The sequence below is a fragment of the Rhinoderma darwinii genome, chromosome 7, assembly GCF_050947455.1.
Source record: "Rhinoderma darwinii isolate aRhiDar2 chromosome 7, aRhiDar2.hap1, whole genome shotgun sequence".
NCBI lineage: Eukaryota > Metazoa > Chordata > Amphibia > Anura > Rhinodermatidae > Rhinoderma > Rhinoderma darwinii.
This window is the reverse complement of record NC_134693.1, coordinates 44485010-44557098: the sequence shown is the minus strand read 5'-3', so window position 1 is coordinate 44557098 and position 72089 is coordinate 44485010. Positions and strand designations below refer to the sequence as shown.

Genomic DNA, 72089 nt, shown 5'->3' with positions numbered 1-72089 from the left:
ACACCTAACAGTGGACAGACCTATATTCTCAATAGTATAGAGAGGGTTAAAGGGGAATATTTACAATACAAAATGTGACAGGATTCTGGCACACATGCCACGTGTCGCATTTATTAACTTTTAGACATTTTTTTTGCGCCTCACTTGACAAAGTGCGTCGTTAAAGGGAATGTGTCGCGAATTAAACCTTTTTTTTAAGTAAGTTACTTATTTCTATTATATTTTTTACGTTTTTTGCTGTATTTTTTTTTTCTTCCACATGGTGGAAAGTATTAAAAATTAAATAATAATTTGACATGTTTTCCTATGTTGGCCACTAGAGGGAGGACTTCCCAGAATCACAACAGGGTGATTAAGGCAAGGCAACCTGACTCACAGCTGCCATAAATGTGGGAGGGAATCTCACCCCCTCCCCTCCTATAAGCCAGGAAAAGGTGTCTTCAAATTGCTAAGCAGTGTCCGGCTGCCATTTTGGGTGTGATTCTGCAGCTGGCAGTAGCTATAGGACACACCAAAAGGCTAAGGGTATGTTCGTACTCTTACTAAAAAAAGGAAAAACAAAGGGAAAACAGCTCCTGATTTTCAGCCATTTTTTAATCAAACTCGGGTTTTTGGCAGCGTTTTTTACGGCAGTTTTTGGAGCTGTTTTTCTAAAGAGTCAATGAAAAACGGCTTCAAAAACGTCCCAAGAAGTGATATGCACTTCTTTTTGGTGGCCGTCTTTTTACGTGTCGTTTTTGGAAAATGGCCGCGTAAAAAAAAGCCCCGTCGGAACAGAACGCCTTATTTCCCATTGAAACCAATGGGCAGATGTTTGTAGATGTTCTGCTTCCGATTTTTCAGCCATTTTTCGGGACGTTTACGGCCCGAAAAACGGCTGAAAACACTGCGTGTGAACCTTAGAATGATGAAAGTGAAGAGAATGACTTTTCAGTTGACAGGTTCACATGGCGTGTATTTGACACGTTTTTTTTGTCTCCTCCATCATCACCACCCAATCTTGCTGACAGTCTCCTCCAGCGTCACCATACAATCTTGCTGACAGTTTCCTCCAGCATAACCACCCAATCCTGCTGACAGTTTCCTCCAGCATCACCACCCAATCTTGCTGACAGTTTCCTCCAGCGTCACCATACAATCCTGCTGACAGTCTCCTCCAGCATCACTGTCAGCAAAATTGTATGGTGACGCTGGAGGAGACTGTCAGCAGTATTGGGTGGTGATGCTGGAGGAGACTGTCAGCAGGATTGTATGGTGATGCTGGAGGAGACTGTCAGCAAGATTGTATGGTGACGCTGGTGTCAATAAAAAAAACTTTGTGTGAAAAATTTAATAAAGTCAATATAATATTTAATTAAATAAAAACACATAAATGAATTTTAAAAAATCATGACACTTTTCCTTTAAGTGAAATGATGCGTGGCTTAAAATAATTCACATTGCGGCAAAATTTTGGTGCAAAAAAGTTGGTCTAAAGTAAGGAAAACGAAAGATGGCGAAAAGTTAGACAAAAGTCTCTAAAGATGCGCTAAATGTATTATAGACAGCATGAGCCTTGTAACCTTTTTTGGAAAAAAATATTCCCTTTTTACTATCCCTTTAGTAAAACACAACCAGTAGATTTATCTACAGCCAAATTCAATGAACCTAAAGAAAATACTTGTGAAATACTTCAAAAGTCAATCTATTTCCACAGAACACTGTCCTGTAATATGCGCCAGCCAATTGTTGACTATTTTCATAGTTTTTCTTTGAGATGCTCAAGCACTGCAGGCATGATAGGTTATAGGTTTCCTGGGAACAGCTTTTGCAATGATTGGTAGTACAGCCGCTTTGGCTCTATACCTGGGCCATATGAGGCCACTTTGCAGCCCCCTATCTAATAGGCTTATACCCAGATGAAGATCTTTGTCAGAAGTCATATTAACTGTCACACTCACTGTGTTCCTGAGATCTGTTTTGCAAAAATGTTCGCAACAATGAATTAGATAAATGCGAATAGAAAAAAAACATAATGGGCAATCTTTGGCTATTTTTTTAGTTTCGTGTTAGCATTAGAGCACAATGATACTACCACCTCCATGTTTCACTTTTCGTAATGTGATCTTACCATGGAAATCTGAATTTTATAAGATAGTTGACAATTTAATACCATAAAAAAAAACTACATGTACAACAACAGTGGATCCAGTGAAAGATGTCAGAAATATTCTGACACAATGAAATAGAAAAATGCCAATATCCCTGTAAAAAGAAAAAAATAATCAAACTTTGGCAATTCCTACAACAGAAGAAAAAATATATATATACTGTACATATACATATACACAGTCGAGTTATTCATTATTATGACCACCAGCCAATATCTAGAGTAACGGACTGGGAGTGACTCAATAAGGTGCTGGTAGATTGTCTCTGGTATCTGGAGCCATGCTGACTGTGGTGTATCCCACACTTGCTGGAGGGTGCGTGTGTGAAGATCCATGGAGGGAACAAGATCATCGAGGTGGTCCCACAGATGCTCAATTGGGCTCAAGACTGGCGAATTAGGGGGCCAGGGAAGTACTTGGAAGTCTTGGTCGTGCTCTTCCAACCACTATTAGACATTTCTAGCCATGTGACATGTCATTTTGTCTTGCTGGAAAATTCCATCTGCCCCAGGGAAGACAAACCGCATGTATGGGAGGACGTGATCTGCAACGATGGAGTCATACCCAAATCAGTTCAGAGTGCCGCCCACATGGATGAGAGGGCCCAGAGAATGCCATGAAAAAATTCCCAAGACCATAACGGTGCCGCCACCAGCTTGTTTTCTTCTAGCAATGGTTGCAGGTTGTTTGTCCTCTGATGTTTCTCACCTGACACGTCAATCTCCATCCGTTCGATGAAGCAGAAAACATGGCTCATCGGATAAGGCAACCCTTTGCCAGTCATTGGTGGTCCATATCCGATACTGCTGTGCAAATTGAAGCCTTTTTTTGCGATGCAACTTTGTTAGCATAGGAGCAGTGACCATTCGTCTGCTTCAGAGCCCCATCTGTGATACTTCACAATTTTTCGCCGAGTGTTTCTTTTTACTATAAACATAAACCGCTTTTGCTGCATATTTTCAAGGTGTTGTTATGCAAAATATGGCTTGTTATAAATATTGCTAATACTGCTTCCTTTACAAATACATTTTAAGGGCCAGTTCAATCTGAGTTATTTTACAAGTTTTTTGATGCGGAAACCGCGTCGGAAAATGCGTAAAAAGACGGCCAAAAATGCCTCCCATTAATTTCAATGGGAGGCAGAGGCGTTTTTTTTTCCCGCGAGCGGAAAAACCGTCTCGCGGGAAAAAGAAGCGACATGCCCTATCTTCGGGCGTTTACGTCTCTGACCTCCCATTGACATCAATGGAAGGCAGAGAAAGCATATTTCACTGCGTTTTTTTTCCCACGGCGCTCAATGGCCGCGGGCAAAAAACGCTGCGAAAATTTTCGCGGCGTGCAGGCAGAGCAAAATCTGCCTCAAAATTCCAAACTTAATTTTGAGGCAGATTTTGCACCTGCAAAAAACTCCATGTGAACCCAGCCTAAATATGCATAGGGGATAGCAGCCAATCACTGGATACCAAGGTGCATTTCTTAAAAAGTCATAACTTTAGTAATACTCAACAATATTTCATTAGTAATAAATAGTAATAAAAAGTTAGGCTTCGTTCACTTCTGCGTTGTGGCATTCCGTTGTTCTGCTCTGTCAGAGGAGCAGAACAAGGGAATAACGGAAGCAACGGTTCCGTTGCACAACGAACACCGCCGCCGGCCGACGGTACCCATTAACTTTAATAGCTTCCGTTTGTGTTCCGTCGGGGTGTCCGGGATTTTACTGGACACAACAGCGCAGCATTCTGCGCTATTGTCTCCGGTAATCTCCAGTAATCCCTGCAGGATCTGCGACGGAGCCGCCAACAGAGCCTCCAACGTAGATGTGAACGAAGCCTTAAGACTCTTAGACTCAGTTCACACTGAGTTTTTTTGACAAGTTTTTTGACGCGGGAACCGCGCCAATGAAATGTGGAATATGCCTCCCATTTATTTCAAAGGGAGGCGGAGGCGTTTTTTCCCACGAGCGGGCATAGAGTGGATGTCTCGCGGGAAAAAGAAGCGACATGCCCTATCTTTGGGCATTTATGTCTCTAACCTCCCATTGACATTAATGGGAGGCAGAGAAAGCGTATTTTGCAGTGTTTTTGCCCATCGACGCTCAATTGCCGCTGTGGCAAAAACATCATGAAAAACGCAGTGAAAAATTCCCGTGAAAATTTTGAGATTTTCTGCCTACAAACAACTCCATGTGAACCCAGCCTTAGAGTCTGGACAAGTAAAGGGCTAGGACTCTTCCCTTTCTCTGTAAGTTAGGTTGGTACGCTGATAGGAATCATCAGAGGGGGGAATGAGATGGAAATGCTGGTTGCTGAGCTGGTCTCAGTTTTTAACATACAAGCGAGTCCATTCTAAACAAATCCAAATTGATCCGGATTTCCTAAACGGTTCGGATTCGGTGAACTTTTGGCATTTGTTGCGTACAAAACGGCAGAATGGCGGCCACCGGCAGCCATTTTTCCAGATTAGAAATAGGAATACGGGTGAAAAATAGATTTTTTTAAAAATATCATACCCCCCTGGTCTCCTACAGTGAAACATCAATGCTGGGCTCATGAGACTACGTAGTTTTGTCCAATGTGTCCATTGGTGTGACGCCTCCCTGGCAGCCTCCTGAGATTATGTTGTTTTGTCCCATGCGACCATTGCAGCCAATCACAGGCTGCAGCAGTCCCATTAAAGACAAAACTACGTCATCTCAGGAGGCTGTCAAGGACGTTTCGCTATGAAAGACCAGCGGAGGTGAGTATGGTATTTTTAGCACAATCCCAGAACACATCAGAGAGTGAGACAGGGCAATCAGAACACTAAATTTGCAGCAAATTTATTCAGCCCGAATTTAAATGGACAGCCGATTAGATAGAATTGGCCCCGAAAAGGAATTTTGGGAAATACTCTAATCCCTTAGGCCTCATTTACACGAGCGTGTGCGTTTTGCGCGTGCAAAAAACGCCGCGTTTTGCGTGCGCAAAAGGCACTTGACAGCTCCGTGTGTCATCCGTGTATGATGCGCGGCTGCGTGATTTTCGCGCAGCCGCCATCATAGAGATGAGGCTAGTCGATGTCAGTCACTGTCCATGGTGCTGAAAGAGTTAGCTGATTGGCAGTAACTCTTTCAGCACCCTCGACAGTGCATTCCGATCACCATATCGAGTAACCTGTTTAAAAAAAAGGAGGTTCGTACTTACCGAGAACTTCCCGGCCGTTGCCTTGGTGACGCGTCCTTGGTGACGCTGCAGCCTGTTCTTGGCTTGTGATTGGCTGCAGCTGTCACTTGGACTGAATTGTCATCCCGGGAGGTCAGACTGGAGGAAGAAGCCGGGAGTTATCGGTAAGTCAGAACTTTTTTTTTTTTTACACGTTCACGTATATTGGAATCGGAAGTCACTGTCCAGGGTGCTGAACCAGTTTAACTCTTTCAGCACCCTGCACAGTGACTGTCTCCTGCCGGGTTCGGTTAAAACGAGTTCGGCCGAACCCGGTAAAGTTCGTTTCGCTCATGTCTAAGACACTCCGTTCGGATGTTTGTAAACAGAAAAGCACGTGGTGCTTTTCTGTTTACATTCAGTTTGACAGCTCTTGCGCGAATCACGCAGTTCGCACGGAAGTGCTTCCGTGCGACCTTTGTGGTTTTCACGCACCCATTGACTTCAATGGGTGCGTGATGCGCGAAAAATGCACGATTATAGAACATGTCGTGAGTTTTACGCAACGCACTCGCGCTGCGCAAAATTCACGCATCGTCTGCACTGCCCCATAGAGTAATATAGGTGCGTACGACACGCGTGAAAAGCACGCGCGTCGCACGCGCGTATATTACGCTCGTGTAAATGAGGCCTAAATATGAGTACTGGTACTGTATTTTAGTTTTAAAATTTGTTACGTTATAAGGGTTTATCAATCTGTGATGTTTCTTTTTATGACTAAATATAGTTGTAATAAAAATGTTTAATACTGCTTCCTTTACAAATACATATTTAACATTTTAACTCTTTATTTCTAATTAAATATTATTAAGTATTAAGCTTTGTGATGCTTTAAGGAATGCACATTGGTGTCGAGTGATTGGTTACTAACATTTATCACCTATGCATATTAATAGCTATAAAATGCTTAATATAAACCATAAGCTTTAGATCAGAAACTACAACGGATCTGGTCTCTTGTATACACAATATTATGCGGAAGAGTTAACCACATGTTGGATAAGAAAATCTTGCAACACTCTGATGGGAAAAAGTCATTATTTTCTTAAAATAGATTCCACTAGTATCCCTTGTGTTCTAGGAAGTTCAAGTTATTCATATATCTTGTCAGTGCCATGGAGAATTCAATTATCAGTGTCAAGTAATAAAGGGCAATAGTCACCTGGTGCAAACAGCGAGCACAGAAGATAAAAAAAACGGTAATAAACGTGACTCCAAAAGACTAAAACTGGAAGTAGAAATATTGACTTTAAAGTGAATCTGTAACAAGATAAATAGAAAACAGAAAACAACCATTCATTAAAACCCCTTTAGGACACAGCCTGTTTTGGCCTTGTGGACACAGCCTATTTTTTCAAATCTGACATGTGTCACTTTATGTGGTAATAACTCCGGAATGCTTTTACCTATCCAAGCGATTCTGAGATTGTTTTCTCGTGACATATTGTACTTTATGTTAGTGAAAAAATTTGGTCGATAAATTCAATATTTATTTGTGAAAAACTTCAAATTTTAGCAAAAATTTGCAAAAATTTGCATTTTTCTAAATTTAAATGTATTTGCTTGTGAAACAGATAGTAATACCACACAAAATAGTTACTAGTTAACATCCCCTATATGTCTACTTTATGTTTGCATCATTTTTTTTCACGTACTTTTATTTTTCTAGGACGTTACAAGGCTTAGAACTTTAGCAGCAATTTCTCATATTTTCAATAAAATTTCAAAAGGCTATTTTTTCAGGGACCAGTTCAGTTCTGAAGTGGCTTTGAGGGCCTTATATATTAGAAAGTCCCCATAAATCACCCCATTTTGAAAACTGCACCCCTCAAGGTATTCAAAACCACATTCAGAAAATATTTTAACCCTTTAGGCGTTTCACAGGAATTAAGGCAAAGTAGAGGTGAAATTTACAAATTTCATTTTTTTTGCCGAAATTCATTTGTAATAAAAAAAAATCTGTAACACAGAAGGTTTTACCAGGGAAACGCAACTCAATATTTATTGCCCAGATTCTGCAGATTTTAGAAATATCCAACATGTGGCCCTAGTGTCCTAATGGACTGAAACACCGGCCTCAGAAGCAAAGGAGCAGCTAGTGGATTTCGGGGCCTCCTTTTTTTAGGAATATATTTTAGGCACCATGTCAGGTTTGAGGCGGTCTTGTGGTACCTAAACAGCCGAAACCCCTCCAAAGTGACCCCATTTTGGAAACTACACCCCTCAAGGCATTTTTCTAGGGGTATAGATAGCATATTGACCCCACAGTTTTTTTGCAGAATTTAGTGGAATTAGTCTGTGAAGATGAAAATCACCTATTTTTCTGTGGAAACATAGAATTTTTTCATTTTTACAAGGAATAAAGGAGAAAAAGCACCCCAAAATTTGTAAAGCAATTTCTCCCGATTACGGCAATACCCCATATGTGGTCGTAAACTGATGTTTGGACCCACAGCAGGGCTCAGGAGGGAAGGAGCGCCTTTTGGATTTTGGAGCGCAGATTTTGCTGGATTGGTTTTCAGTGCCATGTCGGGTTTGCAACGCCCCGGAGGGACCAAAACAGTGTAAACCCCCCAAAAGTGACCCCATTTTGGAATCTACACCCCTCAAGGAATTTTTCTAGGGGTATAGTGAGATTTTGGCCCCTCAGGATCTTTTTTAGAGCTAAGGTGACCAAAAAACAGCGATTTTGGCGCTTTAAATTCTTTATTTATTACAGCGTTCACCGTGCGCAATAAATTACGTTTTAATTTATTCTGCCGGTCGGTACGATTATGGCGATACCATATGTGTATAGATTTTTTTATGTTTTGCAGCGTTTGCACAATAAAATTAAGTTTCTATAAAATAATTTATTTTCTGGGACACGCTATTTTGAGCCGTAACGTTTTTATTTTTTCGTCAAAAAAGCTGTGGGAGGTCTTGTTTTTTGCGGGACGGGTTGTAGTTTTTATTGGTACCATTTTGGGGTAAATGCGACTTTTTGATCACTTTTTATTCTATATCTTGGGAGGGGTGGTGACCAAAAAATAGCGATGCTGACAGTTTTCCGTTTATTTTGTTTGCGGCGTTCACCGTGCGGAAAAATTAACATTATAGTTTCATAGATTGGGTCGTTACGAACGCGGCGATACCAAATATGTGTACTTTTTTTTTAACGTTTTCATTTTTTCCGTATAATAAATGACTTATTATAGGAAAACAAAACCTTTTATTTTTACACTTTTATAAAACATTTTTATTAACTTTTTTTTACTTTTTACACTTTATATTTTTGTTTATTAACTTTTCTTTTACTTTTTACACTTTCTTTTTTGACCTGCAGCTCTGATCGCTGCTAGAATACATTACACTACCTAGGTAGTGTAACGTATTCCAACTGTCAGTGTGACGTCACAGTCACTCTGACAGTTGGTCTACGAGGATCAACAGAGGCTGATCCTCATAGGCTGACATACATGGCAGACCTGGGGGCCGTTGTCTGGCCCCCGGGTGCCATCACAAGCATCAGAAGCCCCCACGATTGCATGGGGGCTGCTGATGCGCTACAAACCCGCTACATGCGGAGATCGCAATCGAGCCCCGCATGTAACGGGTTAATTGCCGAAATCAGCGGCGATGAGCCGCTGATCGGCAACACTGGAGAGTGTCAGCTGTCGGGGACAGCTGATCTCCAAGTTCCCGATGCACACTGTCGCCGACAGTGTGCATCGGGAACGGCACAGTGACTTTCTGTCACTCTGACAGGAAGCCTATCAGGACCAGCCGAAGGTTGGTCCTGATGGGCTTCTGTCCATGGCAGACCCGGAAGCCATTGTTTGGCTTCCGTTTGCCATACTAACTATCGGCAGACCCCGCGATTTCGGACGGGGGTCTGCCGATATGTTAGAAACCCCTAAAATTCGGCGATTGCACCCGATCGCCGAATTTAAGGGGTTAATGCGCCGAAATCAGCGGCAAAGGACCGCTGGCCGGCAAGAGGGGAGTGTCAGCTGTCGGCGACAGCTGACCTCCTGGTTCCCGGTGCACACTGTCGCCGACAGTGTGCACCGGGATTAACTCAGTAACTGTACGTCCTCGTGCGGGAAGTAACTTCCCGCAACGACGTACAGTTACGTCCTGGTGCGGGTAGGGGTTAAACTCAATTTTATTGAAGTTGAATAACTGCGTTTTCTGTTGAGCGGTCAAACTCGAGACCTCTACCTCATGGGAGGCCCACCCTATACTGGTTACGTCTAAAGATTGCACACAACCAGACAGTCATATCTTGTAGGTGCTGTGGATCACTGCAAGGACTGCCCACTACTGAAAAAGCCTGTAATATGGCAAGAACGGCACCCTATTGGCTGCGCCTAGCGAAACCAGTTGTTAGTACCCTCAAATGCCAGTGCAGGTCCTCTTGGTGGTTGGCAACTACCTTTCGGTTCCCAGGCAAGGGGTGCGGTATAGAAAGAGCTCAATTATCCCATTCCGCCACATAGACTGCAGCCCGTTTAGGACCAATTCAATGCATACAAGAAAATTTTACAGAAGAAAATGGTAGCATTACAATTCAACCTCTGGAAGCTGAACACAGAGCTGGGATGTATTGTACCCTTTTAATTTCTTCCTCACATTTGTCCCTTTTGCTGATAAGAGAGAAGGAGGCTTCTAATGCCCACACTTATAGGTCTTACCTTGCACCCAGCATATTAACTTTTCTATGAGATGAAAAAGAGCAATGAGTGCAGAACCTTCTATAGGGATCAAGGGCTATGATTATAGGGGGCCGCAGGCACTGGGTCATCTCCCTTTCTGGGTATCTCTCTCAGACCCCGCTTGGCCACTTACTTCTCTCTGCTTCCCAGCACACATCCCTCATTCCTCTTCCCACTGTGTGCAAACTTCTCCTCCCTTTTACTTTGTTTGCGGCATCCTGGCCCTCCCATGCCATCATGACGGCTCCCCCTGTTTGACTGGCACGCGGCTCAGCATGACCCATTGCCAAGCAACAGAGATACTATCCATAGAGGAGTGAGCAAACAAGGAGTAAACTGCTGCTGAGGGGGGCACCAGAGTAACCCCTTCCGTTTCCTTACAAATCTCCCCCTTTTGATCATTTTATTTTTAGGTCCAAAATAATTTCTTAATATTTTAAGCCTTGTTCAGACTTGGTGTAAATGTGCCCAGACAGCATGCTGTTCATCATCGCAGTGACCAGATCTGCTAGAGTAATGAATGGGATTTATTTTACCAGCATTGATTCCAAAGGAAAAAAAATGCAGCAGAGATAACCACATGTAAAAAAAATGCAGCCATGATTTTCCATAGTAAGAAGTTTATTAGAGTGAACTCTATCACTCTTGAGTTCCTTTTCTCAATAACAGAATTTGTCCAGGATTCATTCAAATTCACAAAAATAACCGATCGGGAGAGATTGAACATACAATGGTTTGTTGAACAGAAATCTAAAATGGCTGTGAACGAAGCCTTTATTTATAGGTTCATGCTTTCAATTAACACACATTAACCAATCAGATGATGCCACGCATACAATGTGTATGTCCACTTCTATAAAAGGTAACAAGATTCTTTCTCGTTGAATCCAAGAACATCTGGTATTAATTAGTTTGGAATGCCTGATGACGTCATCTTTATCCTATGTATTCAAATGATGGGGAATGTCTTATTTTAAGAGAATCTTAAAACATATCTTATACATATCGCATACATATGTCATTGAATATAATGCAGTTGTTTTAAAAAAAACATTTATACTCTTTATAGAATTACTCTAACAGTTCTCCTCTTTTTGACAAAATAGTGCATCCAACTATTTTATCTCTATGGGACCCGATATCCTCTGAAGGTGAAAACTTGGATCCTCCTTTCCCTTCCTGAACTAATATAGTGGCCATTAGATTGGGGAATCTACCTATCATGAGTTGCAGCCGCAACTGTGGTATATCACGGATTACACGGGTAGCCATATAAACAGTGGGATCATCAAATTAGTCTTGAGATCCTTTCCCACAGATCATCTATAAATTAGTTACCTAAGAGTGGGGTGTTCCCGGCCAAACAAATCTATCCTTAATTATCGTATTTGTTCCTCACAACACCACAATGGACACATATGACAACTTGAGAAGGGTTTCATCCATCACAGTAGGCGCATATCCATCCATCATCCCTGATGAATTGAGGCATGTGAAATTGGTTCTAAGATAAGCTGAATGGTAAGTGTGCTAGTTATATATAAAGCATCAAAGACATATTCTGTTATATTGTCAAATAAGTCAGCAAGCTTTTCAATATTGTGTGCATTTTTTACACACAGCCCTACTAGTGTGAGTGATAGGCCAAACTTTTCTTGCCAGGGAACATGTACAAGGGATTTAGCCTTACTCGGGTTGGCTTCCCTCTTGAACAACATATGATTTGTTAAGTTACTGAAAAGAAAATCATTATTTTCCGATACCCATGTGGTTGGCTGGATTCTAGCTAATGTATAGGTTCCTTCTGCTCCCATAGGTATCAATGTATATGCATTATTACTACACACTATATAGATATAATCTGGAAGCTTAAAGGCGCCACTCCTATGATGTACCATCATATCTGCTAGTTCTACAAATCTTCGGGAATTATGGAAAAGGCACCATCGTTCACTATTCTTGTTACCCATGGGGTTATGATATCTTACCTGTCTGCATATAGAAGGGTCACTTTGATTATAATTATCCCCAAGATCAGGAATAGCTCCCCTTTGGGTACAGGTGGTATTTTCTCCCTTTGTGAAATGTGATGCCCATCTCCAAGCTGAATCATACACATGCCGGCCCAAACAGTCTTTTGAATATGGCATATTACAGCCTAGATAAACTGAAGCCTTCTGAAAGCTAATTTTGAATTTACTACTAGTAGTATCTCCCAACTTAAGTGCTGTCATATTGACCCTTTTCCAACTTCCTGGGATTCCTTATCTATAGTCCATCATCCATGGGTTCATTCTTTTAATAATGTTGACCACCCACCAAGGATCAAAAACATGCCCCACTATCGGAAGAGGGACACTAACATTTGCCCACATATGGTAAACGTACAATGTCAAGTTCCAACAATCTGATGCAATTCAGTAATTTTTTACTACAGCCTGATGATATTTTATAAACTTGTCTCAATTCTCCTTTAGGATATAATTTAAGGTTGTAATACACAGGAGTAGAAGATAGGCTACAATGATGAATCCTCGGGGTTCAGAACCTTCTTGCAGTGATGGTATATATCCAGGGAGCTTTCCCTTAAAGCTTTACCGAAGTGGGAGGTGTCAGCTGGACTTGGTATGGTTAGTTAAATCTGGGCTCAAGAGCTCTCCGGACATGTTTTTTTACCATTATCAAGTCTCCGGGCTTAACACAATCAGACCCTGCAAGGGAATCTGGATCTGGAAGGGAACCATAAACACAATGATACAAAGAAATTCGATTTTGATTCAGTGCTCCTACATATGCAGTAAGATCTGAATGCAAATGCTGGAGCTGTTAAGGAAAATATAGTCCTGTTTTGGGTGGACATCCAAACAATATCTCATATGGGCTCAACTCTATCTTTCTATTTGCAGTGACTCTGACTGAGTGTAATGTTATGGGTAGGCATTCTGTCCAGAATTTTCCTGTCTCAGAAATAGCCTATTGAATTTTTAACATCAGTGTACCATTCATTCTTTCTACCTTCCCACTACTATGTTGGTGATAGGGTGTATGGAACACTTGTTCAATGTTTAATGCTAACATTACTTCTGTAAGTATCTCTCCAGTCAAATGTGTAGCTGGATCACTTTCTATGGTTTCTGGAACACCATACCTGCATACCACTTTATTGAACAGATTCTTAGCCGTGGTTTTTGTATTGGCTGTTACCACAGATCATGATTCAGGCCATCCTGAAAAGATATCAACACAGACAAGGACATATTCATACCGACCAGCCTTGGGTAGCTGCATGTAATCAATCTGCAGTCGCTGGAACGGATGGCCTTGGGGTATGCTTCTCGGGGACTTTTACTGTTCTCCCTGTGTTATGGCTGGCACAGAGAAGACATGTCTGCATACATCGGGTAGCATTGTTGTTGTACCCAGGGGCAACCCAGAACCTGGAAAATAAACTTACCATTGCATCCTTAGCTGCATGTGTCGGTCCATGTGTCACAATTATGTGTGATCATAGGGTATAGAACCAGGTGTAGGCACAGTTTTACTTCTGTTTGCAAAAGCCCTTCTTGGTCCTCTTTTTGCCCTTTTTTTTCCTTCCATTTTCCTTTTTCTTCCATTGCAGCCTGTTTTTGGAGTAATCTGAGTATTGTCATATCAACCGCCCCCTGGCCTGCTTCAGCAGGTTCATATGGCATTATTGTGGGGAGAGGCATCAGTGCGGCTGCCTCATCTGCCATTCGGTTACCTACGACCTCAGGTGACTGTTCCTTTGTATGTGCCTGGACTATTATAATGGCTGCCTTTTTAGGTAGCTCTTAGGCTGCTACAGCTTCACTGTTTTTCACAGGTTTACCTTATAAACCAACAAAATCTCTGCTCCTCCAAATTGGGCCATAATCATGGGCAACACCAAAAGCATACCTCCGTATAAAAGCTTACAGTTTGACCCTCGGCCTGTGTACACGCTGCAGTGAGTGTCTTCAGCTCCGCGTCCTGGGTCAAAATTCCAGGTGGGAATGGTTTGCTGAATGAAAATTTCATACAAGGTGGTAACGGCATATCCTGTCTTGGGTTCTCTGTTGTCATATGATCAGGATCAATCTACAAAAAGCTCAAGATCTGCATTAGCATTGGGTGTTTCCACCACATTTTCAAGTTCATTTGCTTCTTGTTTCATTAATTCAAAACGATGATGCATGTCATCTGGATCATCAAATAAAACATTTGTGTAGTATTTTATGGTCACCTTTCTACCTTTATTCCCAACCCATCTGACTATCAGCTTCATGTTCTGCTCTCTCTAATGCTTTCTCATGGGCCTCTTCTTTCTGTTCTAGCCTTTCTTACCATTCTTTATTCCCGTCTTCTGGACCAAGCTGAAGTTATGTCGCTGGGTTCGGAACTGTGCATCTTTTGACGGTGAGGGGTGGGGTGTAAGTAATGCTACTTCGTATGTTGTAAGTCTTGCAGCTGATAGATATTTTGTCCTGTGACAACATTTCCTGAACTGTATGTGGTACTTGTACGGTGAGAAGGATTTCAAGTACTATATCTGTTAGTTTATCTTTTAAAAGTTCTGCTGCTGCTACTGCTCTATTGCTAGATGGTGCCCCTCTGATCACAGGGTCTAGGTGTACAGAGCAGTACCCCAATGGTGTTTCTTTTGACTCATGTAGTTGTGTAAAGACACCTTGTGCATGTCCTTTTGTCTCATGACAAAATAGGTTAAAGTGTTTCAAATAGTCTGGTATGCCTAAGGCTGATGTGGCTAAAAATATCCTCCTTTAGCTGAAGTGTTGTCAATTCCTCAGCTGTCAAGGGAAATTTTCTGCCTTTTTCCTAGTCAACATAATCTTAGGCCTCATGCACACGGGCTTCATTTTCGTGCCGGGCTCCCATACATACAAAGTATGAGAGCACGGCCCGCAAAAAATGAAAAGTAGGACATGCTCCATATTTCCCGGCACGGTTCTACGGCACAGATACCTTTCCGTAGCGATACGGAAAGGTGTCCGTGGCCAATAGAACCGGGCGGGTCCATAATTGCAGACCGTATTGCGGTCCGCAATTAGGGAGTTTTTTTACTGTCATGTGCATGGGGCCTTAGTCTGGTACTACCTGAATTTAGGTTTGCAGACGCTGAGGTAATTTGGGACAATTTATTTTAACTTGTCCCTGTTGTCCACAATAGAAGCACAGACCCTTTCTCCATACCTTCCTGGTCTAGCACTGACAGTACGCTCAGGCTATGGACCCCGCTGGTCGATTCAAGACCATGACGACATCACAGGAGATGCGAGCGGATATGCTGGACCTCCGGTCTCGACAGGACCAACTCCTCCAGGCGTTGAACATCCTTGCACGTCGGCAGTGTTGACCCGCGTGTTTCTTTGCCACTTCCTGACCGCTATAATGGAGAAGCAAGTACCTGTCGTGGATTTTTGAACCAGTGCCAGATCCACTTCAGCCTGTATAGTAAGACATTTTCATCCGATGGCGCAAGGGTCGCTTTCATCATTTCTCTCCTCACCGGCAAGGCTCTTGCATGGGTGAACCCTATCTGGGAGAGACAAGGCCCAGGGACCCGTGACTTCCAAGCCTTCCTCTGGACTTTTCGCATGGTGTTTGAGGAGCCTGGATGAGTCTCATCTACAGCAGCATCTTTGATTGACCTATGCCAAGGAACACCTCCGTGAGTGAGTACGCCATCCACTTCCGCACCCTGGCTGGAGAACTGTTATGGAACGATGAGGCTTTGGTGGCGACGTTCTGGCATGGACTGGCTTCCAGAATTAAAGACGAACTTGCCGCCTGAGATCTGCCGTCTACCCTGGACGACCTCATCCTTCTGTCGGCCCGGATTGATATACGGATACAAGAACGCCTCCAAGAGGTTAGACGGGAGGGAGCCCGCTCCAGTTTGGTTCCTACCTTGCTGCAACCCCTGCTGTTCTCAGATGTCGATCCTTCTAAAGAGTCTGTGATAATAGACCTGCATAAGTTATCCATCCAGGAGAAGCAACGCAGATGCACATCTGGACTCTGTCTTTATTGCGGTCTCGATGGCCATCTTGTGCGCTTGTGTCCCCAAAGTTCCCAAAACCTAGGGTTGCTAGGAGTGACAACCTTGTGTAAAGATGGACTTCCGTCTAAATTGTCCATACCTGTGACCATAGTGTCCGGCGAGAAAACGCATCAGGTCTCTGGATCCGCTGCTAATTTCAATCGCAGAGATCTGGTGGACCGTCTGCAATTGCCCACTACCCCTCTGAAGAGCCCGTTGACAGTTGCCTCAGTGAATGGACTACCTCTGGGAGATCCTGTTATAGCTGTGACCAAGCCGCTGAGGTTCCAAGTGGGAGCCCTTCACTCCGAACTTTTGTCTTTCTATGTTCTGTCTAAAGCTGTTAACCCTGTGTTGCTGGGCCTGCCTTGGCTCCGACTGCATGCCCCAGTCCTGGACTGGAATTCTGGAGAGGTTCTCCAATGGGGCCCTGAGTGTCAAGGTCGTTGCCTGGTACAGATTCGTTCGGCTCAGCCTTCGCTACCTCGGTCATTGGCAGGATTGCCGAGTCATTATGCTGCATTTTCGGACGTCTTCAGCAAGAGGGAGGCAGAGACATTGCTTCCACATCGGGCATATGACTGCCCTATTGAACTGATTCCTGGTGCATCCGTTCCACGTGGTAGGGTATATCCTCTCTCCTTGCCAGAGACTATGTCCATGTCCGCCTATGTGAAGGAGAACTTGGAGAGGGGCTTCATACGGAAGTCTTCCTCCCCGTCAGGAGCCTGGTTCTTCTTTGTCAAAAAGAAAGATGGCTCTCTTCGTCCTTGTATTGACTACAGAAGTCTCAACCAGATCACGGTAAAGAATAAATATCCGTTGCCACTGATCTCTGAACTGTTTGATCGTATACGTGGTGTCAGGATTTTTTCTAAACTAGACCTGCGTAGGGCTTACAACCTAGTCCGGATTCCACAGGGTGATAAATGGAAGACTGCATTTAACACCCGTGATGGACACTGAGCATCTAGTAATGCCCTTCGGCCTGTGTAATGCTCCCGCGGTCTTCCAGGAGTTTGTGAATGACATTTTCCGTGACCTTCTCTATGTTTGTGTTGTAGTCTACCTCGATGACATCTTGATTTTTTCTCCAGATCCTATAACGCACCAGAGACATGTCCGTCTAGTTCTGCTACGATTAAGGGAGAATCGCCTGTACACCAAGTTGGAGAAGTGTGTTTTTGACAGAGATGCGCTACCCTTCCTGAGCTACATCGTCTCGAATCGAGGTCTGGAGATGGATCCTGAGAAGGTAAAGTCTGTTCTGGAATGCCCACGTCCACAAGGCTTGAGGGCCATACAGCACTTTCTGGGATTCGCTAATTTTTATAGGCAGTTTATTCCGAATTTCTCCTCACTGACTTCTCCTATCTCTAACCTTACTAAGAAGGGTATGAACGCCAAGGTGTGGACTCGCGAGGGAGAGTCCGCATTCAACAGCCTGAAGAGTGCCTTCACGTCAGCCTCTATCCTCCATTATCAGGATATCTCTCTGCAGTTCTCGTTGGAGGTGGACGCATCCTCTGTCGGCGCTAGTGCACTTTTGTTCCAGAAAGGTCCCAAGGGCAAGTCAAGGGTATGTGGATATTTCTCCAAGCTCTTCTCTTCCGCAGAACGCAACTACTTGATTGGGGATTGGGAGTTACTAGCCATCAAATTGGCCCTGCAAGAGTGGAGACATCTATTAGAGGGCGCAGCTCAGCCGATCCTGATTTTTACAGACGACAAGAATCTGACCTACCTCCAGACGGCCCAACGGCTGAACCCTCATCAGGCCAGGTGGTCACTGTTCTTTACTAGGTTTCAGTTTGAGCTCCATTATCGCCCGGCCGACAAGAATGTGAGAGCCGATGCCTTGTCCAGGTCTTTCGAGACGGAAGACACCTTGGAGACTCCACAGAATATTATTGATCCGTCTTGCATTATCTCTGTCAATCCCCTGCAGGTTGGGGACATTCCTCCAGGGAGGACGTTTGTGCGCCTGGCTGATCGTGGAAGAATCCTCCACTGCGGACACTCCTCTAGACTGGCAGGTCACGCAGGGGCCCGTAAGACCCGGGATCTGATTGCTCATAATTTCTGGTGGCCCACGCTGCCCAAGGACATTATGGACTTAGTTTCTGCTTGTGCTGTATGTGCAGCCAATAAGGCCGCTCACTCCAGACCTGCTGGTCTGCTCCAGCCATTGCCTGTACCCAATGCTCCCTGGCAACATATAGCCATGGACTTTGTTACGGACCTGCGTCTCTCTCCTGGATGCAGTGCTATCTGGGTGGTGGTGGATCAATTTCCGAAGATAGCTCACTTCGTTCCTCTGACCGGTCTTCCTTCTGCTCCTCAGTTAGCCAAGCTGTTCATCCAACACATCTTTCGCCTGCACGGCTTGCCGCAGCATATTGTGTCTGATCGGGGGGTTCAGTTTACCTCGAAGTTCTGGAGAGCCCTCTGCGGACTCCTCGGTGTGAAATTGGACTTTTTATCAGCCTACCATCCTCAGTCCAATGGTCAGGTCGAGAGGATTAATCAGATTTTGGAAAACTACCTACGCCACTTCATTTCCAAGCAACATGATGACTGGGTGCAGTTGCTCCCATGGGCAGAGTTCTCATACAATAATCATACCAGCGAGTGAACAAGCAATACACCGTTCTTCATTATCTACGGCCAGCACCCACGAATTCCTCTCCTGGTGCCCGATATTTCCGAGGTACCAGCGGCTGACTCCACGTTTAGAGACTTTCTGCAGATCTGGCAGCAGACTCGATCCTCCATCCTAATGGCAGTCGACCGCATGAAACGGAAGGCTGATACAAGGAGAAGAGAACCTTCTCCGTTTCTTCCTGGTACGAGGGTCTGGTTGCCTTCCAGGAATATCCGACTAAGGGTGCCATCATGCAAATTTGTTCCTCGGTCCCTTTGAGATCCTGCAACAGATCAACCCTGTCGCCTATAAGCTTCGGCTGTCTCCTACCCTCAAGATCCCCAACTCCTTCCATGTATCCCTCCTGAAGCCGGTGGTCCTGAACCGCTACACCAAGACTCCTAGCCCTGTGGTTGCCTCCAGCGGTCCTTCAGACACCTTTGAGGTTCAAGAGATCCTGGACACCAAGAGAGTGAGAGGAAAGACCTTTTATTTGGTGGATTGGAGGGGATTTGGTCATGAAGAAAGGTTTTGGGAGCCAGAGGAGAACCTCAATGCTCCTACTCTTCTGAAGAAGTTTCTCTCTCGCTCTGGTCCCAAGAAGAGAGGGCATAAGAGGGGGGATACTGTAATGTCCATGGCTGCGTGCTGTCAGCTCCATTCCCCTCCTGACAGCCGCAGCCACGAGTTCGCGTCCACTCACCTCAGCCGGATCCCGTAGGGTGCACGCACACGCACGCGCACCGGACATTGTGGATGAACTTTGACCCGTGAGTACCCTGGACTATAAGAAGGGTCCAGCCCCCTAGTTCGATGCTTGAGCATTGTTGTGTTCCCTAGTTTGTCTATGTGATGGCCTCCTAGTGTGTTACCTGTTCCAGTCCCTGTACCTGTTCCTAGCATTCCATACCTTCCTGGTCTAGCACTGAGCTGTGCCAAAGTCATGCCGTGCTGCATCCACGTCTGAACTGCTTCACCTCGCCTGAAGTCCGCCTGCTACCTAGTCCCAGCCGAGGCTGCCCTGCTGCTGTCTGAGCTGCCACAGGTACCTATAGAACTGTAAACTCTCACCTGCTCCCTGTTGGCCAGCTGCCTTGCCACCACGGCGGTACGGCCCAGTGGGTCCACAGACCCTTCGTGACAACGTTCCTGGCACTTGCTGAACTTTCTTTGGCGCCCTGAAGCATACTTCACAGCAATTGAACCTCTGTCCTTGAAGTCCTTGATGATTCGATAAATAGTAGATATAGGGGCAATCTTACACGCAGAAATGTCCTTGCCTGTAAAGCCCTTTTAATGAAAAGCAATGATGACTGTACGTGTTTCCTTGGAGTTAACTATGGTTAACAGAAGAAGACAATACTTTCAAGCACCATCCCCCTTTTAAAGCAACCAGTCTGATCTTCTAATTCAATCAGCATGACAGATTGATATCAGCTGCCTTGTCCTCATTAAATGAACAGAAAAGCAAAAAGCACGGCGCCACATAGTGCAGGTCAATGAGGTTTAAAAGGAATGTTAGACGTGGTCTATTATGCTCACCACGTTAGTGCTTGGAAAAGACAATGAAAAAGTCCACAGGTGCTGCTGCCAGGATCCAAACCGGTAAACCGAGTGGTCACCGCTAGTTAGAACATAAAGAGGTAGTGGAAAAAGGGAGGATCCTATGAGGCGCTGCTGCGTGGCTGTTAGAGGAACTCAGCGATGAAAGACAAAATGATATAAATAAATGAATGTTTATTGAAAAACATTAATAATAATGGCTACGCGTTTCAACGCTGTACTAGCGTCTTCCTCAGGCCGTTAAAATTTACATACAAAGGGGTTGTATGTAAATTTTAACGACCTGAGGAAGACGCTAGTACAGCGTTGAAACGCGTAGCCGTTATTATTCATGTTTTTCAATAAACATTCATTTATTTATATCATTTTGTCTTTCATCGCTGAGTTCCTCTAACAGCCACGCAGCAGCGCCTCATAGGATCCTCCCTTTTTCCACTACCTCTTTTTGTCCTCATTAACACTTTCTCCTGAGCTAGCGAGAAGATCACTGAAATAGTGTTAGCAGGTCATTTTGTGGCAAAGCAGCAATGCAATGGAAATTAGGTTTTTGCGATTAAGTTAATTTTTATGGCAAGGAATGACTTTGCAATTAATTACAATTTATCTGCTCACTCTTCATAACAATCTAGAGTTAATGCAAATTGCCACTATAAAAACTGAAGCTGCAAACTTCTGTAAAAACCAAAATTTGTGTCAGTCTCAAAACTTTTGGCCAGGACTGTACATTAAACAATGGATGATGAAAAGATTGCGTCTATGTGCCTCATAGTGAATTCTACGCTAGCTACAAGCTAGCATAGATTTCCACTATGAGTTTTCAAATTAAAGGAAATGTGTTGTGCTGCCTGTTGCCCCGCCACGTTCCGCCACGCCCCACCCACTTTTATATAAAGTATGGAAAGCAGTGGCAGATTTTTAAAAGTTTCAAATTATTGCACACGTGTGGACAGCGATTTCAGAAGATTCGTCTGGGCCGGAGTCCCTGGGCGATGTATCCCACTGTATGCCATACAGTGGAATATTTTAAAGCCTTCAGTCGAAGGTATGCGTCGGGAGTAGTATACTTCCAACAAAAGGCCAAAATGTGATGTAAGAGGGTCTTAAACCAAAAATTCCATTGAAATGCTGCCATTTTGAAGAATGATAAAACGCACAAAGATCTTATTTTCTGGATATTATGTGGCTACAGGAAAAACATTTTTGTAGCATCATTTCATCATAATCAAAGCTGAATAAAGACAATATTAGATACAAGAGGCTGAACACCATGTGTTCCTGTGAAAAAAGCGACAATTTATGTTGTTTTCAATACCCTTACATCCCATTGTAGCTGTCTTAAAGTGTGATTGAATATTTCCTTCCTCTTCATCACAAACAGCAAAAACCACATCCCACAGCAGTCAATGGCTAAACAGCTGCAAATTTTTAAAGTCTCACATAGCAATGGACTATGTGGTCAATGAAATGTGGAACAGAATACTGCGTCACTGATTGTCTCAGACATCCATCCCCAAATAAATGCAGTTTTAGTTCTAGCATAAAATGAAGTTTAGTAATTACAATATTGTCAAAAGTAAAGGAGCAATTTATTGTAGAATCCTATAATTAAAGGCGTAACTTAAAGCTCCTGGGTCCCAATGCAAAATCTGTAGGAGACCCTCCCTCCTACCGTGTGTTGCTTTTATAATACTGTTTTCTTATGTGGTAGAGGGGCCTTTGGGCCCCATCAGATACCAGGGTCCAGGTGTGACTACTAACTCTGCACCCCCTATAGTTATGCCCCTAAATGCATACAAACAGCTTTTATGGCTTTACTTACCCAAGTTGGGGAGGCTTGCCAATGGATCTGTATAACTAGTGGCTGAGCTTCCTGACTGACCAGGTGGTAGGGTGGGGGATTTAACATCAACATAGTGGATATAAAATTTAGGAGTACCCCAAGGTTGCTGTTTGAGGTCTTCATTATTCTCCATTTACACTTCTGATTGTGAAACATGTCACGAGGACAGTTATCGGAATATGCAGAGGACATGATTTACCTGATTACAGATGGGGATAAAACCTTGTATAAATCAGGCATTTAGTGGTTGGAGACGTGGTCTAAGGAGAATATTCCCGTTTTGAATGTAGAAAAAGTTAAGAAATAATTAATGCTTTTAGAAGGAAGAAACAGGAGCATTCTCAGATCATTATAGTTGTGAATTTAGTGGAGTTAGTGAAGGAGTTTAAGGGATTACTAGGGATTACTATATCTCATGATTTGACATCTACAACTATATCTGCTGCAGCAAAGAAGGCTCAGCAGCATATATATTATTTAAAGGGAACTTGTCATGTTATAAATGCAGTCCAATCTGCGGCAGCATGTTATAGAGCTGGAGGAGCTGAGCAGATTTATGTATAGTTTTGAAGCAAAAGATTCTGTATAACTTGTAGTTTATTCATTTAAACCGCTGCGCATCCTGGGTTTAGGAATGGACTCAAACCTAGAATGATTTGAGGTTTAAATTAATAAATTACAAATTATTCTGAATCTTGTGCTCCTCTGGCTCTTTAAAGTGCTGCCCACAGATTGGACTTCATTTTCAATGTCACAGGTTCCCTTTAAGAATTAAAAAAAAATGTGGGTTTGGTGATAAGATTTTATCAAAAAGATTTTATCAAAAAACCATTGAGTGTGTTTAAATTTACGATTACTGTGTGGTTCGGCATGGCGATAATAAGGTAGGTGGTAAATACTAATGGTTACAATAACTGGCTGTGACTTCCTAGCATTATTACATATTTATGAGAAACTGTGTTTTAGTACAGCGGATAGGATTTTCAAAGATTATTCACACCCATCATATGGTTTGTTTGTACTATTACCATCAGGTCGAAAATATCAGGCAATTTGGACAAGAACAAGTTGGATTAGGGACAATTTTAATCCTGCTACTAAATCCACAAATGTCCTGACATTTTTCCAATACGCTGATTGCAGTTTCTGTAATTATCATAAATGGCAATAACATTTCTATTCTGTATTACTAGAATTTTTTTTTAGCCATGTCATCACCATGTTAGATATATATGGCTATACACAGAGATTTGATACACAGAGTCATGCCTAGTCCTCAGGAAGAGGTGCACGACACAGGGATTCCATCTTGGATTTTTGTTGTATTCCTGTATTATGCACTCTGTCCCTGTACTATTAGTTATGCCTGGACTGTTTCTTTAAAGTGTGATTAAAGGGGTTATGTGGGGACCAAAAATTATTAGCAGTGTACTCACTGCAGTATTTAAGTACACTTGCTAATACAAATTCCTGTTCCCTGTTGCCTTGAAGTCTAGTTGCACAGCCTTCTTTGATGACGATACAACTCTTCGTCATGTCACCGGCCCCGCAGTACCCTGTACAAGCAGTAGTACATCGTTTACATGATTTTGGTCCCCACATAACCCCATTTAAAGAGACTCTGTCACTACATTATAAGTGCCCTATCTCCTATATAAGGAGATCGGCGCTATAATGTAAGTGACAGCAGTGCTTTTTATTTAGAAAAACTATCAATTTTTACCACTTTATGAGCGATTTTTAGCTTTATGCTAATGAGTTTCTTAATGCCCAAGTGGGTGTGTTTTTACTTTAGACCAAGTGGGCATTGTACAGGGGAGTGTATGACGCTGACCAATCAGCGTCATACTCTTCTCTCTGTTCATTTACACTGCACTAGCGATATAGTTATATCGCTATGTGCAGCCACATAAACAAACACTAACATTACTGCAGTGTCTTGATAATGAATATACATCACTACCAGCCTGGACGTGATGTTTATTCAGAATCCTGATGCGTCAGTAGCGTCTCTGTGAGATTTACAGCAAGGCAAGCATAATCTCGCGAGATTATGATGTAACCTGTCATTTCAAACGAGATTACGTTTGCCTTGCTGTAATCTCACAGAAAAGATTCAGAAGTGTCAGGATTCTGAATACACATCACGTCCTGGCTGGAGGTAATGTATATTCATTATCAGGACACTACAGTAATGTTAGTGTGTGTGTATGAGGCTGCACATAATTATATCGCTATCTGCAGAGTAAATTAATGTATAGAAGTGTATGTCTCTGATTGGTCAGCATCATATACTCCTCTGTACAACGCCCACTTGGTCTAAAGTAAAAACACACCCACTTGGGCTTTAAGAAACGAATTAGCATAAAGCTACAAATCGCTCATAAAGTGGTAAAAATAGATTGTTTTTCTAAATAAAAAGCACTGCTGTCACCTACATTACAGTGCTGATCTCCTTATGTAGGAGATAGGGCACTTATAATGTGGTGACAGAGCCTCTTTAAATATTTCCCTCCTCTTTACCACAAAAACTGCAAAATCCCACAGAAGAAAGAAGCCTCATAGCAAAGATCATAATGGGCCACCCATTAAGAAAGAAACATGGACTATGTCCCATTTATGGGTTAACTGCCATCTATTCAACCCTTCTGGAACAGCATAGAGAAATTTTCAACTTCAGTCAGACTGACACCTAACCTAATTCTACATAACCTTTTCGATGTACAAAATGCCAACATTAAAAACTAACTTACTCCAAATCTTCTCAATGCGGCTAAATTATTAATCTCCAGATGATGGAAAGAAAAAACAGCTCTCTCTCAATAAAAACAAACTTGGTACAAAGAAGTCTGCAACATATACATAACTTTGAAAAATTATGTTGGACCAGGAATTCCAATAAAAAATTAAAAATCTGGAACAACTTTAATAAATTTCAATAATCTGACTCACAATTACTAAATAATGGTTAACCCAATCTGACATCCCCCAGACCGGAACCTGCTTACCCTTAACTGACTCACTATTACCCTTATCCTAATGTCAAAGTATTGTATTTATGATGTGTATTTGATGCTTCTCTTGTGTAGTTAACAGGCGAATAACTATTCCCACCAAGAATTAATTAATGTGGTTTGTTTTGATGCAGAATCCCCTCTTCCCTAACTCCCCACCATTACCGAGTGTGTGATATAACCTTTTTCTTTCTGTAATGTTTTGACACACAATTTTTTTTATTTTATCATGTTTTAAAAAAAAAAAGAAAATAAAGAATTTACCCCAAAAAATTATGGTACTGGATTTTGGCACCCAGGATAGAAGGGCTAGATGTTTGTTCCTCCTCCACACTCTATCCATGACCTTTGGACCAATTCTCTACCCCTTGTTTGTTAACAACAAAGTTCCTCTGGAGAGGTTTGTTTCATCACTTAGTAGCAAAGGGGATGGGGCCAAAAAGGACTGGACCCCCTGTCTCCAACAGCAGCTGGATGGTCTGCCTCTATGTTTTGCTTCTTAGGAACTCACAGATGAAAGTGTTGCCATAGGAAATCTGTGGGAAAAATAGCATTTATATGGAGTCTGTTAACTTCTATCAGTAACTATAAAAATCCTGTGTAAGTGTCAAAAAAAATAAATTGATTAATGTATACTTAAGGGACTTACGTTCGTACGTAGATTTGCTACAAATTACAGTAGAAGCAAAGTGGATGAGATTTGAACAGACTGAGCAGATTTTGAAATGGAATGTGCACAGATTTCTTGCAGATTTTCCCCATTGAATTAGAAGAAATATGCAACCAAATCCTATAGTTGCAGAATTTGCTGCGAATTACTTGCTGCTAGTTTAAAAAATGTTAAAATAAAATAAGGACAATACTCACCTCCCTGAAGCTCTCAATGGCAACGCTTCCCCTCGGTCTCTGTACACACGGCCTTCAGTGAATCCTGACAGCTTAAGCCTATCACAGGCTGCAGAGGTCACATGTGATGACACGTCATCGCTGAAGGCAGGTGTACAGAGACCGAGGAAAGTGTGTCATTGGAGCTCGAAGGTAGGTAAGTATAGTGTTCAGTTGTTTTTTTTATAGACACTGGGCAGAGGGAAATCCACATCAAAATCCACACTAGTATGACTAGCGAAAGGGTTTGCCAATAGTTATTGTTGATGGTACCCCTAGTGTAGCCTGAAACGTAGGGCTCTAATGCACGAACTGTATAATCTCTGATGTCTACTTGTGTGATGCTTTGGGCCTGGATACAATTACAACCTCGGTACCGCCTAGAGTTAAATGGGGTTGTGCTGGGGGGCGTGGCTTGGACATGGCGCTGACCAGACGTGCTGCTTGAGAGCTCCATTCCTGCACTTCCCTAACCCGCTCATAAGCATACTAAAAGGCACACTTGGACCTACCTAATGGTCAGGAAATCTAAGGCAACCACGGGGACTCCATACTGTACGAGGCAGATGTCTTCAGCCGGCTCCGTTCAAAGATTCCTCACTGACGCTGCTGCCGGGCCGTCTCCCAAGATGGCGCCGCTGGAGGGGAGACGAACTGGAACAGGGTTCCCGCTTGCAGAGGAATCTTCTTTGGGGGTTGCCGCTGCAGCATCAGGTACTGACAGTACCCCCTCTTCGGTCTCTGGCTCCCTGGGTCCGTTTCCTTCCCTGCTGGTGGGGGTGGAGATGGGTCCTTCTGGGACTGTCATGGCGATTCCCGCTCCGTCCTGCTCGCCACGTGGTGTTAGTCATGGCGCCCGGGTCTCTCCTTCCTCATCCTCTGGCATGCTGGGGTCTGCATCGATGCCTGCTTCTCCTCGGGATCTGGATCTACATTCCTCTCCCCACATTGTTGGCTCTGCTAGCATGGGAGATGATTTACAGGGCCTGAGACAACAGCTCGCCACATTGCCCACTAAACAGGACATGGAGAGTTATGTGAATCGTCTTGAGATGACTTACAAATCTGAGATACAGGCTCTTACGAATAATGTCTCTCAATTGTCCGATCAAGTTCAGCGCCTAGAAGGCGACGTTTCCACTGTTACACAGCAGCAAGTCTCTCATACAGAATGGCTGGATCATCACTCCCAGCAGATTCATGCACTATTTAACCTGGCTGAAGATCATGAGAATCGGAATCGACAATATTCGGCTCCGGGGCATTCCTGAGGATATCTCTCCGGGGCAACTCATACCTGTCTTACAGTCCTTGTTTAACTCCCTGCTGGAGCGTCCTGCTGATGATCCATTGGAGCTGGATAGGGCTCACAGGACTCTTGGCCCTCGTAACCCGGATCCTGATAGGCCTAGAGATGTGCTATGCCGTGTCCATTTTGTCTCTCTGAAGGAGCAGATCATGAGGAAGGCCCGAGATAAAGGAGAAGTCTTATTACAAGGGGTCAAGATCCAGTTGTTATCTGATTTGTCCAAGATGACCCTGGACAAACGCCGAGTGCTTCGTCCTTTACTGGATGTGCTGAGAGAGCATGAGATCTCCTATTCCTGGGGTCACCCCTTCCAGCTGCAGGTTCGCAGGGACGGGACATTGCTGAGTGTTCGAGACCCAGGAGATGTTCCGGACTTCTGTGCTGCCCTCCAGGTGCCGAGAGTTTCCCTGCCTGATTGGCCTTATGTCTCCCTACCACCGCAGCGTCCAAGGCCACGCCGGCGTGGTCGTTCTCCCGCTTCTCCTATGGGTCGTCCTGGTGGGCGACGTGCTGATCCGCTGTATTTCGTCTGGATGTTTCTTTGTCGGCCAGCAGTCGGTCTAGGCCTGTTAAGTTCAATTGTTACTGCTTATATCTTGGGAGGCGAAGGTCTGATGTGTTTCATGTAACACCCCGTTATTTCTGTTCTTCCGCTCTAGGTGGGGGCTGCCGGTGATCAGATAGGCCATTTGCCCGTGATTAATTAATGTTCCTCAGCTGCCAGTAATACTGCACTATATATGTTATGTGATTATCTACGTTTTTACTAATTACATGCCTGTACATTCATGCAGTAAATGTGTACATCTCCGGGAATGTCTCGTTATGCTGGCATCTCTGTTTGATCCTGACCAAATGTCGGCCATTACTTCATTTTCTTGTGATATTGAGCTAATTGCCTTGATTTTCTTTCCATTCATGTTTTGGTTCTTAGATGTGTGATATTTGTACTGGGTTGGGGGGTGCGGGCGCTGGCTAGACCTTGTCCTGACACTTCTCCTCTGAGGGACTCACTGGTTATATCCGGTGTATATTGGATTGTTTCTCCTTGAGTAGCTCAAGGAGTGGGTGACTATTTCACCTGTCTGTTTGTCTTTGTGGTCGTGTCTCCCTTCCTTGTTTGTCCTGTTTTTGTTCATCTCGCCTCTGCTTAGTGCATTGCTCTACGAGTTCCTTCAGTGGGAGGTGGCGATGGCACAATTGAAGGCTTGTACCTTTAATGCTAGGGGGCTTAATGTCCCAGAAAAACGCTCACAAATTTTATATAACATGCATAAAGAGCGGGTACATATTTTGTTCCTACAAGAGACCCACTTTCAGGTGGGCCATACGCCACAGTTCACGAATCGATATTTTCCGGCCTGGTTCCACAGTACCAACCCGGAATCCAAGTCCAAGGGTGCCAGTATATGTATTCATAAGTCACTCTCTCATAAAATTCTTGATGTTCTGGTTGACCCGGATGGTCGATATGTTTTTCTCAAGCTATCTATACGTAATAAGATCTTTACTCTGGCTAATTTGTACCTCCCCAACAAGGACCAGGCACGAGTGGGCCGATTGTATTTAAGGAAATTGGAGGAGTTCACTGAGGGCGTTTTAATTGTTGGAGGTGATTTTAATTTGACTTTCGATTCCAGACTTGACACCTCCTCGGGCAGGTCTGCTGTCCCTAAGTCGCATTTGGGGGCACTGAAAACTGTGATGCATTCCATGCAGTTGATTGACGTGTGGAGGATTCTACACCCTCGGGTAAGAGAATACACTTATTTCTCCCCACTGCATAACATGTACAGTAGGATAGACGCTTTTTTGGTTAGCCACCACTTGCTTACCTGGCATCCTACCTCTGAATTGGGCCCTATGGTTTGGTCGGATCATGCCCCTGTGTTTCTGACCCTTACATTTCCTAACTCGTTGCCTAATTTTCAATCCTGGAAACTTAATGACAATTTGCTACGGGATGAAGTATGCATGGCGGCCATTAAAGATTCACTTACCGGTTTCTTTGAGGTTCATGAACATGAAGCTACTCCCTTGCCACTCCAGTGGGAGGCACTGAAGTGTGTCATTCGAGGGGTACTGATACAAAATGGGGCACGATTGAAGCGCGAAAAGGGGTTTGCTATTGCACGTCTCTTGATTCAGATACGGGATCTGGAATCCTGTCATAAACAGGTTCCATCCTCACAGATTTTTGCAGAGCTCACTACAGCGAGAGAATCCTTACGTTCTTTGATAGATCAGTCACACGCTCGGTTCAGGGATCGGATGCGCAAGCACTCCTACGAATATGCGGATAAATGCGGTAGGTCTCTGGCACGGATGCTGCATCCCCGTACAAAAGCGTCATATATCCCTAAAGTTTCATCTCCCTAGGGCGGTGAGGTTCATGACCCGGTTGGTATTACTGACTGCTTTAAACACTATTACTCGGCGCTATACAATATTAAAGGCCAATTTCATGATATGCAGGCAGAGGCGTTACGTGATAAAATCGACCGTTACGTTCATGATACTGCGTTGCCGACCTTGGAGGGGGGGGTGGCTTTGGAGCTTGAGGAGGATTTTTTGGAATCCGAAGTTGAGCGTGCTATTGGAGAGTCACCCTTGGGCAAGAGCCCGGGGCCCGATGGGTTTAATAACAAATTTTATAAGGCATTTAAAGATCAATTGGCTCCTTTTCTGACGAAAGTTTTTAACTCGGTGTCCTCCTCGTGTCCCTTTGCGCCTCAATCCCTCGAGGCTCATATAACTCTCCTACCAAAACCAGGCAAGGATCCAACGTTGTGCGCAAACATCAGGCCCATATCGCTAATCAATGTAGATGTGAAGCTTTTCGCAAAGTTGCTTGCCTCTCGTTTATCCCCGGTACTGCCTGGCTTGATCGTGGATGATCAGGTGGGGTTTGTATGTGGTCGGGAAGCGCGGGATAACACTAACAAAACCCTCCTTTTGACGTCATACTGCCAAACCCGTAAGATACCGATGTGCTTACTCTCGATAGATGCCGAAAAGGCTTTTGACAGAGTGCACTGGGTGTTCCTCCGCAGTGTCCTGACGCAGGTTGGCCTTGGCACCACTACGGTGTATAGGATAATGGCCTTGTACCATAGGCCTACTGCTCGAGTTCGTGTCAACGGACTATTATCTGATCCTCTGTCTATTGCTAATGGCACGAGACAGGGGTGCCCACTTTCGCCTCTTTTGTATGTTCTGGTCATGGAACACCTGGCCGTGGCACTGCGGAACAACCCTAATATTAATGGTATACGCGTTGGCTCACGGCATCATAAACTGGCGTTATACGCGGATGACCTCCTGATATACATCACAACTCCCATGATTTCTTTGCCATCTTTGACGGAGGAGTTTGAGTGCTTTGGTCATTTAAGTAATTTTAAAGTCAATTACTCTAAATCGGAGGCCTTGAATACCTCTTTGGATCACCCTCTGGCTGCCCATCTCGCTCAGGTTTTTCCGTTCAAGTGGCAATCTACATCCTTAAAATACCTAGGGGTACATGTCCCCACGCAACAGTCAGATTTGTATGCTTTGAATTATACGCCCATTCTACAGCGTACCCTGAAGGAATTGGCGGAATACGGCGGGAACCGCATGTCGTGGTTTGGGCGAATCAATTCGGTTAAAATGGATATCTTGCCCAAATTTCTATATATCTTCCAGACCGTCCCTATTGCCGTACCATCCAGTTTTTTTCAGGTTTTACATAGGGCCATAACCAAGTTTGTGTGGGGCTCCTCTAAGCCTCGTATCCGGTTTGCTGTCCTTAGCCGGCCAAAAGTAGACGGGGGCGCGGGTCTCCCAGACTTTAAACAATACCATCAAGCTGCGATGATTATGAGAGTAGTGGATTGGTTCCGTTCGGAAACAGGTAAGCAATGGGTGCGCATTGAAAAGGCTATGTCTCATCTTGCATTATCCTCTCTGCCGTGGCTGTCAGTCCTTCAGAGACAAACTCTTTTTCTACCTTTCCTCACACGTCAGTTCCTCATGGTATGGGAACGGATCCTGGGTACTACGGGCCTTGTTCATCGCCCGGGTCCCTTGACTCCTCTATTCGATAACCCTTCCTTCCCTCCGGCGGAGGGTGTTGATACATTCCTCTGTTGGGAGAGAGGGAATGGTGGATGTTTGTCTGAGACCCTTACTCCGGACAGTGCCATTTTGACTGCTGTATCTGCTGCCTGCCCGGGGAGGCGGTCAATCTGGTGGTCCTATTTGCAGTTGCGGTCCTATCTCTCTTCCATGGGTGACTGCCTGGTATTACTACAGGATAAGACTCCTCTGGAACTCTACTTGTCCTTGCCCACAGCCCCTTCTCATCTGTTGTCCCACTTACATGGGATCCTTCTGCCAAAATGTTATTTTTCTCAATTGTCCTTCACTGCTGCATGGGACGAGGAAATGGGGGTTAGACACTCTGAAGAGGAGTGGGGTACCGCTTTCTTTTTAGCCCATAAGTTACCGATGTCTTGTTTTGCCCAGGAAAAGAACTACAAAATACTTACCAGGTGGTACCGCTGTCCGACCTTGTTACATAGGCTATATCCTGATGTGTCTGCTGATTGTTGGAGGTGTGGGGGGGCTCCTGGAACTATGTTGCATATTTGGTGGGACTGTCCCATGCTACGTCCCTTTTGGGGAAAGATTTTTGATCTAGGCAACAAGCTTTTCCATACTGAGGTTCCGACCTCGGCTTCCATAGACTTGCTTTCTATAGTTCCTGGAACACTCCCACACCTCAAAAAGGGGATCTTTCGACATTTCTTGACCGCAGCGAGAACGGTGATACCTCGTCACTGGAAGTCGCATACTGTACCGTCCCTGACGGAATGGGTGACGGAGGTGAACGGGATTATGAGGATGGAGGAGTTGCTATCCGCTGATAGGGGCAAATCAGTGCTCTTCGTCCAAACTTGGATGTGTGGTCTGGATTCCGGGGTGGTGCTGATCTACCTCTCTGGCTGGATGGAATGTTCTGAACGAATTATATTGCCTAACTGAGGCGCTTTGTCTGTATGTGTTTCCCCTTTGTTGTCTGGTGTTATGTGTTGTGTGTCCATATATTCAAAAGTGCTCTTATATGTGCCACTTCTCACTTTACTGAGGGGGCGGTCTCCCTGACTATTGCATTGTTTTGATGCGAACATGGTACAGTTATTGCCGTTATATCTCTCTTATCACTCAATTCTGATAGGTGGGAGGCTACCTTCTACTGATGTTCTTATACATGTATATATATATTACATATTGTTGTTATACTATGAAACTTCAATTAATGTATTGCACTGTGTGCAAATTTCTATTTTTTTTGCAAAAAACGTGAAATGTTTATGTATTGTTATATTTTCAAAATAAAAATCTTTGATAAAGAAAAAAATAATGGGGTTGTGCCATCAATAGAAATGGCAATATATAAACTCAATATACATTTTAGAGTAAGTATTTAAAATATTGTTGTTAAAAGAAAATGTTTCCTCGCAGAAATATGCCAATTATTTGCTTGTAATAGCACCCCCTGGTGTTTAAATGTATAGGTCTCAGCACATCATTCTAGTAAAGCTCTGATAGACGTGCAGCTACTGCTCTCATCAGTGAAACAAACGGAAAAAGAAAGCCCAGCGTGGGCAGTAAGGGTATGTGCACACGAGAACTGCTTTTTACGTCTGAAAAGACAGACTGTTTTCAGGAGAAACCAGCTGCGTCGCTTCAGACGTAAAAGCTCCTCGCATTTTGCGAGGCATCTTTGATGCCCGTAATTTAGAGCTGTTCTTCATTAAATTCAATGAAGAACGGCTCAAATTACGTTTCAAAGAAGTGTCCTGCACGTCTTTGACGAGGCAGTCATTTTACACGTCGTCGTTTGACAGCTGTCAAACGACGACGCGTAAATGACAGGTCGTCGGCACAGTACGTCGGCAAACCCATTCAAATGAATGGGCAGATGTTTGCCGACGTATTGTAGCCGTATTTTCAGGCGTAAATCGAGGCATAATACGCCTCGTTTACGCCTGAAAATAGGTTGTGTGAACCCAGCCTAAGATGTATACGGACTGCAAGCAGTGAGGAAAAAAAGCCATTAGATAAGCACTTCACTGCTCGTGCTGAGTGATAGTTCTTATCTCTGTCCCTGATAAGGAGGAGAGCAGCACAGACTGGTGAGGAGGTTATCTAATGGCTTTAACCCTTACTGCTCAAAGTCTGTGTACTCTGAGATGCAGTAGTAAGGCATGTGTCTAGCCTTAAAGATATGCCTGTTTCTTTAACTGTATTGTACTGTACTGTGCATGCACACCTGACATTCTCTAGAATGATGTGCAAGGAGATATATACATTCGAACACCAGGGGGTGCTATTACAAGCAAATAATTGCCGTATTTCTGCGAGGAAACGTTTTCTTTTAACAACAATACTTTAAATTCTTACTCTAAAATGTATATTGCAAGGGTCTCCTGGGTTGCTCTCCTGGGTTGCTCCCTCTGCCGATGCTGTGTTGCAGCTGCACTGGTTGCCATGATACTGCACTTGATAGAGTAGAGACCCACTTAAAAGAGGTCACCTTGCAGTGGCCAGTGGGCTTATACAGTTTGATCAAAATGTTTACTAAGAAACTCATGTTCGTACAATTTTTACATTTTGCAGAGCCGCAAAAGATCAAGCATAGCAAGTGGCTGTGCAGTCCAGGTTTTCTTCTCTCCCTTGTGGTGATGTGATTATCTTTCTGACCTCTTAGGGTATGTGCACACGATAGCTGCCTTTTACGTCTGAAATTACAGACTGTTTTCAGGAGAAAACAGCTCCGTCGTTTCAGACGTAATTGCTCGTCCTCGCATTATGCGAGGCGTCTTTGACGGACGTAAATTTGAGCTGTTCTTCATTGAATTAAATGAAAAACGGCTCAAATTACGTCCAAAGAAGTGTCCTGCAAGTGAAAAAATAGTTCTCACTAAAATACAGAATTTAATATTGTGATTGTTCATTAAAGGGGTTTCCTGGTTTTGTGTAAATAAAGCTTAATCCCTGTATAAAAGTTCTCCACTCTTCCTCCAGACTCTGGGACCTTGATTTCCAAATGAAATGCAAAATTTACTTTGTGAAGTTTCCACAGTCAGTGATGAAGCAACCTGGGCTTCCATAACACTTCAGCAGTGCCACAGGCTGATCGCTTCCATGCCACACCGCATTGATGCGATAATTCATGCAAAAGGAGCTCCGACCAAGTATTGAGGGCATATACTGTACATACTTTTCCATAGGCCAACATTTCGGTATTAAAAATCATTTTTAAAATTGGGCTTATATAATATTCTAATTTTATGAGACTACATTTTGGGTTTTCATTAACTGTTAGCCATAATCATCAACTTTAAAAGAAAAAAATGCTGGAAATAGATCACTCTGTGTGTAATGAATCTATATAATATATGAGTTTCACTTTTTAAATTGAATTATTGAAATAAATTAACTTTTTGGTGATATTCTAATTCCTTGAGAAGGACTAGTGTATATCTATCTAGAGATAGAAAGATATAGATGTCAAGGGAAGTGTTTTATATATTTATATCTATATACATGTGAGTGTAGATATATATATAGATTTGTCCCTCCAGAAAGGTGTATACCCATCCCCATACTAGATAATGGTATTCCATGAGGCCCAGGCCCCTCCCTTTCACGTGCATGAGCCTGTGAGGTCACACAGGTGTGCACGGGGAGGTTTAAAAGGACAAACGTTCCCAAAGCTCTCTCTTTTGTTCATGCTACCTGGCACCACTAAGGGTCTCCTCTTCCCTCCTGGCCTGCTCTTGGCTCATGGCCCTTCCTGAGAGACCACATGGACTGCTAAGTATCCACGTGTAGCAGCAGCTACACGTTATGATCTCCCCCCTCCTTACTTCAACCCTTGTAGCCCTGAGTCCCTGTTTACCCTTGCTGCCCTGAGTAAGTTAACCCCTTGCTCTCCCTAAGTTAACCCTTGCGTCCCTGGGTTCCTGAGTTAACCCTTGCTTCCCTGAGTTAACCCCTTGATACTGTCCCTACTGTCCCTGAGTTAACCCTTGCTTCCCTGAGTTAACCCTTGCTTCCCTGAGTTAACCCCTTGCTCTCCTTGAGTAAGTTAACCCCTTGCTCTCCCTAAGTTCCTGAGTTAACCCTTGCTTCCCTGAGTTAACCCCTTGCTCTCCCTGAGTAAGTTAACCCCTTGCTCTCCCTAAGTTAACCCTTGCTTCCCTGAGTCCCTGAGTTAACCCCTTGCTGTCCCAGAGTCCCTGAGTTAACCCTTGCTGTCCCAGAGTCCCTGAGTTAACCCTTGCTGTCCCCTTGTTCCTCCTTATCCCGTATTAACCCTTAGTGTATAGGGAAAGTTATATTAGGAGGGAGTGGGATAGAGATAGAGAGCGTGTGAGAATCACAAGTAACTTATGTTTATTGTGTTGTAACGTAACTGGGTGGCGGTATAATATCTTGATACCGTGTTTATACTGTACCGTGATTAGTTACTGTATTATACATATGAGAGTGATTACTGTATGTTAATAAATATTACCTTTATTTACTATACGGTCTTATTCCCTTGAGTAGCCGCTAAAGCAATTAGATCGACGTTAGTATAAGGAAAAGGTAGGGGAACTAGGCATAACCCTAGTGACCCTGATTATAAAGGCGGTAGTAATAGTGGGTGCCACTAACCAGTGAATCCCGCTATTACCCCACCCCCTTGAACAATAGATATATCACCCAGGTGAGACAAAATTATCAAAAAAGGTGTAGAAAACTTTTTAGAAGTGCACAATATATCTACTACACCATGGATTTAAATGTGTAACTAACAATATACTCTAACAGAGAAAAACATGAAAAGAGGGGGGGGGGACTGGGGGTGCTGTCATGGGCTCGTGAAAAACCGATTACCGGTAAGAGTAATCAGCTTTTTACCCCTAATCCATGACAGCACCCCTGGAGATATAAACAAGTATAATATAAATCAGGGTGGGACTACAGCCTGGAGCACTTTCCTACTAAGGGCCATGTCAGAAATATCCTGAAATTGTAAACGATAATGTTTTAGAAAAGTATGAGGGGAAGAGAAGGTAGCGGCTTTACACATTTGGTCCAATGATGCACTGGCCCTCTCAGCTCAGGAGGTGGATACTGCCCTAATGGAATGTGCCCCAAAAACTAAGGGGATGTCAGACCCTGAGTGAAGTAAGCTAGGAAGATAGCCTCTTTAATCCATCTGCCAATGGTGGATTTATTAGCAGCCCCTCCTCTATTGAGACTTTGGAATTGTAGTAATAGGTTTTCGGAGGATCTCCAGGCACTAGTGACTTCTACATAGTGGATAAGGCATTGCCTCAGATCTAAACAATGAAATTCAATTTTTCTGGTGTTCTTAGGGTTATTACAGAAAGACGGAGGAACAATCTCCTGATGCTTATGGAATTCAGACACTACTTTAGGTTAAAAAAAAAATTGGCAGGGTTTTCATAATAACTCTATCCTCAAGGACCATGGTGTGCGGATGTAATGGCCAGAAAAAGGTCATTTTAAGGGCCCATTCACACGCGCTTGAACAACGTCCGTGTACTGCGCATGGAAGTCACACGCAGCACTCGGACCCATTGATTTCAATGGGGCCAGTCACACATGCGTGAGTTTTCACACGAGAGTCCACTGCGTTAAACTCACTGCATGTCCTATATTGGTGTGTTTTCACGCCCATTGAATTTAATGGGTGCGTGAAAACCGAGCACCACACACAGATGCACATCCGTGTGAGGTGTGTGATTTGCACATCAGTTCGATTGAAAAAAAAAATGTGCTTTGCGAGTACGTGAAAAACGCATGCCACTCGCAAAGCACACTGTTCCAGAACGCAACACACACGGACCAGATTCTGAATACGCTTGTGTGAATGTAGCCTAAGAGAGAGAATTTTAATATAAATGGATTCTAATGGCTCAAATGGCGAAGCTGTTATGGCAGAAAGCACTATATTTAGATCCCAGGGGGGAACCCTAGATCTAGATGGAGGTCTAAGTCTAAAAGAGGCTCCTATGAATCTCTTTACCCAGGGATGGTCTGCTAATTTGATGTCACAAAAACAAACTAAGGGCTTAGACCTGTACCTTTAAGGTATTAGGCTTTAGATTTTTATCTAGCCCAGCCTGTAAGAAATCCAGAATAAGTGACATATCTGGTTTATCACTAGGATTCTGATCCGCCCCGGTAAACCTAACAAAGGCCTTCCATACGCTAAGATAAATGTCAGATGTCACTCTCTCCTTGCTGGCCAAGAGGGTAGTAATTACTGGGTCAGATAGGCCCCTATTTCTCAGAATTGCCCGCTCAATCTTCAAGCTGCTAGATGCAGACTGTGTATCTGAAGGTGCATGACTCTGCCCTGGGATAGGAGATCCAGCCTGGCTGGAAGAATCCATGCCTGGTCTATTGACATTCTCCTCAGCCAAGTGAACCAGGGACATAATGGCCAGAATGTGGCTATCAGAATAATTGAGGCCTTATCTTCTCTAATTTTTCTTATTATTTGTGGAAGCAGACACAGTGGAGGAAAAGCGTAGCATCTCTACAGCAATCAACACTGGCTCAATGCATCTATAGCTACCGGACTGACCTGAGGATTGAGAGAGAAGAACCTTTTTACTTCGGTATGGTTGCAAATAGGTCTATTGAGGGGAGTCCCCATTTTGCTATTATCATCTTGAACACCTCTGGATTTAATGTCCATTCTGACTGGCTTATTTCCACTCGGCTCAAGTAGTCTGCTACCTGGTTGTCCCTGCCTCTGAGGTGTACCACAGAAAGCTATAGGAGGGGTTTCTCTGCTATTGAAATAATCCTGTTAGTCAAGCCCATAAGCAAGCTTGATCTGGTTCTTTCTTGTTTGTTTAAATAAGCTACTGCTGTAGTATTGTCTGAATAAATCTTTACATTGTGACCAGATATGTCTGGAAGAGCTACCTGAATGGCCTGTATTATTGCAAGAAGCTCCTTGAAATTTGAGGAGGCTTGCTTTAATTGGGGGCTTCAATGTCCTTGGTGGAAGGAAGAGTTTAAGTGTGTTCCCCAGCCCCAGGGACTTACATCTGTTGTTATATTCACTGTCTTGGATGTTACCGAGAGGAGAGAGGGAGTCAAGAGAAAGCTTGCTTCTGTCCAAATTTCTGAGGACATCCGGTTGTAGAGGGCGAGACTTGAATTGAGCCCATTTTACTGCTGGGATGCATGATATTATAAGTCCCAGAACCGACATTGCATGCCTGAAAGATGTCAAATGGGGAAAGCTGGTGAATTCTAAGCGATACCCTGAAGATATTATGTTTAAAACCCAGTCGTTTGAAGAGACGCGCTGCCACTGGTGGAGAAAAAAAAAAGCTAAACGACCTCCCATTTTTCCTCTGGCGTCATTTTTGTTCCTTGTTTCTGGAATCATTTTGGGGAGTATACAGAAAGCCCTTATCTTTTTTGGGAAATCTAGATAGAATTTTTTATAATCCTGGTTTTGTTTTTTTTTATTTTGCCTCCTTGCAAAATTGCGAGAACGAAAAATAATTGAACTACTTTGCTGGCATGGGAAAGCACTTCCTTTTATCAGGGGACTTTTCAAAGAGATTATCCAGGGGAGGACTAAAAAGATAGTCTCCTGAGCATGAAAGTGAGCAGAGCCTGCTTTTAGACCCAATGTCTCCTTTCTATGACTTCAGCCATAAAGCTCTTCTGGCAGAATTAGACAGGGCAGAAGACTTGGCAGATAACCTGAAAATCTACTGAAGAGTTTGCCAGGTAATCCGCCACTCTGGCTAGGACCGGTATAGAGGATAAAATTTGTTCCCTTGAGGCCTTATCTCTGATATGTAGTTCCAACTGTGAAATCCATATCCTGAGGGAACAGGCAACACAGGTGGCAGCTATGCACGGTTTAAAGGTTGAAGCATAGGCCTTTTAAGAAAATAGTCAGCCTTTCTGTCCCTAGGGTCAGTGAACGAGCCATGGTCTTCAAAGGGAAGTGAACTTCTTCTAAATATCATTGCCACTGGAGAATCTATTCTGGGGTTTTTATCCCAGTCTTTGAAAACTTCCTCTTCAAACGGATATTTCCGTTTAAAGATTTTTGGTACAAAAAAAGTTGTCAGGGTTTTTCCATTCTCTTTTGATTAAACTAGCCACGTTTTTGTGACTAGGAAAATATCTTTGTTTCCTAGGGTAAAGGCCCTTAAACATGACATCCTGAGTGGACCTAGATTCTTTAGGGTCTTCGATATTCATGGTCGCCCTTACTGGTTTTAATAGTTGGTCCGTGTCATCGGTGGAAAAAAAAATTTTTCCTCCCATATTATCAAAGGATGAACTAGTGCATGAACCTAGTTTGCCATCTTCTACTAAAATGTCTTTATCTGAAAAGGAGTCTGACCTGCCTGTGCGCCCAGAGTAAGTACTTGGAAAATCCCTCTTTTTAAGGGGTTTTCAAGTACTCTTAACTTCAGTCCGCACAATCTTATTAATCCTAGAGGCTAGACTAGAAGATTCTTCTGCCATGACAGTATCAAAACACGGCTGGAATAGGGAGTTAGTGTAAGACGTAGGTAACTTCTTTTTACACATTGCAAATTCTCTGTTACAAGTTTTAGCCACCGCCTTCCTAGGCCCTTTTCAAACGCCCAGAAGCACATATAATAAATAGATAAATAAGAATCCAGAGAGGAGAAATGCCTCCTGAAAGATATCCTGGACCAGAGGATCTAGTGGCCTCTGAACATTCCATGCGCCCTATTGCATCCGCTGCTGGATCCAACATCTTGGTATTACAGTACCAGGACCCATGTTGATTTCCAGCCTAAATAGGCTAAGGACTGGCCGGGGTAGGCCTCAGGCACTCCTCAGCCCCTACTCAAACCAGAAGTGACTTAAAGCCACTTCCTCCGGTCCCGTACACCGCAACAAACATTCCAACCGAGAAACCTGCTTGCAGGGTCAACGGCATTGGCGCTAGGGGAAGAGAACCGCCACCAGCGGAGATCAGAACACAGCCCAACCTGTCATCTCAGATAAGAGAAGCACCACCCGGGAGAGGGAGGCCAGCCCCAGACTATCTGCTGCTTTCAAAAGAGACTGATGCAGCCAGAGAAGCCCCAATAGAAGGTAAGCGCTTCATGGGGGTCTGCAGCCCAAAGTGTGTCCTTAGTTACTGGAACACCTTTAGCTATTCCCAGGCTATCCCATCCAGAAGACAGGAAACCTAAACTGCGTGTGTGGAGAAGTGTCTTCTCCAGTGCTACAGTCATGGGCTAGGGATAAAACTTAAGTTTTAATTTTTTTATTTTAGCACAAGACCGCAACATAAAATCTGGAAAAATAGAAAGGGTCTGAAGACTTTCTGAATGAATTGTACACCTTTACCTGCGCACCATCCTTTTACATGACACAGCTCCTATCAAACTCTCATTTTCCATCATCTTTCCATTGCTCTCGGACACACCCAATGGGATCAGTCTGTAAAAATTTAAGCCGTGACGCTGAACAGAGCCTAGGGATTATACAGATCAGGGTTTATTGGTCAACAGATCCTATAAATTGTTATGGGTTCAGTTGCGTGAGGATCAGTTTTCGTTTGTTTTTTTATCACTAAAGTGATTAAAGGCCCCATGCACATGACCGTAGATTTTATCCATAATTACAGACCCATTCATTTCTATGGCCGACGGACCCCTTCCCGTATATTTATGGGAAGGTGTCTGAGCCGTAGAAAGCTTCTGTAAAAAATAGGACAGGTTATATATACACGTACGTGCGTGCGTGCGTGCAGGACCCCGGGGGTCGTCATTCCCCCAATATTTAACGACTCCAAACCCTCTCTGCGCGGTGTGTTTAGGCCAACCAAAGCAAGACCGAGGACATGTATTATGTGTATTAGTACAAATATAACAAATTACCGTATTAAATCAAATGTTCAAACTGATGCCCTTCAACGTGTCCTAAGCTAATGTAAAACGTGTCGATAACGTTATTTATAACATCTGGTGTGATTGAATTTGAAATGTTCACTATTCTTTCCCGCAGCTCGTCTAAGTTTGTGATCCTAGTCTCAGACTTTACTTTTTAAATTCCCCCAGTAAAAAAAAAAAAAAGTCTAATGGGGTCAGAGCTGGTGATCTCGGTGGCCATCCTATCGAGACTCTCCTAGCAATTCATTGATCAGGAAAATTATCGTTCAGAAGATTTCGAGCGCGCAGAGAAAAATGAGCCGGAGCTCCATCCTGCTGATACCAAACATTGCGGAAAGCTTCTCCAGCAATATTTTGAATAGCCGGTATCACTTGGTTTCTTAGAAAATTGCAGTAATTTTCTGCATTTATGTTTCCTTCAATAAAAAACAGTCCTACAATATGATTGAGCAATATTCCGGCACAAACGTTAACCTTCTGCGGATACTGGGTATGATTCTCTCATCCAATGTGGATTTTCGTCTGCCCAATACCTCATGTTCTGTCGATTTACAGAGCAATTTAGTTGAAACGTAGCTTCATCCGAAAAAAAGGTCCAGTTGTAAATCTGATGATTATCATCAAATCGTGTCATCATTGTGTCGCAAAATTCCACTCTTCTGTCATAATCCTCTTCGGATGGCTCCTGAACTAGACGTATTTTATAAGGATGATAATGATGCCTCTTTAAAATTCAACGGACTGAGGTGGCGCTGATATAATTTTGTTGTGCTCCTCTCGAGACAGATGTATGAGGATTATCATGTACAGTGAGCAGAACATCTAAAGCTTTTTCATCATTACTAGCATGTTTGGGTCTTCCAGATCTCCGTGCGTCTTTAATTTAACTGGTTATTTCAAAACGATGAACAGTTCTTTTAACAGTTGACAATGACATTGGATCACGGATAGGGTAAGTGGCATTGAATAAAGCCGCTACTTCTCGATAGGATCTTATTTTTTCTTCGCTATACCCTCTCATCATCAATAAAGTGATTCTTTGGGTTTCGGTCAAATGCATTTTGTGATAGGACAATAGAAATGTATAAAAAAGAAAATTACTCTCTGAAATTCACAAGTGACTATCGAAATGTGTACACATGAAATCATGTTACAATAGTAGACAAGGTCCATTTTGTATCGCTGAGGCCGATTGTAATAATACGTCATTTAAAATCACCATGATGTGACATTCCCAAGTTCACACACATTTAGGATTTTACGAGTGCAGTACATTTTGGGTAATGCCAACATCGGCGGTTGCCGATAATGAAGATAACTTTAAAGTTAAATATCTCAGGGAAAATTAAAAAGAAAAAAATCAATTGCGGCATTGTTTTTGTATATTGAAAAGAGCTTTCAAATGAGCTCCCACTCGAACCCCCCTGTGCCATCTAAGGTTTTGCTGCCCCCGCCCACCATATATACAGGGCCCACCAAAAGTTCCGGAACGGCTCGAGGTAGAGGGTTGAAATTTGGTGGGATTTAATGGGGGTCATAAAATCTACCAGTTAACACAAAAAAAAAAAAAACACATCCACCCCCGTGGGGTGGGCAGGGATGGCAAAACCTTAAATGGCATGGGGGGGGGGGTGGGGGGGGGGGTAGGGGGTTGAGTGGGGGCTCATTTGAATACTCTTTTCAATATACAAAAACAATGCCGCAATCGATATATATATATATATATGCGTAGGTCTTGATTTACTGATGAACATTTTCACAGCCACAGTATACCCACCCACACTGTATCTTATCTTTTGTGAAAAAAGGTTTCCAATATAACTGAAAAGCAATGTACGTTCAACAAGGAGTGGGAAAATTGAAAGCGAAATTACCTCATGCGGTAACAATTCCTGTTTTTAGACTTTTTTTGATTAAAATTTTGATTAAAAACACTGTTTACAACAAGAATTTTTTTGTGTTTATTTAACAAAACAAAACAAAAAAAATTGTCATAAACCTGAGTCCTAAAAAGTTGCATATCGGTCTTGTTGTAGGGCACAGCAGTTGAAGAGGACCGGTCAGCTCTCCTGACAGGTCTATTTTAGTAAATACTTGTATTTCCCATAAAACAACAATTCTGGAACATATTTTGTTAGAACTCTATCATTTTTCTGTTATTACTCCTAGACATTTATGTCTTGACAACGGAGTGTTGCATTTTTCCTTGTCAAATGGGTGTGTCCTTAGTCTCACTCTGTCCGCACCGATTGGACAGTGTCAAACTAAGTAGAAACACCCCCAACTAGTAACATCCGGTGATCAATTTATTTATAGATTTTAAAGAGGAATAACAGAGGAACAGCACAACGTAGAATTCCCAGAAAATGTGCTCCACAATTGTTATTTCATGGTAATACAATGATTTACTAAAACAGACATGTCAGGAGAGGTGACAGTTCCTCTTTAAGGAAAAGTAAGGGGAGGGGTAAAAAAAAAAAAAGGAGATTGTCCATAAAAAAAATAAATTCTGTTTTCAACTCAATAGTCCTTCCTTCTTTTTTAACCTCTGTCTGTGAATTTGGTCTTGTTGAAGCTCCTCTTGGTTAGGGTGCCAGAGTTTCATAATTATCCGCTCCATGTTCAGTGCATAAACAGTATGTGAAGGGATAACTTCTTTGTGAATCTGCAAAAAAAAGTGAAAAGTTTAAAGTTAGTGGATCCACTTCCATATTTAAAGGCCATGAACACCTTTGACATGGGGAAAATTATTTTTACATATGTTAGTGGTTACTTATTTGCACAAAGTTTTAGGATGCAATCTCTATTCCTTTATTCATTTTCAGACCCCCTGATTTGCATTTTTCAACCTGCTCCTAGTTTGACTATTCTGATGTGTGCGTGATCCTCCCAATACCATATGCTGGATGGGAAGTCTGTGTTCAGGATGCTGCGGTTTTCGCCAGCTCTCATGTATGAGCACAGCTTCAGTCCTGTACAGATTTTTTTCTTCTACAGTCCATGAGGGATCTTGACAGAGACTGATGTGGAGTGTGTGATTTCCCCACTCCCTCCCATCGCCATGGGTTCTCCCTATATACCGATGCACATCCTGTGTGATTTGAGACTGCAGTGTGTGTTTGCGCGCGCTTTGTTTTCTATCTACACTCTAATTCAGTTCAGCCTGTGTGATCTACCCTCCCTGACCATGTGAGTGCTTTCCTCCCTCTCCACACTCTGATCTGCTGTGTATAACCTCTACCCCTTCTCCCTACTGCTATCTTGGACACTGATAAAATGGAGGGCGAGAGCATAGAGAGCAACACAGCCAGGAGCAGTGTGCCGTTGAATCAATGTCAGAATCATCAGCACCTCCAGCTACATACAGGTAGTACACAGATTATAGAGCAGCACAATTGTAGGAAAAGTTGTTTACATTTTTCATTCAGGAAGCAAATAAATAAAAAAACAAAAACATAAAAATAAATAAAAACAGCACAAAAGGTAAACATAGCCTTTATCTGGTTGCCGACACAGGACGAGAGTACTCGTCCTGAGTCATTTTTTAATACCATTAAAATTCATCATCATAGCATTACCTTCAAAGCTTCTAACAGATCATACATGTTGACAGGAGGAAGGCTAGGCGGCAGGTTGTCCCCAGAACAGGCTAATAAGAGGGCAGCTTGTTGCTCTGCATCATCAGGGTGTATACTTGTTCCTGGATTCTGGTTTCCAGTAGGAGCGGGGATCATGGGTGGGCTAAAACACAAAGGAGACCATTATTACACAAGTGAGCAAATGAAAATGGCCAACAAAGTTATGTGCTACTACAAAATTGAGAAACGAAAAACGGAGTTAAAAAAAAAATAGACCGATTATAAATTTAAGAGCATTTCCTCTTAAAATCTAAAAACTGCCAGTAAGCCCTTATTCTTTAGGGTTATTTTCTATAACTGGTCACTTCTTAAACTCCTGTTTTCAGTAGGAATAAAAATGTTACGGCCACTTTTAAAGTGAAGTAATGGTTCAGAAAAGTACAACCTTTCTGATAACGGAATTTTTGATAAGTACTGTAATAATTAATCCACTTTCGCTGATCTAGGTGATGTCAGCAGGGTAATAGAAAACATGTAAAAAAAAAAAAACACCATTGTCTAGGTAAACAACCTGATAAATACAATCTTTATAGATTAGTATGAGTAAAACGACTTCCTCTTTAAGTCAGCAGCGTTTTCATTACCACAGGGTGATAACATCTTTTAGTACAAAAGCAAAATCAGCAAACATTTTGAGTAATCATTTCCCCACAAAATAAAAAAAATGTAAATGTATAGGCAGACGGACAGTCCCTGCTCTACTATCACCATATTCAGTAAGGGGATCGCCAAGCCTGGACTTGGCTGAAAGGAATATATATGACTGTTCCTTGAGATGGGAGGCCAATTCAGACAGTAAACAGGTAAAGGCTAGAAAAGTTTGCTTGGTTAGTTCTTGCTCAAAAAGTCCACTACAGGAAAATTCTAGTAGTACATGCTTAAAGAGGCTCTGTCACCAGATTTTGCAACCCCTATCTGCTATTGCAGCAGATAGGCGCTGCAATGTAGATTACAGTAACGTTTTTATTTTAAAAAAACGAGCATTTTTGGCCAAGTTATGACCATTTTTGTAGTTATGCAAATGAGGCTTGCAAAAGTCCAAGTGGGTGTGTTTAAAAGTAAAAGTCCAAGTGGGTGTGTATTATGTGCGTACATCGGGGCGTTTTTAATACTTTCACTAGCTGGGCGCTCTGATGAGAAGTAACATCCTCTTCTCTTCAGAACGCCCAGCTTGTGACAGTGCAGATCTGTGACGTCACTCACTGTGGCCGTCACGATGCAGGACCTGCGAGTGACGTCACAGATCTGCACTGTCACAAGCTGGGCGTTGCGAAGAGAAGAGGATGTTACTTCTCTTCAGAGCGCCCAGCTAGTGAAAGTATTAAAAACGCCCCGATGTACGCACCTAATACACGCCCACTTGGACTTTTACTTTTAAACACACCCACTTGGACTTTTGCAAGCCTCATTTGCATAATTACAAAAATGGTCATAACTTGGCCAAAAATGCTCGTTTTTTAAAAATAAAAACGTTACTGTAATCTACATTGCAGCGCCTATCTGCTGCAATAGCAGATAGGGGTTGCAAAATCTGGTGACAGAGCCTCTTTAAAGAGGATCTGTCACTAGTTCAATAATTCCCTATCTCCTAACTGATCGAATAGGCGCTTTACTGTTGATAGCTAGCGTGATTTGTTTTCAAAAACCTTTATTTTTTGCAGTTATGAGCATTTTTCTAAATATGCTAATGTGGTCAAATGGGAGGTAACTATCTTTTAACTCTGGGCGGTGTAATGTTTTCTGTATGACGCAGTCCAATCAGCGTTATACAGTTCTCCTCTTTACAACCCAGCAACACAGTGTGATCACATCGTATACACCTTCCATTCCTGACTGTTTTAAACTGGTGATACCTACGATTGCTTTATAGCTAGAACGGTGATCCTGTTGCCATGTAAAAGATTAGAATATAATCTTTCATATGCCACGAGCACCACTGTTCTAGGTGGTCAACAGCCCACAGTATGGCTGTTTGAAGAATTCCCCTTCCCTCCAGCCTCAGTCTCTCACACTGTGTGAAGCAGCTTCATGCTGATAGGACAGCGTCAGAGGCTGTGACGTAGCTCCACCTCAGGAGAATCACTGGTATTACCTCCACTTGTCTAGTATAGCCTCATTCTCATATCTAGAAAAAAGCTCATAGCTTTTAAACCTTTTTGAGACACACTTTTCACTAGCATTATCAGTGTGACAGCACCTGTTAGATTAGCTAGGAGATAGGGCATTACTAAATTAGTGACAAATCCTCTTTAAAGAGGACAAGCCACCAGTTCAGTAAAGCCCAATTTCTGCTTCTATAGAGAGATCATGCTGTGCAGGGATGGGGAGAAGCTGTACGACACACACACTGATAGAACAACGTCATACACCCTACACATGCACCGCCCCCAGAGAAACCTCAGCGTTACCGCCCCTTTGGCAAGTCTAATTAGCATAATAATAAAAAAAATGTCTCAACTCGAGAAGTAAAAAACGGATTTGGATACAAATTACACTGACATCAGTGTGACGGCCTATGACATGAGGTCATAGGCATGAGGAAATTGGGATTTACTGAACTGGCGATAGGTTCTCTTTAACAAGTTCACGTACAACATGGAACATTAACATACGATAAGTATATTATACGTTATACTGTGTATGAAAATGGATGAGTACGACTACATTTACACATCTGTAATATTTGTTTTTGTCGGATACATATATTTGAAGCTAAAAACAGAAGGATTGATTCCGGTCATGCCCCTTTGCCAAAAAGCAGCTTTGGGGCAGGTTTTCCTGAATACACATAATGGCATCAAATATACGTCTCCTACATGAAGACATATTGCGACAGTCTAATATCTATCAGCTTGGCAGTAACCATCAGTCCACAGTCACAGTAACCCAGAATATATCAAGTCAACATTTAGTAGATTCAACCGAAGTAGCAATTACATTGAACCTGTGTGAGTAGGTTCTCTACCAGATTTGCACATGAGGATCACCTACCTAAAAAAGGTTTCCTTTTTTGCGTGACTGCTCAAGTTGGGTACAGAAAATATATTTATTTATTTATGCCCAGCCACAAATTTTTGATTAGATATAAGTGCAGCCATCCAGGATATTAACATTGTTTCTTCAAAACTACTCCTGCGTAGATTTGGCTTCATAGTTGGAACATACAAATTCTTCCAGGTTACAGTTCTCTTCCAGACTGCAACTGGTTTTCTTGCAGGATTTCCCTCTATTTTGGCAAACTCTGGTCAAGATGTCGGTGAATCTCACTTTGCTAATCTTGCATAAAGCCACATTTGAGGAACCAACCAGGTTACAGCTGTATGCACAGTCACATCTCAGCCACGAGAGCCTCTGCCTCTTGTAAGAAAAACGTGAAGATGAGCTACAGCAGAAGACCACATCAGGTTCCAATAATATCAGCTAAAAACTGGAAACGGAGTCTACAGTAGGAACAGGTTCATCACACTGGAAAGATGAAGATTTGAGAAACCTCATCTACTCTGAGGAATCTTGATTTCTGCTGTACAATGCCAATTGTAGAGTAAGAAATTGGCATAAACCACATGAATTTTTAAATCCACCCTACCTTGTCTTAACCCTTTCAGGACAGAGCTCATTTTGGCCTTCAGGACCAACCCCATTTTTTCAAATCTGACGTGTCAATTTATGTGGTAATAACTCTGGAATGCTTTTGCCTAAACAAGCGATTCGGAGATTGTTCTCTCGTGATATATTGTACTTTAGGTTAGTGGAAAAATTTGGTCCATAAATTCATTGCTTACTTGTGAAAAACACCAAAATTTAGAGAAAATTGGCAAAAATTATGATTTTTCTAATTTTAAATGTATCCTCTTGTAAAACAGATAGTAACTATTGTGTGGTATTACTATTTCACATATTCCATATGTCTACTTTATATTTGCATCGGTTTTTTGAACATTCTTTTCTTTTTCTAGGACGTTACAAGGCTTAGAACTTTAGCAGCAACTTCTCACATTTTCAAGAAAATTTCAAAAAGGCTATTTTTTCAAGGACCAGTTCAGTTCTGAAGTGGCTTTGAGGGCCTTATGTACTAGATAGACCCCATAAATCACCAGATATTAAAAACTGCACCCCTCAAAGTATTCAAAACAGCATTCAGAAAGTTTCTTAACCCTTTAGACGCTTCACAGGAATTAAAGCAAAGTAGAGGGGAAAAAATATTAAAAAAAATATTTGCAAGGAATAAAGAATAAAAAGCACCCCAAAACTTGTAAAGCTACTTCTCCCGATTACAGCAATAACCCATATGTGGTACTAAACTGCTGTTTGGACCCACATCAGAGCTCAGAAGGGAAGGAGCACCGTTTGGATTTTGGAGAGCAGATTTTGCTGTATTGGTTTTCAGTGCCATGTCGCGTTTGCAACACCCTGGAGGGACCAAAACAGAAGAAACCCCCCAAAAGTGACCCCATTTTGGAGACTACACCCCTGAAGGCATTTTTCTAGGGGTAGAGTTAGCATTTTGACCCCACAGTTTTTTTGCTGAATTTAGTGGAATTAGACAGTGAAAATGAAAACCTACTTTTTTTTCTGAACAAACATAGAAATGTTTAATTCTTACAATGAATAAAGGAGAAAAAAAAAAAATCACCCCAAAATCTGTAAAGCAATTTGTCCTGATTACAGCAATACCCCATATGTGGTAATAAACTGCTGTTTGGACCCACGGCAGGACTCAGGCGGGAAGGAACAATATTTGGCTTTTGGAGCTCAAATTTAGCTGGAATGGTTTTCGGGGGTAATGCCGCATTTGCGGAAACACCAAAACTTACCCTATTTGGGAAACTACACCCCTTAAGGAATCTATCTAGGGGTATAGTGAGCATTTAGACCCCACAGGATATTTGCAGAATTTATTAGAATTAGGCCGTGAAAATTGATATCAACATTTTTTCCACAAAAATGTTGCATTTTTTTCATTTTCACAAAGGATAAAGGAGAAAAAGCACCCCAACATTTGTAAAGCAATTTCTCCCAAGTACGGCTATACCCCACATGTGGTCATAAATGCTTTTTCAGTAGAAATTAATTAACCCTTTCAGGAGTGATCCATTTTTTGCTTTTACATTTTCGTTTTTCCCTCCTCGCTTTTCAAGAGCCATAACTTTTTTTCTCTCTCCGTCAATAGAGCGGTGTGAGGGCTTATTTTTTGCTTATTTTTTGCGGGAGGTGCTGCAGTTTCTAGTGACACCATTTAATGTACTGAAAATAAAATTCTTTGCAGGCTGAAATTGGAAAAAGCTGTGATTCCTCCATTGTTTTTTGGGTTTCGTTTTTACGGCTTTCACCATGTGGTAAAAACAGCAACTTAAATTTATATCTTAATACGATTACGGTGATACCAAATTTATACGTTTTTTTTTATATTTTAGTACTTTTACAAAGTAAAAACGGTTTGTTGAAAAACAAAACGTTTTGTTTCACAACATTCCGGGAGGCATCAATTTTTTGGTCGATTAAGCCGTCACACCGCTCATTTTTTGCGGGACGAGCTGTAGTTTTTTTTGGTACCATTTTTTTTTTTACATACAACTTTTTGATAGCTTTTTTGAAAAAAAAATTCATAAAAAGTGAAGGGGACCAAAAAAACTGCGATTTTGGAGTTTTAAATTCTTTTTTACGGCGTTCTCAGTGCGAATAAAATAATGGTAGATTACTTTAGAGGAAACATGGGAAAGGGGGATTTTATGGACTTTAAAGAGGCTCTGTGACCAGATTATAACTTGACTATCTCCTACATAATCTGATTGGTGCTGTAATGTAGATAACAGCAGTGGTTTTTATTTTGAAAAACTATCATTTTTGAGCAAGTTATGAGCAATTTTAGATTTATGCTAAAGAGTTTCTCAATTGACAACTGGGCGTTTTTTTTACTTTTTACCAACTGGGTGTTGTAAAGAGGAGTGTATGAGGCTGACCAATCAGTGTCCTACACTTCTCATTGTTCCAGCCCAGCATGATCCACAGCACAGTGTGATTGTGCAGTGAAAGAAGCTGGGCTGGAACAATGAGAAGTGTAGGACACTGATTGGTCACTGATTGGTCAGCCTCATACACTCCTCTGTACAACGCCCAGTTGGTAAAAAGTAAAAAAAACGCCCAGTTGTCAATTGAGAAACTCTTTAGCATAAATCTAAACTAGCTCATAACTTGCTCAAAAATGATAGTTTTTCAAAATAAAAACCACTGTTGTTATCTACATTACAGCCCCGATCAGATTATGTAGGAGATAGTCAAGTTATAATCTGGTCACAGAGCCTCTTTTAAATATATAATATTTTTTTTCACTAAACTTTTTTTTAATTTATTTTTTTACACATTTTATTAGTCCCTTTAGGGGACTGGAACAAGCGATCATTAGGTCGCTGGTACAATACACTGCAATACTAATATATTTACAGTGTTCACTATGTGCTATAAATGTCATTTTACTTTATTCTGCAGGTCGGTACGATTATGGCGATACCATATGTATATCGTGCTTTTTTTTATTTTTTGTGGCGTTTGCGCAATAAAATCACTGATAAAATTATTTATTTTTTGTGTCACCATATTCTGAGAGCCATAACTTTTTTATTTTTCAGTCAAAAATCTGTGTAAGGCCGGAATCACACGAACGTGTGCGTTTTGCGCACGCAAAAAACGTGGCGTTTTGCATGCGCAAAAGGCACTTAACAGCTCTGTGTGTCAGCCCCCGTATGATGCGTGGCTGCGTGATTTTCACGCAGCCGCCATCATTATGACACTCCGTTTGGATGTTTGTAAACAGAAAAGCACGTGGTGCTTTTGTTTTCATTCATAGTTTGACAGCTGTTGCGCGAATCACGCTCGTCCCACGGAAGTGCTTCCGTGTGGCATGCGTGAATTTCACGCACCCATTGACTTCAATAGGTGCGTGATGCGCAAAATACGCACAAAGAACAGACATGTCGTGACTTTTTCGCAGCGGACTCACACTGCGTAAAAATCACGCAACTGTCTGCACGGCCCCATAGACTAATATCGGTCCATGCGACGTATATCCCGTTCGTCTGAATATGCCCTGAGGGCTTGTTTTTTTGTGGGACGGGTTGTAGTTTTTATTGGTACTATTTTGAGGTACATGCGATCATGTCTCCAGGACCAGAGGCAGGGGTTAACAGCGCGATCCGGGTGTCAGAGCTACTCTGAGACACCCAGATCGCGCTTTTAACACCCACTGTGAATTCACGTTGGCGCTGCAGAGCCCAGCAAGTGCGGACGTGAATTTACTGTGGGTGGTCGGGAAGCGATTAATGGTGTATTACCGTGGAGAACGTCTTCTTAATACCCAGATCCCCACTTAAAGGGGTTTTTCCATAACCAGATATTCGTCACCTATTCTGAGGATAGATTATACAGATTGATCGGTGGGGGTCCGACCACTGGGACCTCCAATGACCACGAGAACAGGCTTACCTTGCCGTTCCTGGTAGCCCTATAGGAATGGAGCGGTAGTGCGCATGCTTGGCCACCGCTACATTCGATGGGGCTGCTGAAGATAGCCCTCGCAGCATGCGCACCACCACTCCATTCCTATGGGGCTCCCAGGAACGGCAAAGCCCGTTCTCGTGATCAGTAGGGGTCCTACTGCTGATCAGATATTTATCACCTATCCTGTGGCTAGGTGATAAGTAACGAATATGGGAAAATCCTTTAATACAAGTTGAAATCTTAGTCTGAGTTTATGTGCATCTCTCTAGACACAGTCTATTCATCTTCTGATGGTTACTTCTAGCTTGATAATATGTCATGCTACAAAGCACATCGTGTCATCTCAAGGTGGTCCAGCAAAAATTACTAAGAATACAGAATATTCCAATTTCCAACAGAATGAGCATATTTCAACCCAAAGGAGCTTCTTTAAGGGTATATTCACACTGAGTTTTTTTGCAGGCAGAAAATTCTGCCTGGAAAAATCAGCTCCGGTTTTTTGAAGTGGTTTTGCACCACATGTGTTTTTTGTCGTGATTTTTTTACACAGTTTTTTAAAGTCATTTTTTCCCTATTTCTTCAACAGACAAAGGGGAAAACCGCAAGCGTTTTTTGCCGAAAAACACGTCAGAAATCAATGGGCGTCAATTTCGCAAAAAAAACTACGTGTGAACAGGGCCTAAGACATGCAGTCTCAATCATGTCAAAACAGACAAGACTCTCTAAGGCCCTGTTCACACGGAGTTTTTTGACGAGTTTTTTGGGGCAGAAACCGCGCCAAAAAACTCCTCAAAAACCGCCCGAAAATGCCTCCCATTGATTTCAATGGGAGGCAGACGAGTTTTTTTACCACGAGTAAAAAATACTCGTCGTGGTAAAAAGAAGCAACATGACCCATCTTGAGGCGGTTTCTGCCTCCAAAACCCCATTTCAATGAGTCAGAAAGAGGAAAAAAAAACCTCGACGAGTGTTTTGAGGAGTTTTTGTCAAACCACTGTGCAAAAACCTACTGGAGCATTTTTTGCAGGAGGAATTTTCCTCCTGCAAAAAACTCCATGTGAACACAAAGGCTACAGTCAAAAACCGACAGTAAAAAACAGTGTTTTCAGGGGGTTGGGACAAAAAAAAAAATAAAAAAAAAAACACCTGACAAAGGAAATCCATCCTTTTTTTAACGGCCATTAAATACGGACAGATTGGCTGGATATGGATGCAAATTTAGAGCCACATTGAAGAAAACCGGCAATGAAAGATTCATCAGTTTTTAATGGCCATTTTTTTCACGATTGTGTGAATATAGACTTTCCAGCACCTTGTTGAATCTAGACCACAAAGGAGCTTAGTTGTTCAGAAGGCCAATATTGATCCAGTACTAGAACACTGACACAGATATATAACTGTTAGTAATCTGGTGAAATTCCTTTAATTTAGCATCCGATAATCCAGAAATTTCTGTAGTCTGGCACAGATCTAAAAACAAAACCCAAAAAACTGAAGTCTTACAAGACTAGAAGTAGAAGAGCATAGGAGCATTACTTGTAAGACCAATTATGACAACCCGCCACCATTTAAAATAAAATAGAGCGATGGTAGAATACATTCTGTAAACAGGTTATTGTAACTGGACTCCCCGGAGATTCTCTACTCTTATAAGCAATTTCTATATTCTTTACTTTGACTGTCTGATAATCATAGTCAGACACCTGTCTGGTTCCAGTATTGCCAGGTGAAAGGCATTTCACACGATCTTTATAAAATAAGGGGTACACAACAGTTTTATTCAGAAGGCCAAGTTGTTACTTTAACCTATACATGAACTAAGGGATTATTACAATCTGTAAGAGCCAATGCATTCTGCCACACACAATAGCAGAGTGGTGAGATGTAATCTCCAATGTGCCATAGTGAGACCAGAGAAAATTCATGGCATTTCATTTCTACCAGAAGTAAAAATAATGATATATATATATATATATATATATATATATATATATATATATATATATATATATATATATAAAAAAAAAAAAAAAAAACACATCACAAACATATATGGCATATTAACGGGATCTCTCTCAACTGCTGCCAATATCCCTTTCCCTAGAGGCCGGCAGTTGTCAAAATGTACCTCATTCACAGGACGGAATCACTCCCACATCTATAAACATCACTGTCATACGCTTCAAACCGCAAAACAATCAGCGAGCAGACAGAATGAAAGGCATCCACATATAGCACCAGTGTCGTTTTACGGTCACAGATTAAATTAATACAGACAATCACATTTCTAGCGTGGTTTAATTTCTTGCAATATTAACAATGTATCATGCACAGCGTTGTTAAACCAGGACCTGGACCTAAACAGAAACGTGAATAGACTTGCAGACAGACACTGCCATCTGCTGGCAGGCGCAGTATTGCTGAATGATACTGCATAGGTTGTCATTTACCAGCAGGCAGTAACAAGATGATGGGCACATTCTTTTTCATTTCCTGTAGTCCAAAAGTAGAGAGCAAATAGGGAGACCAGGCCTCACGGATCTAAAGCGAGGTAAGTTACAATATAAGATTGAGATCTTCATAAATTCCAGTTAAAGGGAAGTTCTCAACTAGTGTGTGGAGTCCTCCATCAAATGCAATTTTATCAATAAGAAAACCTGACCAGCACTGATCCGGTTACCATCTGACATTTGTGACAATGTTCCAGATCATAATCAATTCTGATCGAGATCATATTACTATATCCTAAAAGAGACTCTGAATAAGACAACTAGCAAAGACTGGATAGATTATTAAAATAGAGATTTTATATACAGGCATCTATAATATGCCAAAGGTTAGTTCGAATGGCGGGTTCAGGGTTCCCACAACCACCCCCCCCCCCCTCTCCGGTAGGTACAAAATTCTTCCCTGTGGACTTCCTGCCAACAATAATATCTTGGCGTTTACACCGGCTGCCAATTGCAAGGCATTAGACAGTGGTTTACAGCATTCACTACCATCTGCTTCAGTAATGGCTTGGCTGTGCATTATGTACCTATATGCTTTGTTTTTGAACCTTCGAGTAGACAACCAATAGAAAGGATTTAATTTGACAAATAGAAATGTTACCACTTCATTAATAGCAGAATACCATGGGTAAACATCTGGGGCGGAGATCCCCCATTATAAGAACAGAGTCTCTTATCAGGTAGTGATGGTTCCTATTCATCAGTAGTTTCCACGGTCTGTCAGTGTACTTCCCCAACATATGTTGTGAAGGGAAGAAGAGTGACTGTTTTAAATGATGGCTTTTAATGGGGTTGTCCGGGCACGGGGCGTTTTTTCATACTGATGACTTATCCAAAGGTCATAAGTATATAATTGGTGGGGATCAGGCACCCACAGCGATCAGATGTTGCGGCTGCCTCCGGGCACTGGATGTCTGTGCCAGAAAGTAGATCGTTCCAGTCACTGTATAGCAGCTGTGCAGTACAGCGCTACACAGTGTACAGAGCCATCTGCTTCTGACACCGGCCACTGCATAACATCCAGAGCCCGGAGGCAGCTGATCAGTGCGGGTGTCAGACTCCCAGCGATCAACTGACAAAATAGTTCAGCAGACCAATATTCCAGGACTTACCAGTCAACAAGCTGATTGTAGGTCGCCACGCTGTTTCTTAGGTATGGTTGGGGATTGATATTGCAGCCAAAGGCATATCTGAAGTGTCCATCTTTAAGGCGATATGCTTGTCTACGTGAAACCACAGATGTCAGCAAATTCTTTAAATGTTTCTATGGAGAGGAGACAATAATTATATAAATTCTGCATAAACTGAATACATAATCCAAAACAAGAGGTCAGCGTTATATTGCTGCTCTCAACAGTGTTCTAGCTATATTAGCAGATGCTGAAACCTATACCACCTGGTGGGTATGCGCACAGGTATGAATGGTTCCTTTAAGTGGCCTCAGGTTTCTTTAACTTGAAAATCGTCTTTCCCAGGACATCGTAACTTGAAATCATCATCAACTTAAAATTCCACAGGCAGTGCTGAACTGCAGTGTACGCAATTGGTTAAAAGATCCAGCCAATCAGCGTGCACATTTCACTGATAAGAGACTTGGGAATCAGCACATCACATTGGGGGGCATTAGAGCCAATCAGTGAGCGTTCATGCACTTATAAGTTAATGTACAACGTTTTTGAGTATTTAGTCGTTATACTTGCAGCGCCGGGCCAGCGCTGCAAACTTGAGGCCAAGTCTATTCATGTATTTACGCTCCCCAGCTGCTGATTGACAGTGCTATTACTATCAGCGGCTGGAGCGAGCACAGAACGAATATATATTAATATACTTGGACAGAAACAATGGCAAAATAACTTATAAGTGACAGACTGCTGAAATCCGTGTGCTTGTCGATACTTTATGCTGCCCCCAGACAGAGCAGAATAAATGTGACAGATCTGCCTTGATTGAATTTTAGCAGCAGGAGAAAAAGAAAACATTCGTCAGAAGAGGCTGAAAATTCCCCACAGTAGCCCCGAGAATCTGCCAACAAACGACAGACTTATTCATGGCTAGCTATGGTTTGCAGATAGACCAAGAGCAGCCTGTAGTAGGGCTGGGCGATTATAAACAAAATCAAAACCACGATTAATTGAACATGTAATGTCGAGAAAGATTAATGAACGATTATTTAGGCCACACCCATTTGTACATGCCTGCCCCTATTTGATTGTCACAGGATAGGTCATTAATATATGATCGTGGGGGGGGGGGGGGGTCAGACAACCGGACCCTGCACCGATCAGCTGTTCCGATTGCCCCCAGAAGTTATGCAGTGGTCGGTGCTGGAAGCAGGATGGCTCCAGTCACTGTATAGCGGCCGTGCTGGGTTACTGAATATTCACATAATAGGAGCAGTGATGCAGAACGACCTCTATACTGTGACAGGAGCCATCTGCTTCCGACACCAATCACTGCATAACATCCGGTGTCCAGAGGCAGCCGAAACAGCGGATTTGTGCGGGGCCCGTGTCAAACTGCCACTGATCATATACAGATGGGCTATCCTGCGTATAGGTCAGCAGTATGAAAAAAATAAAATAAAAATCGCCCCCTGCCTGTACAACACTTTAATATATATCCCCTGAGCCTGCTGTATACAAGATACCCCCTGACACTACCCCCACACAGTATCTTGCTCCCATAGTGGCCTTCACACAGTATAATGCCCCAATAGCTGCCACCACACCAAGTATAATGCCCCCACACTGTAAATTGCCCCCATAGCTGCCCTCCAGACCCAGTGTAATGCCCCCATAGCTGCCCCCCACACAGTACAATGTTCCCACAGAGTATAACGTTCCCATAGCTGGCTCCATGCAGTATAATGCCCCACAGCAGCCCCCCACACACAGTATATTGCTCCAATAGTGCCCAATTAAAATAAATACGGACATAACCCCATTCCCACGACGTGTGGATGAGATCCCACTACTCCTCTGGTCTGTGCTCGATGTGGCTAGGCGCAGACAGGCATGATCACGTGACTGCATCGCGCCTGTCTGTGCCGAGCTGCTTACTGTCGATGTTACATAGTGAATGGTGGAGCGGACGGCTCCTTACTCCACCACTGAATTCAACTGTATCTACGCTGAATTTAGTTTTCTTTTTTTTTACAAAATTGCCCAGCCCTAGCCTGTAGCCTGCTGACAGTTAGCAAGGAAGCAGTGTGGAATTTGATCCACCATGCTTTATTTCCATAAAATTTATTTAAACCTATACAAAGCAACCATACCTCTAACGCATGGATAACAATCGTCACTGCCTCCTCCGTTACATTGTCCAATCCGTGCTCAAAAGCAGTAACAATCATACGTCCCTCCAGTTGCCCTCTGGTGGGCAAAGTCATAGTGTGAGAACAAAGCTTGAGTTCATCATCCTCTTGAGGATCCCGACTCACAAACTGTTGAGCTCCTGCCAAAGGATTTTGTGGCTGGAATCGATGCTAGTGAAGAAAGTATTAAAGAAGTTACAGCTTTCCGTGTCTGTTACGCAATGAACAGATAATCCGTGGCACACGGTTCTTAGTGAAGCATGCATATGTATTGCATCCAGTCAAATAATGATATCGTATTGAGCAACGTTTCGGTCCACCCCAGACCGTTATCGGGAACTGTCTGGCAATGGGATGGAAAGAGCACTGCGGCCGTACGCCACCGTGATCGCAGTCCATCCACCATCAAGCCGGTGCACGGCCGCAGTGTTTTTTTTCATCTCATTGCCAGATATTTCTTTATAACGGTCCGTGATGGACCTACACATCGCTCGCTACGATCTAATTATTTGTCTGGATGCAATACATAAGCATGCTTCACTACAAACAGTGTGCCACAGATTATCTGTTAAAGCAACAAAAAAAAAACAACACACTTTTACTTCGGAAAATTGGAACCAAGCAAAGCCTTCTTAAAACAGAGAGCATTTACATCTCACCTTGTGCTGAACATGTCTGGTTTTTAGGGACAATATCATTTCCATTATTTTTTTTAACCACAATCAAACTCTTCATCGGTAGATTAATAACTTCATAATAAAGTATATTAACAAGTTCAGCCTTAGTACCCGTTTTATTCCTCTCTCTCTATCCTCCATTGCTAAGTGGCATTATCCCAGTGAGCAAATAATCTGATGCACTAGTCATGAAAAATCCATATACCCAACTCAGCTTGTGTGAAGACGCATTTCTTGCTTTCCTCCTGTGGGCCTTCCGTAGTACGCTCTGCTTTAACAGGCAGTATTTTGGAGATTTCTGGCTAAAATAGACTCTTAGCTGACGTCACCTGCAGAGGCATCACGTTCCGCAGCGGTTGACAATAATAGCCAGCCTTAGATTAGTGGCAGTGCTCCCAATGCAGCCGCACTGAAGTGAGGGCAACAGCATCAGTATGGGAAGTACTGACTCATCACACAGGAGAGTTATCCCACCCCTCTTCCATGCTGCAGTGGCGATTTTGAATGGATGGAATAGCGCGTGGGCCGGGTGAAAAACGGAGAAAAATAATTGATAACAATGGCGTTGTAGAACAATTATGTTTTTTTATTTTTTTTTAAGCATGAAATAGGTGAACTTTAAAAGGGATTTTCCAGCCAGCAAAAATTGATGACCTATCCTCAGGATAGGCCATCAATGGCTGATCGGTCAGGCTCCGACTCTCGGGACCCGCCAATCAGGCCAAAGGAAGTGTTGTTACACGAAACATGCTGTTGCCCGCTGGGAACATCCTTCCTTATCCTCTGTTCACGTAGGTTTTAGGAGCTGAAATAGAAGGATTTTAACGCAGGATGGGGAGTTGGCGCTTTTTGCTGTTCGTTGTTCTCTGGATTGTTGGATCAGTGTGAATCTTCGACACGCGTGTAGAGGTGATTCACAGGTATCGCAGCCTTCATTGAAGTGAATTGGAGAAGAAGGCTGCAATACCTGTGAATCGCCGCTAAATGCGTGTCAAAGTGAGCAAGTAGAAATGAAAGGGAAGCAGCACTCGTACGAGTGCTGCAGCCCCTTCAAAACCGCTCATAGGCGAGGGTCCCGGGAGATTAACCCCAATCGATCAGCTATTGATGGATATCCTGAGTATAGGCCATCATATTTTACTGGCTGGAAAACCCCATTAAGGGTATATTAACACAGTTCGTTCATAGCACGATTTGACCGCGCCATGAATAGACCCTAATAACCACAGACTTCATAATGAAGTTGCCAGCCACATCACATCCATAGCAGCTAGTCTGCCTCATATTACTCATGTCTTTACCTCAAGCTAGATTTCTAACTGAACTTAGGGCAGGCAAGAGGAGATAAGGTTTGGCAGAATGCAACACGGAGTGCATAATTTCAAGACATCTAGGTACAAGTTGACATCAGCGATGCCATTGCAGTAGAGCATGTCTAGAGCATGAACTCTTAGGCCCCATGCACACAAAGGTGCCCTTTCGGCCGCAATTCCCCCGAAAATCCATGGGAGAATTGCGGCCACATTCGTTCCTATGGGGCCATGCACACGACCGTGGTTTCCACGGTCCGTGCATGGCCCCGGAGCCCGGACTGTGGAAACAGTGTTCTGCGGTCCGGGCTCGTTGAAAATAATGGCCGCGGCCATGTGCACAGCCCGCGATTCGCGGGCGGCTCGCAGCTGTCACTCCGTGGCCGGCTGACCCGGAAATCACGGCCGTGCACGTGGCTACGGTCGTGTGCATGAGGCCTTATATCTGCATCAATGCCCCACCTGTGAGCAAAGACACAGAACAGAAACCGGCTGCATATTACATAAGTAAAGGGATTGTTTGGGACATAGTTTTTTTTTTATTTAGCCCTCTTATCCTTGTAGAAGAAAAAGTTTTTTTAATATAATGTTTGTTTAAAAAAAATCGTGCCCACCGAACGGAGCGGCGCAGCATGTAAACATTAAAGCGGCCTGAGATTGGTGCTTTCCCCACGTTCACAGTCTGTGCAATGTATGGGACACCCGTACATTGCACATGTAGGCTTTTTGCTGCGGCCGAGGCTCTCCCTGTTGCAGCCTTGTAACATGTAAGCATAAAACAGCAGTAAAGTTAAAGAACTGTGCAGAAAAATAAATACACTAGACATATATTGTAATATTGTTATCACCCTTTCCTGAAAAAGAATAGATGTGATCCATTTCTGAACCTTGTTTTACATTACATATAAATGGGCTTACATCAAACTTCTGCCGAACAGATGTGATCTTTTTCTTTCCCTTAGGCTTCGTTTTGGTTGTACAGGGTAAAGCTCCAGCTCCCTCTAAAACAGATAGAACATGGTGTGTACCATCATTTTGTATTATATTTGTTATCAATGTGACAGGTTTTTCTTCTTTTCAAGTTACTTACCAGAAGAAATAAGAATTTGGCAGCGAGTAAGAATAGCCAGAAGGAAATCATTGTGGGAGTGCACTGCAACAAAAGGACACATCTTCATTGACATTAGTAGACATTTCAGAGGGAATGTGTCTTTTCTTGTATGCACTTTATACACCGTGTCACACCCGTATCAAGGTAATCCTGTGTAAAGTGTGTTTGAAGTGTTCTCTATTTCTCCAGCTAAGTCTATTTTTACAGGAACTGTATATGTCAGAAAACCACATAGAAAGCTCTGGCTTCAACTGTTAAGACCTGACACTGCTTGCTTGGAACACGTTGCCCGAGACCCCATTTTTTATGGCTTTGGGTGCTCCATTGGGAAGTACACAGCAAAGTATTAACTTTACTACGAAAAGTGCATGTGAGGTAATGCACAGATACAATATTGTGAGAAATATCTATACCTGCTAGATAGGGAGGGGGATACTTATATCTATGACCAGCTTCAGTCGGCTATTCATATCAATTCTGTTTTTCTCATTCTGTTTAGCAATCAGCATCTAACCATCCATTATTTACTGCAGAGTTCCCCAACCTGTGGCTCTCCAGCAGTTGCAAAACTATAACTCCCAGCATACCCGGACAGCTACTGTTTGTCAGGGCATGATGGGGGTTGTTTTTGCAACCGCTGGTGAGCCACATGTTGGAGAACACTGATCTGCTAAAATAATTACGATTGATTCAGGTCAACGTAGTAGTTGGCAGGACTCAGCCCTCTGTACCCGGGGCACATGGTTAACCACCAGCAGATAATCCTGTTCTGCTTGAGGTCAAAGTGTAGCTAAACGTTCGACAAACTTCTGACATGTCATAGTGACATGTCAGAAGTTTGGATTGGTGGGGGTCCGAGCACTGAGACCCCAACCAATCGCTAGAACGAAGCAGCTGAAGTGCTCGTGTGAGCGCTGAGCCGCTTTGTTTCTGTTCGGCTTTTTCCGGAAAGTCGATGTATTGGAGTACAGGCTCATAGACTTTGTATTGAGTCCGTACACCGATACATTGATTTCCTGAAAAAGCCGAACAGGCACGAAGCGGCTCAGCGCTCACACGAGCACTTCAGCTGCTTCGTTCTAGCGATTGGTGGGGGTCTCCATGCTCGGACCCCCACCAATCCAAACTTCTGACATGTCACTATGACATGTCAGAAGTTTGTCGAACGTTTAGCTACACTTTAAGGTCAGCACAGATTATAGTAGATTCTTTAGGCTATGTTCACAAAGAATTTTTTTTGCAGGCAGAAAATCCTCCCTGGAAAAATCAGCTCAGTTTTTTTTTGTTTTTTTTAAGTGGTTTTGCACCACAGCCGTTTTTCTTCCCCCTATTTCTTTAACAGGCAAAGGGAAAAACCGCAAGTGGTTTTTGACATAAAACGCGTCAAAAAACGCTTCGGCCGCTCGCAGCACTTTTTCCGTCCCCCATTGATTTCAATGGGGTTTTTGAGGCGGAAAACGCCCCAAGATAGGGCATGTCACTTCTTTTTCCCACGAGCCTTTTTTTCTGCTCGCAAGAAAAAAACGCCTCCACCTCCCATTGAAAACAATTTCGGACGTTTTTTTGCAGTCTCAAAAAAACTGTGTGAACAGGGCCTTAGTCTGACGTACCATTTTCCTGTGTGAGAAGCCGTCGAGCTTCAACATCAAACTCTTCCTTGCTTATTTTCTGCTTGAACCAGAGTTTTAGATTTGCCCAATATCTGAAACATAAACAAATCTATTAAAAGGATTTTTAGGGGAAAATACAAATTAAGATCGATGGTAGAAAATGAAAAAACGTTTCAACCTTAGAGAAGCGATCTCTAACTGGTGTCTCATCAGCAGTTGCGAAACTACAACTACCAACATGCCTTGTCAGGGCCACATGCTGAGACTTGTAGTTTTGCAAAAGCTGGAATTCCGCAGATTGAAGACAACTTGTCTTAGGCTACATTCACATGAGCGTGACAGAATTACGCACGTAAAAAACGTGCGTAAATATGTACGTGTGCGTTTTTGCATCAGTGGGCTTTGCTTGTGGCATGTGCTTTTCACGCACTTTCAAGCACTTTTTTTTTCAGTGTAATTGATGCGTGAAACACGCACAGCACACGGATGTGGGTACGTGTGCTGTCCGTGGTTGTCACGCACCCATTGACTTCAATGGGCGACTAGGCGCGTGAAAACGTACCAATATAGAACATGCAGTGAGTTTCACGCAAAGTACACACGCTGCGTGAAAAACAATGCATGTGTGAACGGCCCCATTGAAATCAATGGGTCTGTGTGCTGTGCGTTGTTTCAGTTTGGCCATAGGATGTAAATTTCAACCTATGCAAAGTCTCCACGATAACACTGCATCTGACATGAAGGCCTCATGCCCACTTTTCGTCAGGGTGCTAACGGATAGCACCCTGACACATTCATTTCAATGGGGCCATGCACACCTCCGTTGTTTTAACGGAACCGTGCAGCCGTTGCATCATAAATAGGGCAGGTCCTACTCTTGCCCGTTTTTGACGAAACAGTCTCAGCCTTTGCAATGATTTGGTCCGTGAAACAACGGACTGCACACGCAGGCCATCCGTGTGCGGTGCATGGTTCACAGAACCGTCATTAGCGGCCGTTCAACGGCACACGGAAGTGAGCATGAGGCCCAACGACTGCAAAGGTCACCAGAATCACTAAGGCCTCGTGCACATGCTTATGCAGGCTGTATTACAGATCCATGTTGTAGAGATTCTTAGCCACTTTATAGAAACATTTCCTCTGTTGTGAAACTTTAAGGCTCTATTCACATGACAGGGTCCGAGTGACGGCCGATAAAAACACGTTTTGGTCAGTTTTTCTCTGGCGTTTTTAAAATTTTTGCCACACACTTCCCACTGTAGGCAGTGCCACACAGCCCCCCCCCCCCCACTGTAGGCAGTGCCACACAGCCCCCCCCCCCACTGTAGGCAGTGCCACACAGCCCCCCCCCCCACTGTAGGCAGTGCCACACAGCCCCCCCCTGTAGGCACTGCCCCCCACTGTAGGCACTGCCACACTCCCCCTCCCCCTATAGGCACTGCCACACTCCCCCTCCCCCTATAGGCACTGCCACACTCCCCCTCCCCCTATAGGCACTGCCACACTGCCCCCCCACTGTAAGCACTGCCACACAGCCCCCCCCCCCCACTGTAGGCACTGCCACACAGCCCCCCCCCCCACTGTAGGCACTGCCACACAGCCCCCCCCCCACTGTAGGCACTGCCACACAGCCCCCCCCCCACTGTAGGCACTGCCCCCTCCCCACTGTAGGCACTGCCCCCTCCCCACTGTAGGCACTGCCACACTGCCCCTCCCCACTGTAGGCACTGCCCCCTCCCCACTGTAGGCACTGCCACACTGCCCCTCCCCACTGTAGGCACTGCCACACTGCCCCTCCCCACTGTAGGCACTGCCACACTGCGCCTCCCCACTGTAGGCACTGCCACACTGCCCCTCCCCACTGTAGGCACTGCCACACTGCCCCCTCCCCACTGTAGGCACTGCCACACTGCGCCCCCCCCACTGTAGGCACTGCCACACTGCGTCCCCCCCCACTGGAGGCACTGCCACACTGCCGTCGTCCCCCACTGTCGCGCCCCCCCCCCCCCACTGTAGGCACTGCCACAATGTCGTCCCGACCCACTGTAGGCACTGCCCCCTCCCCACTGTAGGCACTGCCACACTGCCCCTCCCCACTGTAGGCACTGCCACACTGCCCCTCCCCACTGTAGGCACTGCCACACTGCCCCCTCCCCACTGTAGGCACTGCCACACTGCGCCCCCCCCCCCCACTGTAGGCACTGCCACACTGCGTCCCCCCCACTGGAGGCACTGCCACACTGCGTCCCCCCCACTGGAGGCACTGCCACACTGCCGTCGTCCCCCACTGTCGCCACCCCCCACTGTAGGCACTGCCACAATGTCGTCCCGACCCACTGTAGGCACTGCCACACTGTCCCCCCCCCCCACTGTAGGCACTGCCACACTGTCCCCCCCCCACTGTAGGCACTGCCACACTGTCCCCCCCCACTGTAGGCACTGCCACACTGTCCCCCCCCACTGTAGGCACTGCCACACTGCCCCCCCCCCACTGTAGGCACTGCCACACAGCCCCCCCACTGTAGGCACTGCCACACTGCCCCCCCCCACTGTAGGCACTGCCACACAGCCCCCCCACTGTAGGCACTGCCACACTGCCCCCCCCCACTGTAGGCACTGCCACACTGGTCCCCCCCCCCACTGTAGGCACTGCCACACTGGTCCCCCCCCCCACTGTAGGCACTGCCACACTGGTCCCCCCCCCACTGTAGGCACTGCCACACTGGTCCCCCCCCCACTGTAGGCACTGCCACACTGGTCCCCCCCCCCACTGTAGGCACTGCCACACTGGTCCCCCCCACTGTAGGCACTGCCACACTGGTCCCCCCCACTGTAGGCACTGCCACTCTGTTCCCCCCCACTGAAGGCACTGCCACACTGTTCCCCCCCACTGAAGGCACTGCCACACTGTTCCCCCCCACTGAAGGCACTGCCACACTGTTCCCCCCCACTGAAGGCACTGCCACACTGTTCCCCCCCACTGAAGGCACTGCCACACTGTTCCCCCCCACTGAAGGCACTGCCACACTGTTCCCCCCCACTGTAGGCACTGCCACACTGCCCCCCCACTGTAGGCACTGCCACACTGCCCCCCGCACTGTAGGCACTTCCACACTGCCCCCCTGGTACGTAGTGACACACAGCCCCCCTTTTACATAGAACCCCCCCATAGATGGCACCCCCTACCTTCCTGTAGATAGAGCCACTGTAGGGGACCATTCCAGGAGGTCCTTGACTTCAATGTCCATATATGGACAGTGAAGTCAGGGACTTCTCCTAAATCTGAATCACCGGCCAGAGTGCCGGGGATTCCGCTTCAGGAGTAGGGGACCGCTCCAGGAGAAGCCCCTGATGTGACTGTCCATATATGGACAGTGAAGTTAGGGACTTCTCCAGGAGCGGATTCACCGGCCACAGCTTCGGCAACGCTGTGCCCGGAGATTAGGGATTCCACACCTACAGGGAGCAAAAAAATACCCTCCTTTTATGCACTTTGCACTGTGAGGAGGGGGAAGAGAGCGAGCGGCAGAAAGCTTGGCCATCAGTCGGATCACATCCGAGTGACAGCCATACTTTACATGGCCCTATAGACTTCTATGTTAGCTGTGCGGCTGGGAGACGGCCGAAAATAGGGCATGCTCCAATTTTTGACGGCCCAGTTTACCGGGTCGTTAAAAAATCATCCGTGTGAATAGCCCCATTTGAAGTCTCTTGTTCCTACTGCGGCCGTGTGACCGCCGTTCAAAAACAGTCCGTGAATCCGGTGGTTGTGAATAGGGCCTTAGAAGACCAGGCGCCTCTCCTTACAGGTCTGTTTTAGTAAGGAATTGTATTCCTCATCAGATAACAATTCTGGAGCATCTTTTCTTAGCACTCTATGTTGTGCCGTTCCTCTGAATGAGAACACCCAGTTGTCAATTTATTTATACATTTTTAGGAGGAATAAAAGAGGAATGGCACAATGCAGAGTTTTAGGAAAATACGTTCCAGAATCATTATTCCATAGGGAATACAAGTATTTACTAAAATAGACAGGTCAGGAGAGGTGACGGGTCAGATTTAAAACTATACTAGTCAGTCTGCAACACCGGACCTAATGAAACACTTTTTGCTCTTCAAATACGATATGGTTGACACATAGGACAGGAGAATTTCCAGGGTACATGGCGAACGTACAGCACAAACCTGGTGTGAACAGCGCCCTACTCTAACCTCTTCATCTCTCTCTATATATCCGGATAGTTGTACTATTACATTTCACACGAATGATACAATCAGGAGACACGTGATATAATAACCATGTGATAATAACCAGGGATATTATTAACCAGCTCACAACCTAAACCATTACAAACACAGCGGAGCGCTCCACGGGACAGCTAAGCTTCACTCCACTACACCGGCGCTCACAATAACTTTAGCCCGAGGATGCGTAGGCCTGCCGGTGCTAAGAGGGAAGGCATTGCACTTACTGCTTCACGTTTTCACCCAGCGCCTCACTCAGGTTCTTCTTAGCCGCTTCCAGTTCGCTGACGAACGTCGACATTGTCGTAGACCTAGATAGAAAAAAAAAAAAAAAAAAGACCCCGCGACCGACGGCTCAGGACATCATCAGCGAGGTCTTACATTCACATGAGCCTCCATTCAGCGTTCCGCCTCTACCAGGAACGGACACAAGAGGGCGCACCAGATACAAGTTTGTGAAAAGAGCCTTTTTTTTTTTTTCTTCATGAATAAGCTTTATTAAAAAAGAACACGCGCACAGTGGAGGAGCAGTAGGCTCGGTTCACATGCGGTCACGGCAAAAACAAAAAACGCATACAGTCTAATGCTGTGTACTGGACGTGTAGGCACATTCATTGAATAGTGAGCTGCTGCATTATAAGTATGTTTTCCTCAGGTGCCTGCTGTTCATTATATCCAGTCTAGTCCATGGAACTATTCTCTTTACTTGGTGCTGAGACCTCCATTTATCCTCTTCGTTACCTTTACCACTGTGTAAAGGACCAGCATAGGCTGGGGGTCTCTATTATCTCGACGTTCAGACCCTCACGCACGGACAAAAAACACACTGCAAATCCGCAAGCGTTTTACTGCAAATAGCCATAGTTTTGCGATGCGGTCATTGGCGAGCAGTTTTTACAAAACCGCATTGCAAAACCGTTTTAATTGGTGGTAAAAATATGCTATTCTGCAGCAGTTACATATATTTAGTTGAAAAAAGACGTATCTCCATCACGTTCAACTAAGGGATGGCAGAAACTATAAGGGTTATGTTCACACAGAGTTTTTTCCATGCGGAAATTCTGTCTCAAAATTCAGTTTGGAAGTTTGAGGCAGATTTTCCTCTGCCTGCACGCCGATTTTCGCGGCGATTTTCACGGTGTTTTTCGCCCACGGCCATTGAGCGCCGCGGGCATAAAACGCTGCGAAATACGCTTTCTCTGCCTCCCATTGATGTCAATGGGAGGTCAGAGGCGTAAACGCCCGAAGATAGGGCATGTCCCTTCTTTCTCCCGCGAGATGGGAAAAAGACGCCTCCGCCTCCCATTGAAATAAATGGAAGGCATTTTCGGGCCGTTTTTGATGAGTTTTGCGGCGCGGTTTCCGCGTCAAAAAACTTGTCAAAGAACTCTGTATGAACATAGCCTAAACCTTCGTTTCACCCCTATTGATCCAGAGGAACTTTAAATAAATTATATATATATATATATATATATATATATATATATATATATATATATATATATACCAGTCCTTCTCAATTAGAATATCATCAAAAAGTTAATTTATTTCAGTGATTCAATTCAAAAAGTGAAACTCATATATTACATAAATTCATTACACACAGAGTGATCTATTTCCAGAATTTTTTTCTTTTAATGTTGATGATTATGGCTAAGGCTGGGTTCACACGAGCACATTACGTCCGTAATAGACGGAACGTATTTCGTCCGGAAGTCCCGGACCGAACACACTGCAGGGAGCTGGGCTCCTAGCATCATAGTTATGTACGACGCTAGGAGTCCCTGCCTCTCCGTGGAACTATTGTCCCGTACTGTAATCATGTTTTCAGTACGGGACAGGTGTCCTGCAGCGAGGCAGGGACTCCTAGCATCGTACATAACTATGATGCTAGGAGCCCGGCTCCCTGCAGTGTGTTCGGTCCGGGACTTCCGGACGAAATACGTTCCGTCTATTACGGACGTAACATGGTCGTGTGAATCCAGCCTAACAGTTGATGAAAACCCAAAATTTAGTTTCTCAGAAAATTAGAATATTATATAAGCCCAATTTTAAAATTTTTAAAGACCTCGAAGAAGGGTCCGAGGAATCTGGGAGCAAATTTGCATGATGACACCCTCAGTCTTATACAGTATTCCTGGAGGACAGCCAGACCTTCGTGCCAGGGAGAAACTGAGGAGCTTCTCTTCTCCTCGTGTCTGCCTTCCGTTTCATGCAGTCCACTGCCAGTAGGATGGAGGATCAAGTCTGCTGCCAGATTTGCAGAAAGTCCCTAAAAGCAGTGTCAGCTGCTGGTACCTCTGACGTATCAAGCACCGGGAGAGGAATTCGTGGGTGTCGGCCATAGACAATGAAGAACGGTGTATTCCTTGTGGACTCGCTGGTATGATTATTATATGAGAATTCAGCCCACGGTAGCAGCTGCACCCAGTCATCATGCTGCTTGGGGATGAAGTGGCGTAGGTAGTTCTCCAAGATCTGATTGATCTTCTCGACCTGACCATTGGACTGAGAATGGTAGGCTGAGGAAAAGTCCAACTTCACAACGAGTCGTCCGCAGAGGGCTCTCCAGAACTTCGAGGTGAACTGAATATGCCGCGGCAAGCCGACACAATATGCCACGGCAAGCCTTGCAGGCGGAAGATGTGTTGGATGAAAAGGTTGGCCAGTTGAGGAGCAGAAGAAAGACCGGTCAGTGGAACGAAGTGGGCCATTTTCGAAAATCGATCCACCACCACCCAGACAGTACTGCATCCAGCAGAGAGAGGCAGGCCAGTAATGAAGTCCATAGCTATATGCTGCCAGGGAGCATCGGGCACAGGCAGTGGCTGGAGCAGACCAGCAGGTCTGGAGTGAGCGACCTTGTTAGCTGCACACGGTGAGCAGGAAGAAACAAAGTCCATAATGTCTTTGGGCAGAGTGGGCCACCAGAAATGATGGGCAATCAGGTCTAGGGTCTTACGGGTACCCGCGTGACCTGCCAGTCTAGAGCAGTGTCCCCAGCAGAGGATTCTCACTCTGTCAGCCAGGAGCACAAAGGTTCTCCCTGGAGGGACGTCCCTAACTTGCAAGGGATTGACAGGGACAATGCAAGACGGATCAATAATATTCTGTGGAATCTCCATGGTGTCTCGAATTACCTGGACAAGGCATCGGCCCTCACATTCTTATCGGCCGGGCGATAATGGAGCTCAAACTGGAACCTGGTAAAGAACAGCGACCACCTGGCCTGACATGGGTTCAGCCGTTGGGCCGTCTGAAGATAGGTGAGATTCTTGTGGTCCGTAAAAATCAGGATGGGTGTAATGGCAGGAAGGAGGTGAAGGGAAAGTGAGCCCTAATCTACCCACCGCCCTGTCCCTGCCTACTTGCAACGACCCGCCCTAGGCGACGAGGTACAACTGGGCGGCGGTCCCTACGCTGTCTAAGTGCACAGGAAAACAAACAGGGAACATGCAAGGGAAGGGGCAGTAGCCACGGAACGCCACGAGGAAACGGAGCGGCGAACGGACAGTCAGGACCAGGACGAAGTGAGTACACCCAAGCGGGCAAGGAGACAGAAGCAAGCCAGGGGCAAAGCAAGCAGGTCAAGCAGAACTGCAGCAAGGCAGAAGCACGGCAGAAGCAGGCTGGAGCAAGCAGCAGTGGGGCCAGGAATCCAAAAGAATTACAAGCACTGAGGGAGAGAACAGGGCAGGTAATAAAGGACAGGGGGCGGAGCTAACTCCGACAGACCAGGCCGCGATAGGCTCTCCCACTCCTGAGCCTGCCACCCTGGTTGGTGGGAGATGGTGTCAGTCGAACAGGTCTGGCCTCAGGTGTGGATTGATTAATCCCAGGAGTATACCTAGATGAAGTACCTGGCAGATCCCTAACAATGGGATGAGCTGCACCCTCTAGTAGATGTCTCCACTCCTCCAGGGCCAATTTGATGGCCAGTAACTCCCGATCCCCAATCGAGTAGTTGCGTTGTAACGTCTATGGCCGCGGTCCGTCGTTCTAACTTACCCCTCGACGACCGCGGCTATGGACATCCTGCTGCTGTGCTGTGTCGTCCTCCTGTGAGGCGCCAGCACGCACCTCCGGGTATCGAGACTGTCTCCCGGAGGGTGCGTGCGCTCGTGCATCATCATCAACTCACATGTTTTCCCGGACTATAAGAAGGCCCCGCCCTTCTGATCCTCGCCTGAGCATTGTTGTTGTTTCCCAAAGTCTGTCTTGCAAATGGTCTCCTAAGTGTCTTCCAGCTTCCCAGTGTTCACCGTAGCTGTATCCTGTATCTTGTGCTATCCAGTACTATCCTGATCTACTGCCGTGCTGAGCTGTTGTCGTGCTGTGCTGCATTTCCACGCCTGCTCTGCTACTCCACGCCTGCCATCTACCTGCCGCTTGGTCCCAGCCAAGCCTGTCTTTCTTCTGTCTACATTGCCTCAGGTAACCTTTCTAGACTATTGACTCTATACCATACCTGTTTGGCCAGCTGACAGAGGAGGCGTCCACCTCCAACGAGAACTGTCGAGAAACATCTGAATGATGGAGGATAGAGGATGACGTGAATGCGCTCTTCAGGCTATTGAATGTGTGCCTCAGGAGTCCACACCTTGGCGTTCATGCCCTTCTTGGTGAGGTTAGAGATAGGAGATGTCAGTGAGAAGAAGTTTGGAAGGAACTGTCTGTAAAAATTGGCGAATCCCAGAAAGAGCTGTATGGCCCTCAAGCCTTGAGGGCGTGGCCATTCCAGGACGGATGTTACCTTTTCAGGATCTATATTTAGACCTCTATTCGAGATGGACGGACATGTCTCTGATGAGTCATAGGATCTGGAGAAAAAAT

General features: G+C 44.1%; 1 protein-coding gene across 3 annotated transcripts; it reads right to left on the bottom strand.

Annotated features, from left to right (window-relative positions):
* Positions 1-43296: 43296 nt before the first annotated feature.
* On the bottom strand, positions 43297-67700 carry TADA1 (transcriptional adaptor 1). 3 transcript variants are annotated; one of them, XM_075832203.1, is made up of 8 exons: positions 67638-67700; positions 63012-63103; positions 61381-61462; positions 61209-61291; positions 58265-58474; positions 56103-56254; positions 44927-45089; positions 43297-44013 (listed from the first exon to the last, which is right to left on the bottom strand). In XM_075832203.1, the coding sequence occupies exons 2-8, from the start codon at positions 63045-63047 to the stop codon at positions 43864-43866; spliced, it is 876 nt and encodes a 291-aa protein (XP_075688318.1). In that variant the 5' UTR covers positions 63048-63103; positions 67638-67700; the 3' UTR covers positions 43297-43863. The 3 variants fall into 3 exon arrangements, with proteins under 3 accessions (XP_075688318.1, XP_075688316.1, XP_075688317.1); XM_075832201.1 differs by lacking the exon at positions 67638-67700 and adding an exon at positions 67484-67627 and having other exon boundaries at positions 61381-61443; XM_075832202.1 differs by lacking the exon at positions 67638-67700 and adding an exon at positions 67484-67574.
* Between the last annotated feature and the right edge of the window lie 4389 nt (positions 67701-72089).

Coding starts and splice junctions, on each gene's coding strand:
- TADA1 (XM_075832201.1), bottom strand. CDS start 67,557: ATGTCGACGTTCGTCAGCGAACTGGAAGCGGCTAAGAAGAACCTGAGT. Junction 61,292..61,380: donor CCAAATTCTTATTTCTTCTG/GTAAGTAACTTG, acceptor TATCTGTTTTAG/AGGGAGCTGGAGCTTTACCC. Junction 58,475..61,208: donor CTGTTCGGCAGAAGTTTGAT/GTAAGCCCATTT, acceptor TTTCTTCACTAG/CATCGATTCCAGCCACAAAA.